This window comes from Hesperophylax consimilis, chromosome 14, assembly GCF_061612785.1.
Source record: "Hesperophylax consimilis isolate HC1 chromosome 14, BYU_Hcon_1.0, whole genome shotgun sequence".
Taxonomy (NCBI): domain Eukaryota; kingdom Metazoa; phylum Arthropoda; class Insecta; order Trichoptera; family Limnephilidae; genus Hesperophylax; species Hesperophylax consimilis.
The window spans coordinates 13,559,752-13,631,840 of NC_142849.1; the positions used below are offsets into that span (position 1 = coordinate 13,559,752).

General features: G+C 36.0%; 3 protein-coding genes and 4 pseudogenes across 4 annotated transcripts in view; all 7 read left to right on the forward strand.

Moving 5' to 3' along the window:
- Positions 1 to 12,969: 12,969 nt before the first annotated feature.
- Positions 12,970 to 36,419, forward strand: LOC149417920 (uncharacterized; annotated as a pseudogene).
- Positions 21,645 to 24,425, forward strand: LOC149417921 (uncharacterized). The gene is made up of 3 exons (XM_089639533.1): positions 21,645 to 21,717; positions 21,813 to 21,913; positions 23,398 to 24,425. Exons 1-3 carry the CDS (start codon positions 21,660 to 21,662, stop codon positions 24,166 to 24,168), a joined length of 930 nt encoding a protein of 309 aa, XP_089495659.1. The 5' UTR covers positions 21,645 to 21,659; the 3' UTR covers positions 24,169 to 24,425.
- On the forward strand, positions 27,025 to 31,363 carry LOC149417922 (uncharacterized). The gene is made up of 3 exons (XM_089639833.1): positions 27,025 to 29,458; positions 29,751 to 29,865; positions 31,231 to 31,363. The coding sequence occupies exons 1-3, from the start codon at positions 28,300 to 28,302 to the stop codon at positions 31,361 to 31,363; spliced, it is 1,407 nt and encodes a 468-aa protein (XP_089495959.1). The 5' UTR covers positions 27,025 to 28,299.
- LOC149417923 (uncharacterized) lies at positions 31,964 to 32,811 on the forward strand (annotated as a pseudogene).
- A 1,893-nt stretch (positions 36,420 to 38,312) lies between the features above and the next one.
- LOC149417924 (uncharacterized) lies at positions 38,313 to 39,491 on the forward strand (annotated as a pseudogene).
- Positions 39,492 to 41,730: 2,239 nt separating this feature from the next.
- LOC149417925 (uncharacterized) lies at positions 41,731 to 59,282 on the forward strand (annotated as a pseudogene).
- A 9,183-nt stretch (positions 59,283 to 68,465) lies between these two features.
- Positions 68,466 to 72,089, forward strand: part of LOC149417926 (uncharacterized) — a 7,113-nt gene continuing 3,489 nt past the window's right edge. The window contains exons 1-4 of one of the 2 annotated variants that reach the window (XM_089639537.1): positions 68,466 to 69,758; positions 69,904 to 70,105; positions 70,189 to 70,275; positions 70,452 to 70,526. In XM_089639537.1, the coding sequence (XP_089495663.1) occupies positions 69,588 to 69,758; positions 69,904 to 70,105; positions 70,189 to 70,275; positions 70,452 to 70,526 (535 nt within the window). In that variant the 5' untranslated portion in view covers positions 68,466 to 69,587. The remainder of the gene's footprint in view (positions 69,759 to 69,903; positions 70,106 to 70,188; positions 70,276 to 70,451; positions 70,527 to 72,089) is intronic. The other variant, XM_089639538.1, reaches the window with a different exon arrangement.

Genomic DNA, 72,089 nt, shown 5'->3' on the forward strand with positions numbered 1-72,089 from the left:
CACGCAGATCGGGCCGGGCAAATTGCGCGGTAAAAACGCAATTTTACACGTGTGTGGGAGCCGACATTGCAACATTTTGTCGAGAGTACACCGTTACACGGGGTACGCAGAAGATCCAGGATCAAGATCGGCATCAAGGGTGAATTGGCCGGAATCCGGGACCGGGGTTCTGTCGCTACAGCGGGAAGGAAGACCTTGGAAGGTGATCGTGTCCGCAGCTGAAGGGAGACGGAGCCAGAAAAGGGTGCTGAGACGTTGGTGATTCACAGGCTCAGGGCAGGGGCTCGGAGCATAACCTCTGGAAGGGCTGAGATACGTTTATTTTATTCAACTTGTTTCAGTTCTTCTCCCAATGGAGGCGATTTGTAAGAATTTGGGGACGTTCTGTTACAGAACGGGAGACTGGTCATTGTTCAGGGAACGATTGGATCAGGCCCTCATTTTAAATGATGATAAGTTGTTGTCACCAGAACGCAAAAGAGCATTTTTGCTGAGTTGCCTCACGGAAGAAACTTTCTCTCTATTATGTGATTTATGTTTTCCAAAAAAGGTTTCTGTTTGTTCTTTTGAAGATTTATGTAAATTATTTGATTCACATTGCAAACCAGTTAAAAATATTTTTGAGTCTCGTGAATTATTTTATAAATGTAAACAGTTTCCTAGCGAATCCGTTAAAGATTACGCGGCTAGATTGAGAGGGTTAAGTTTATCTTGTAATTTTGAGCTGAGATTGGAACCATGTTTAAAGGACATATTCGTTATTGGGATTTTTAATGAAAAATTGAAACACAAGCTATTCGTAGAGGCAATCAATACTTCTTTTACGGATTGCATTAATCTAGCGGCGACGTGGGAACATGTTGTGGCTTTTAAAAAAGTAAATCCGAATTTAAATGTTGTTCATAAGGAAAGCGAGTATTTCCATAAATCCAGGAAAGATAGTCCTTCCAGGAATAAAAATTCAATGCGGAGTAAATCACCGGTTAATGGTACGTTAAAAACTTGTTTTTTGTGTGGAAAAAAAATCATTTGCAAAGAGATTGCTGGAAAAAATTTTTGTGTAATCATTGTAACAAATCGGGTCATCCTAGTAATTTGTGTAAATACAATAAAAATTATGTAGGTACTAAAAATAAACGGTTGAATTCGGTGTTCGTGGTTAATAATAATGTGGGGCCGGAACCCACATATATAGATTTGTTAATTGGTAACATAATATTGCCGGCGTTGGTAGATACGGGAGCTGCGATAAACGCGATACCATATGAAGTGTATTTAAGATATTTTGTTTCTTACGATTTAGAAAAGTATAATGTTCATTTGTCAGGGTATGACGGAACGCAGTTAAATGTTTTAGGTAAAGTGAATTTAGAGGTGTCATTTTTAGGTAAAAGTGCGAAAATACAGTTCGTAATAATTAAAAATGGTAATTCTACAATAGTTGGTAGAGATTTTTTACAAGTTTTCGGTATCGGATTAAGTGGAATAAATTCTGTAAAATTCAGTGAGATTAATTGTGATAATCATCTTGTTTTTCGTGAAAGTTTAAAGAAGAAATATGCTCATGTTTTTTCAGAAAAATCGGGTAGGCTTAAAAATTATGAGGCAAACATTGAAGTTAATTCGGACTTTAGGCCAAAGTTTGTAAATCCGAGGCCATTACCTTTTAGTTTACGTGAGAAAGTAGAGATAGAGTTACAGAGAATGTTGCATGAAGACATTATTGAAAAGGTAGAAATAAGCGATATTGCAAGCCCGATTGTTGTTGTAAAAAAGAAAGACGCTTCAATTAGGATTTGTACTGATTTCAAAACAACATTGAATCCTATGTTAGCGAAGTTGAAATACCCACTACCTCGTATTGACGATTTAATTTCATCTCTGAATGGTGCAAAATATTTTGCTAAGATAGACTTACGAAATGCATTTGGACAAATTTCATTGAACGAAAAGTCTAGAAAATTATGTGTGATTAGTACGCATATAGGTTTATTTGCATATAAAGTATTGCCTTTTGGCTTAAAGCACGAGTCCGGCCATCTTTATGCAAGTCATTACGGCGATAGTTGGTGGACTTAGGAACGTTCGTGTATTTTTAGATGATCTACTTTTATTTGGGAATTCTAAAGAGGAATTATTTTCTATTTGTGAAGCAGTACTTAGCAAGCTAAGTGATTGCGGATTAACTATTAATGAAAATAAGTGTTCTTTTCTAGAAACAGAGATAGAATATTTAGGTTATAGAATTTCGCAGAAAGGAGTTATGCCTTTAGAAAATAAAATATATGCTATTACCCAAATGAGTGTACCGAAAAATGTTTCGGAACTTAGAAGTTTGCTGGGAGTTATTTCCTACTATAGGTCTTTTATACAGAATGTGTCAGGTATTTTGTCTCCTTTATACCAATTGTTGAAAAAAGGGATAAAATTTGTATGGTCTCAGGAATGCGATATTGCGTTTGAGCAAGTTAAGAAACTGCTGACGTCAGACAATATTTTGGTGCATTTTGACCCACAATTACCTATCAAGCTAATTACAGATGCGAGTGATATAGGTATATCTGCTATTATATGTCACGTATATGAGAATGGCATGGAAAGACCGATTGCATTCGCTAGCCGTTTATTGTCAAAAACGGAATTGAGGTATTCCATTCTAGATAAGGAAGCGTGTGCAATAATATTTGGTTTAAAAAAATTCTTTCAATATTTATATGGTAATAAATTCGTTCTAACTTGTGATAATAAAGCTTTGGTACATATTTTGAACACTGAAAAACAAGTGCCAATACTAGCGGCAAATAGGCTACAGCGCTATGCGTTGATTTTACAAACATTTGACTATAATATAGAATATGTCAAGTCGGGTGAGAACAAAGCGGATTTCTTATCTAGATTGCCGGTTAATAGTAATAATAATTTAAGTGATTGTATCGACGAGGTCGACGGTAGCGAATATTTCTTAAATTATATTGGTAGTCTGAACGTTGATAAGATTGAATCGGATTTTTTAAATATAATTGAGGCGGAAACGACAATTTCAAAAGAAACGATGAAGCAGTTTTCGATTAAAGATGTAAACATAGCAAGCATTACTGGGTTCGTAATCAATGGTTGGCCGGATAAAAAGTTTTTAAAGGATGACTTGTTAAAATTCTGGTATTTTAGAAATAAATTATCGACTTATGACTCGTGTTTATTTTATAATAATAAATTTGTGGTTCCGAGGGAATTAAGGGAAATCATATTGAATTTCATACATCAATCGCATTTAGGTATTGTTAAATCTAAAAATCTTGCTCGAAATTATTTTTTTTGGTTAGGTATGAACTCAGAGGTAGAAGCAACTGTGAAGCAGTGCGTTCGATGCTTGGAGTGTTTTCCCACTCCATGTAAAGTTGAGTTACAGCCGTGGCCAATCAGTGGATTAATATGGAATAGATTGCATATTGATTTCATGGGACCTTTTGGTGGTTACAATTTTTTGATAATCGTTGATGCAACTACAAAATGGATAGACTGTCACATCGTAAATAAAGTAGATTCGTTTTGTACAATAAAAGTTTTGAAAAGATTATTTTCTAATTTCGGAATTCCGGAGCAGATAGTAAGTGACAATGGTACAGCGTTCACTTCAACAGTTTTTAAGGAATTTTGTCATAATTTTAATATTAAATCGTTGACATCTCCTGTCAACCATCCAGCTTCTAACGGACTTGCCGAAAATGGGGTTAGAACGGTAAAGATTTTTTAAAAAAAAATTATGATAAATAATAAATTGCCTGCTGATTTTGAGGATAAACTTTTAACATTTTTGGTTGATATTAGGAATACGCCTTCTATGTCTACGGGGATTGAACCTAGTAAATTAATTTTGGGAAGGAAAATTAGATCAATTTTTAATACAATCATTCCAATATTAGATAATGTTGAAGGTCAAGGTTTTAAAAGGATTGATAACACGATTAAAGATAAGATGTTATTGAGTCAGCAAAAACAAAAAAAGTATTATAGAGGAAAAAAAATTAAAAAGTACTTTGATGTTGGATCTAAAGTTTTAACCGGGGATTTGAGAAGTGATAAAAACAAATGGATTTTAGGAGAAATTTATAAAAGATTGGGGAATAGGGTTTATTTAGTAAAAATTATGTCTACAGGACAAGTGTGGAAACGCCACCATGATCAAATTTCAGAGAGGAAGGTTAGGTGGGGGGAGAGTGACAGGTCTGATGATTTGCTGGACCTGGGTCCACTCTCGGACGTGGACATGACCAAGTTTCCTAATTCCTCTGATTTTTGCAGGTCACCTACACCATGGGAGGGGAGGTTACGCCCTCGAGGACAACGCCCATGCTACACCGAATGAAGAGTCAAGAACATACATAATTACATATAAATTGGAAATTAAATACATAATGGAAATAATTAAATATATTTGGCTTATATAAATTTGTAAAAATAAAAAGATGTAATTATGATTTAAGTGTGGGGGTGTGGTGTATGTGTGTAAGGGGAACAGCATGAGAGCGAGACAGCGAGTACGAGACGTATATAAGAGATCGTATGAGCGGGAATGAGCCTCTCAGTCCAGAACCGTGATAGTCTTCTTTCAAATAAATATTATAATACAAGCATTGTTATTATTGAGTATGTAGAGTTAACATACGTTACAAGTACCGACTTAAAGTCAAGTAATTCTATATCCATATTTACTGCTCGTGTACATCAATGGATATTTGAAAGGGGACGACCTTTCTTCAAAGATTATATGAGTTCCTAACACAAAAAAAAAATTAAAAACTTCTTTTCCAACTTGTCTCATATCACGAAAATTAAAATTAAGTGTTGAACATAAACATGTTGTCTTATAGATAATACCTAAGATATATAAATTTGCACACAAACAATTATATGCATTAAACAATCTACATTAATTATGTTTAAATTTTAATCTTAATGTTTAATATTTTTAATTTTTATTTGCATCTTTTTAATATACATATACATTTTCTTTATTTTTCAGTTTACTATTAATTTTAATATACTTGTTTTTAGTTTTATTTATCATCAAATTTGTTTTTCTTTTTTTTCTTCTCTAATTCTTTCTTATGTTTCTATAAAATAGTATTTTTTAGTTCTTCTAAGTTATTTTTATTATTATTACTTCATTATGATTTATACTTACATACTTATGTTACTATAAGTATTTTTTAGTTCTTTTATGTCATTGTTATTATTATTTCATGTATAACTACCACAACACGGGCATTAGCCTAGTATGGTAGTTAAAACAAAATGTCTAAACATGTAACTTGTAAACATTTATTAAATAATAAAAAATAAAAAAAATAAAAAATATATAAATGATTTATGCAACCTAAAAATTTGTGGACAAATCACAACTTTTGCCGATGATACAGTTTTGCTATTTTATGCTAAATCTTGGGATGATGTCTTTAAAAAAGCAGAAAATGGCTTTCGTACTGTTAAAAATTGGCTAGATACCCACATATTAACCCTGAATACAGATAAAACAAAATTTTTAACTTTTAGAATATCAAATAAGCTCATACCTTCACAACAAAGCCTCAAACTACACAGCTGTAACCCCTTATTAATCCCATGTACTTGTCCTTCTATAAGTAGAGTTGATAGCATTAAATATCTTGGTATTCAATTAGATGATCGTCTTAAATGGAATCTACATGTTACAAACCTAACGGCAAATTGAGGAAACTCATCTACTTCTTTAAAAATGTTAGGGATATCTTAAATAGAAAACAACTGAAACAAGTTTACTGTGCTCTTGTACAATCATCCCTTGAATATGGTATTATCAGTTGGGGTAGTGCCACAAATACTTGCCTGGAACCTTTAGCAAAGATTCAAAAACTAATTCTGAAGGTTATTCTCAAAGTCCCATTGAGGACGAGCACTGATTTTATTTTTAAGGCACTACATGTTCCTAACTTGGAAAAATTGTATTAAAAAAATATCCTGCTTCATCAATTTAAAAATGCACATATGTTTGAAGAACGAATAAGCACTAGAGCCCTAAGACAGTCACATGTAAAATCTTTTAACATCCCAGTTTGTCCTCGACCGCCCACATTTCAGAAACGCTTAACAAGGCCAGGAAAACCTCTAGTGCCCTCTACCCCCTCCTTCATGCAAACTCAAAAACCTCTCTTTACAATAAACTCACCATCTACCGCGCTAAAATCAGACCTATCATTACCTACGCCTCCCCCATCTGGGCCACGGGGAACACCAAACGTCTGGAACAATTCCAAAATGCAACGCTCAGACGATACACCAAAAGTCCATGGTTTGTCAGAAACTCGATAGTAAATTCAGGCACGAAAATCCCCCCACTTAGGAAACACATAGTCGATCTGGCCAAAACTTTCTTCAGAAACCTAGCATCAAACCCCAACCCCAGCATCTCTAGCCTGGGTAAACCCAACCCAAGCGACACCCTCTCCAAATACCCATACCCCATCTCCATTCTACTCCCCCCCTAATGTGCGGGCTTAAAACAATATATTTTTAAAAATAAATAAATCATACATACCAAAATACAAAACAACTAGTATTGTACAAAAAAAATAGTACCCCTGCCTTAAAATAAAAAAGATATAAATAATAAAAAATAAAACAATCTCACATCACTCAGTCGCCTAAAGGCAGCCCGCACATAGGGCACAAAACCCCCCCTCCAGGTACCTGCGCACTTCAGACAACGAGAAAAAAAGCTCCTAACAAGAGACTTTGCACCTCGGAAAAAAAAATCCATTAGATATAAAAACCGATGGAGCACCAGCAATGACTGGAAACAAAAATGGTTTTTTTGCATTGTGTCGAGCTAACGACGATTTCCCTTCGTTTATCTCATTCCATTGCATTATTCATCAACAAGTTTTGTATTCAAAAGTTCTAAACATGAAGGAGAATATGGACATAGCAATAAAAATTGTGAATTCCATCCGTGCCCGTAGCTTGCAACGACGGCTCTTCAAATTACAGTTAGAAGATAGTGAATCTGCTGAACACACTGATTTAGTTCTTCATACGGACGTCAGGTGGTTGAGTCGCCGAAAATTCCTGGAAAGGTTTCAAGAATTATTGCCCGAAATAATAACTTTTCTGGACGAAAGAGGTGATGACACTCAGATGATGAAAAACGGAAAATGGTTGACTGATTTTGCTTTTTTGACAGATATTACAATGCATTTAAACACCATTAACTTGGAGCTTCAAGGTAAAGGAAAAACTATTATTGAGATGATTAGCGCAATAAACGCATTCAAAAGTAAATTGCAACTTTTGATAGATCAACTGAAAAGAAACGCCCGAGTAATTTTGTGGCAAGATCGGTTTTTAACGTCAGCAGTTTTATACAGTTGCGCGCGACCTTCCTGGTTGACAGTAGGACGAGAACTAATTTTTTATTATAACTTATAAAAGAAATAAAAAATTATTATTAATTAATAAAAATTCCTGTACTTGGTGTACATACACAAGCCTTATGGAAAGATGGCCGATGGTATTGGGGAAAAGTTGTGCCCCAAGTAATGCAAACTTTAATAAAAATGGAGAAACACAAGATGATTTTTGAACTGATTCGGTCGACATAATTTCCCACAAGGCAGAAAACTTACTTGTACCTGAAAACATTGTTGATTTGACATTGTTGACCCATATCTACCGAGTAGGTATATATATTTTTTAAGTAGATACCAAATAAAAGTTGTTTTTTGTTCATACGCCAGCTAGTGTACAATAATTTTACAGCTCGCAAAAACAATACTAGAGTCAAATTTGAATATTACTACCAAATGCAATTGCAAAGGATTCTTTTCGAAACATACTCCACAGCTACATTAGAAACATACTCTAGAGCTAACAACGATAAGACATACACTTTTCCCCGTATTGAAGGACGATAATATTACAAAATCCATACAGTATGATGAACTCCTCATTGTATTTGGAAAAAAACTTTGTGAACAATATAAAACACACCAACACGACATGATTAGAGACCTGACACCACCTCAGATTGCTACCAAAAATATCAATAAGTGAGTTTGTGTCAATATTTCAACCACAACATTTTGATACAGCAATCAGCGCCCTACGAGAATGAGCTAAATGGGACAGATCAATCATGTGGTTTAAAACTCCAGCCATTGCCAATAATCTCACAATCTCATAATCTGACAAAACTACGGCAACACTTCAACCAACCTTTTGAAGGCACCCACCATGTTGAAAGACGGCAATTTGTCTTCAAGGACTTTTCTGAGAGATTACACCGTCAAGAACCCACTACAACAACCGTACACTGGCCCTCACCAAGTCGTTCACCGAAATGGATGGTAGCGAAAGAAAAGGAATGGAAGTCACAGTGGCCATTGACCGCCTTAAACCAGCCTAAATTGCCTCTGAACCCAAATGTGCATGCACCGTGTCGTAGATACTTTCGTAGCGACGTCTCTGAATACAAATATTTTATAAATCTTAAGGAAGGTAGCTTCCTTATACAGACGTCTAAGGAATAATAAAATAAAACTAAGGAAAGGCTCCTTGAACTAAAGGATTGACTCTGAATACGGGTGTATGTGACCATTGACCGCCTTAACAGCCTACATTGCCCCTGAACCCAAGATAGATGCAACAGCACCGGCACCAACCCTTCCTACGATCATTAACAAGCAGGATCGGACTCACGCAACCACACGTTCTGGAAGGCATGTTCGTTTTCCGGACCACCTTGATGAGTTGACGAGCTTCTCTTTCCATCGCAGCCCTTAACCGTGCTGCTGGAGGGGGAGTCCTGTAGTGGCACGCCACTGATGTAGCATTCGAACTGTGGCTGCCACTACTAGACCTGGACGGTGCCGGATACTATTGTAGCACATAGTACCAAGCGCTAAGGTACTACAGTACCTAGGTCGTCTTACCTACTGGAAATGTCGGCCGTTGCCTAGAGGTACCAAGCTAAGCGCTAAGTTACTTTATTACCTCGGCCGGATTCAGGAACTCACTGATCAAGTCGGACGGTACTAGAAACTACCACACTGTTCCTGCAGGTACTGGGCGACCGCTAGAATATTTGGCGTAACGGGCGATCATATAAAAGGCAGTCTCCTTATTACAAATTTTAACGTGCTAATCAAAATAACTTAATCATTTCGCACCGCGATCACTTAAATAATTTTTACTGCTTCTGTTGTGAATTTACTTGTGTGGTATACAGTGGCGGCTCATCTACGGAGGTCTTTTGGTGAATGACCTCCCAAAATTGGTTGCAATACTATTAATATAAAAAAAGATACAACAAACTACCCGATTATTAATTTTCCGATTTTTTTAAATATTCGTACGATAATAGCGAGTTCCAGTCCAAATAAGAAGCTACTATATGTACCTAGCGTGGGTCACTTCAAGTTTTGTCCCAAAGCTATCTCCTTTCCTTCTCTTTGCTATACAGACAAAGAAGGTAAACACTATCATGTGTGACGTATGCTTAGTATCATACAAAATTTATTTTCAAGGGATATTCGGACCTGACCGCAGTGAGATAGAGATATCTACGACGTAAGATTATTAAGGTATTACAGGGAGATGAGAAAAATTGTCAGTCGTAAGTTTTTTGTGTTATAAATGATAGCCAACTAACATACTGTTGATAACAACAATACCGTTGATAACAACAATACCGTTGATAACAACAATACTAAGTATTAAGTGCAACGGTCGATTGTTTTAACTCTCCGTTATATAACTAGATTATCCGCAATAAATCACTGTAATAACTAATTTCTCGGTGGTATCTCAATGACTATTGCCATTTGAAACTATTGCCATTTGATTGGTGTTTATAAACCGTAATGTGCAACGAACGAACAATGACATTTGTGACGCTAAAAAACAAACGTGGCCATCTCCAAAATTTTGATTGGTATCACTGTTTATGTTTTTTTTACTTTATAATATTCAGTTCAAACATGGTTATATCACGTTTTTCTGCTTTAAAAATGAATTTAATAGTAGTATTTTTTTTCGAACTCGGTCATCTCCATCCTGTTTTTAAATCAAACATGGCCAAATCCGTTTGAACCAATTACATTAAGGCATTTTTCAAGATGGCGTCCCATTCTCGAAATGTTTGCTGTGCGTGCTAGGTGTGCTCTTCGTGTTTTTTAGTGAAATAACAGTTTTAAAATGGAAAACAATACAAATATGGTGGAAATAATGACTCCACAGATAAAGCCCGAAAGATTACTAGATCAAATTATGCCATTAAACGTGCAAACAAGACTGAAAAACTGTAAGTAAACTTTGAAATTTAACCGAATTTTGACAGTTAGCATCTCAAACGCTCAGGGCTGTGCATGTTTTTTATTATGTGGTTTTAATTAATTGCTGCACCACATAAACTTATAATGTATCATTACTGTGTGCCCGTATTGAACTGTGACATGCAATTATTGTTTTTGGTATATTTATACTGTTTATTTAAAATAAGTATCTTTTGTTATAAACGAACAGAATTTTATAGTAGATTCTTTAATTTAATTTACCCATTTTGCAGTTGAGGAGGAGAATTAACAATGCATTGAATAACTAGAGACTTAATTAGGCAAATTAAATAAAGAAAATCGTAATAAAAAATTATGGAATTTAAAAAAGTTTTAAAACTTATGGTAGGTATCTCAATATCATTTGAGATTTTCACAGTAAAAAGTATTATCGTGATTTATTTAAGGGTTATTTTGCCGTTTGCGTCATCTCCTTATTTAGCCAACGTTTCGGAGAGCATTACGGTGTCCATCATCAGGGTAATCGATTACACATTTGCCCTGATGATATACACTGTAATGCTGCTCGAAACTTTGGTTAAATAAAGATGTAGCGCAACACGGCATAATAACCCTAAATTATATCTCTATTATCAAACCTAATTTATAGATAACACTGGCTATTTTAATGAGTATGCAGGAACTATAATTGAAGTTTTTTTCTAGATACAAAGCTCCAGGATTGCCTCTCAGACCGCGTTGCGGACATAACAAAAATGCTTTTCAATGTGCCAAATTGAAGTCGAATGACATTTTTGAATTTCACAAATCTTTTTTCAAGCATTCAAAGAAAACTGAGCAGGACAACTTCCTACTAAAATTTATTGAGACATCAACAACCGAAAGAAAACGTCCGAAAAATATGGAACGAAATCCTAAAACCATGACATCAAAGTATTTGGTTCCTCTAAATTTAACTGGAAAACTTTTACCCGTTTGTAAAGAAGCCTTTCTAGGTATCTTAAGAATTAAAAAAGGACGCGCATTCGGTGTTGCGAAGAGAAATTTCACAGAAAAAACTATGGCCACTGAGGGCGTGGTGGGAATAGAAAAAGAAGATTATATTTAGCTAAAAGAGAGGCTGTTGAAAAATTTATAAAACTTTTTCAACCTCTAGAATCGCATTATTGCCGTGGAAAAAATCGGTAGAGGGTATATCTTCAACCCGATCTTAACATAAATAAAATAGGGAAACTTTACAACGATCAAGCACAACCCGGGTATGGAGTTAAGCCCGGACTTTTTAGGCTGGTATTAACAGACGTTTTAACATAGGGTTCGGAAGTGCAAGAGAAGACGTATGTTCTACGTGCTTGCAATTCTCCGAAAAAATAAAAATGGAAAAAAGGGAAACCGAAAAGAATTCCTTAATAATTCAATACCGAGTACACAAATTGCGTGCCAAAGCCTTTACGGATTACCTAAGAGAAGAACGGGATGATCTTTTGACCGTGTCATTTGACTGCCAAAAGAATTTGCCATTACCTAAAATTCCCGATCAGTCAACATATTATTCGCGTCAATTATACTTCTACAATTTTACGATTGTAATCGGAAGTTCTAAGAGCAAATTATCTCAGGATAATGTTCACGCCTATACGTGGACAGAGGAAATGTCATCTAAAGGATCGAACGAAATTTGCACTGCAGTTTTTCATTGCCTAAGCAATTTAAATTTTGATGGAAAGAAAGTGTTAAGATTGATGGCTGACGGGTGTGGTGGCCAGAATAAAAATACGATGGTTGTCGGAATGGTGATGAAGTGGTTTCTAAACTCTCCAAACAGTTTAGATCCGGTTGAACTTATTTTTCCGGTTACTGGCCATTCCTTTTTACCTGCAGACAGGGTATTCGCACTAAATAATTGTGCAGCCTGATGAATATGCAAACATTATATAAGGGAGCATGCGACTGTGCACAAGATGGTCACAGATATTCCAGTTTTAGATTGGAAAACAGCCTGTAAAGATGTTCTGAAATCCACTTCAAGCTGGCATTTTCAAATTAGTAAATGCAAGCGGATCATTTTCAACAGAAGTGGGAATACAAAGGTTGCAATTAGTAGAGAAATGTCATACAATTGTGACCCATCCATTGATCATACAGGAGTGTCAAAAAACATTGTGAGGCGTGGAAAAATGATTATCAAATAATTCCGGTGCCGATGCCAACGGGTGTATCTGTGAAAGAAGCCAAATTATCAGATGTCAAAAATCTTCTTAACAAGCACTATGGTGAAGATTGGAAAAACTAAATTCGAGGAATTAAATTATTATAAAAACGTATTTTTGACAAACAATCCTCACACAGAGTTAGTCGACGAAGAAGAAATAGTAATCGATGATACAGAGGAGATTTTGGACTTTGTTTAGTGTTTAAATAATATCGACGGGTTCCGGGCTAATTGTATTAAGCGACACTCTGGGCGATATAGACTTTTATATATATTTGGATTCAACGAATTTTTCTGCGTCGTTTGAGCTGTGTTTGGTGACAATCGGAGCACTTTTTTGTCGCTTAATACAAGCACATTTTTGGGCCCATTTTGGACTGCAATGTATGAAGCGACACAAAATATTGACAAATTTAGGAACTGTGTACTTAAGCTCACTACCAAATACCAGACAATCGTTTTTTTCCTGGAGCAACAATTTACAGGCAACGTACGTTAAAGCATTTAGCCTGACCTTATAAATATATAGAAATGTCGCTTCATACAATTAGCCTCTTTGTTAAATTCTTATCCAGTGTCGCTTAATACACGTAGCTTTACCTTATAAATATACAAGAATGTCGTTTAATACATTTAGCCTCATTGTCAAATTCATACCCAGTGTCGGTCCATACATTTAGCTCTGTACATGAAATGTTAGATGTTGTCACTTCAACCATTTAGCTTGCAGTAGATAATGATTATGTCGGTCGCATGAACTATTTAGGATTTCAACAGTAAACATTTAAAGATTATGGTTAAACATATTTTTGTTATTCAATATTTGATTTGCAGTGTCGTTTCAGTTATAACAAAAGTAAAGTTCTAGTACTTCAAACAGTTTATCTTAAACGGAATAAGAATAGTATACACATTAATACACTCAAAATTTCATATGGATTGACTATTATGACGTTGGTTAAAACAATGATTTTGGCGCCATCGCGATAAACCGCGCGAGTTTAATTGCCCCCGCCACCCGACGCGGGCGCTTCAGGCGTCTCCCACCTCACCGCGCAGTGTTGCCAAACGTACGAGGTTCCTTGTACAAATACGAGATTTGTGGCCTTCCGTACGAGGTACGAGGAGACTATCAACCTCGTACAATTATGTACGAGATTTTGATAATACCTATGTAAAAACTAGTGCCATCTATCAGAACTTGTAGGAACTTCTTACACCAAAAATTACATTGTCGTATTTGCGCGATGATTGTCTATGGTAGTTATCCCATCAACCGAGAAATCCCCGAATAATAAAATTATTGAAATCCCTGAATAATAAAACAGTTTGTTCGTTCTTCGCATTAGTCGTCGCTGTGACACAGAGCGCAATTTTCTACTATCTCTGTTTTTTACGAGTTCCATTTGTTGCATGCCGGCCGTGTTTAGTTGTACTACGTTAGTACGTGTAGCTAATTGAAGTTTTTGAAAAGAAGAAGATTTTTATTGTTAAATACCTAGTCTTTTCGTTGTTTCGTCCAATTGTTTAGCGGTGAAATAGAAGAATCGCTATGAGTGATAACAAAGAAAACACTGACCGTTCGCCTACTTTGACTCCGCCTAGAAAATTAATCAAAAAAGGTGGTTGGACAAGTAAAAAGGAAGGTAACACGTTATCACAGCATCGTGTACAAAATTTTAGACAACAATGGTTAAAGGATCCGACTTTTAAAGACTTGCTTTTGCCAGACACCAATGATGTAACAAAAGCTAAATGTGCATATTGCCCGGGAACATCAATGGTAGCTGAAATATCCAATTTAAAAACTCATGCCTCTACCAAGAAACACCTGGGCAACAAACCTGGATCCAGTGGAAAAACACAAACATTAACATCACTTGGATTCCAGAGAGGTCTAACTCCACAAAATAAAGAAAAAGCTCGTGCAGAAATTAAACTTGCTGCTTTTTTTGCGGAGCATAATATAGCATTCTCGTTGCTGACCATTTGACAGATTTATTGAAAGAAGTTGTGACGGATTCTAAATTAATCAAAGAAATTGAACTTAAACGAACCAAAATTACAGGTGTGGTAAAGAACGTTCTTGGAGAAGGTCATAAAGCCGATTTAGCGCTAAAATTACAAAACAATCAGTTGTCGGTGATGACGGACGAGACGACCGATATTTCTACAGTCAAAACTGCCTGCGTTGTGGTACGCTATTTTGATCAAGAAGCTCAAAAGATATGTAGCGCATTTTAGGAGCTGTACAAAGTTTTCAAGGAAACACCTAATGCTGATGATATTCCTACTGCCAATGCCGAGAATTTATACAGAGCTCTTGTCGATTCATTAAATAACCGTAATGTTCCATTGACAAATGTTATCGGCTTTGGCTCAGATGGGTGTAATGTCATGATGGATGACAACGACTCAGTAAAAACATAGACTGAGAGGTCACAGTCTTTTTCATAACGATCACAGGAATGGGTAGTTTTAGTACATATTCAAAGTATGGCGTCTCCGCATATGAAACAAGTTGGTCTGCCTGCTCTAAGTGGTTGCAACTATGAGTTATAGAGCTCACAAGAGGCTTCATTGTTTCGAAAAAAAAACGATCAGAGGAATGGGTAGTTTTAGTGCATATTCAAAGAATGGCGTCTCCGCATATGAAAAAAGTTGGTCTGCCTGCTCTAAGTGGTTGCAACTATGAGTTATAGAGCTTACAAGAGGCTTCATTGTTTCGAAAAAAAAAACGATCAGAGGAATGGGTAGTTTTAGTACATATTCAAAGTATGGCGTCTCCGCATATGAAAAAAGTTGGTCTGCCTGCTCTAAGTGGTTGCAACTATGAGTTATAGAGCTTACAAGATTAGGCTACATTGTTGCGGAAAAAAAAAACGATCACAGAAATGGGTAGTTTTAGTGCATATTCAAAGTATGGCGTCTCCGCATATGAAAAAAGTTGGTCTGCCTGCTCTAAGTGGTTGCAACTATGAGTTATAGAGCTTACAAGAGGCTTAATTGTTTCGAAAAAAACGATCAGAGGAATGGGTAGTTTTAGTACATATTCAAAGTATGGCGTCTCCGCATATGAAAAAAGTTGGTCTGTCTGCTCTAAGTGGTTGCAACTATGAGTTATAGAGCTTACAAGAGGCTTCATTGTTTCGAAAAAAAAACGATCGCAGGAATGGGTAGTTTTAGTACATATTCAAAGTATGGCGTCTCCGCATATGAAACAAGTTGGTCTGCCTGCTCTAAGTGGTTGCAACTATGAGTTATAGAGCTTACAAGATTAGGCTACATTGTTGCGAAAAAAAAAACGATCACAGAAATGGGTAGTTTTAGTACATATTCAAAGTATGGCGTCTCCGCATATGAAAAAAGTTGGTCTGCCTGCTCTAAGTGGTTGCAACTTCGAGTTATAAAGCTTACAAAATTAGGCTACATTGTTGCGAAAAAAAAACGATCAGAGAAATGGTCAGTTTTAAGTAAATCTGAAAAATTCCCCGCAGTTTGGGGAATTCCCGCAAATCGGGAACCCTGCTTGACACACACATTGCCCCCTCCTCCGCCCGCGTCCGGCCCGGCGGCCCGCGTCCCGCGTCAGCATCGCGTCAGTGTGCGCAGTACAATCGTTGTGAGAGGGTGTGCTTTCGCTTTTTTTGGTGCATTTTTTAATACTATTACCCGTTACTCCCACTTTTACAATAATGTCGAACATAAATACTACATGCCTGTTTTGTGAATGTAAGATGGACGAAAAAGTGCTGCCTTTTAATAAAAACAGTTTAGAAAAGTGTCGTGATATATTAACAGTTCGTATTAACCGTAATTTGAAACATGCTCATATCAAAATACAAAATGATTGTGACAGTACTGCCGTATATCATCTATCGTGCTATAAAAAATTTACCGCAGTGAAAAAAACAATAATATCTACTCCTGAGACCAACAGTTTAACACTTCTGCCAGTCGAGACTTCAGATAATCAAGCGGAGACATTGTCATCACCTTCACCAAGTACGTCTAGTTGCAAAGCTATATGCTTATTCTGCGATCACCAGCGTAAACAATCACATAAAAAATTTGAAAAGATGCACTGTTTGCAATCAAATGAAACCCGCGAAAAGATACTGATGAAATCGTTAGCATCTAACGAAGTCAATTTACAACATAAAATTTCACAGACAAGTGTTCCATTATTTTATCACACTAATTATTTGAAAGATTTTTTTAGAAGAACTGAAAAAATATCCGACTTTCAGTCCAATGAAAAAGACGGTGTGTGGCACGTTATACGCGAGAGCCATAAAAATGCCTTACAAAAATTGTATGAATTCATAAACGACATAATTCATGGCAATAATATTCATTTAATGTCCAATCTTCACGAATATTATGAATCTTCTCTGCAGTCAAATAGCACTGAAAATAATATTACATGTTCGAGATTAGAACAGAAAATTCGAGCCTCATTTGATCGAAGCGTTTTAACTATAGAAGAAATAAATGGACGTAAGTTAGTTTTCAGAACGGGTTTGCCAATTGATTTCGTGATGTCGAAACAGAAGGAATTAGTGAAAAGAGATATTCTCACGTCTGCTGCTAATATATTGAGAAAAGAGATTCTTTCCCTGCCTAAAACTCCCCTACCAACTAGCGATGTGTAGGTTCAGCCGGATTGAGTCCTTGAGCCCGAGTCCTTTGCGGGAAGCGGGTCCTACTCCCACTCCTTTTCGTAATCAACCACTCCCAGAGAACTCGGTCTGGGACTCGGACCCGAATGCCTCCAATCAACGACTCCCAGAGAACCCGGACCCGAGAATGCCTCTAAGGACTTGGACTCGGACCCGAATGCCTCTAATCAACAACTCCCAGAAAACTCGGACTCGGGATCTCGAACCCGAATGCCTCCCTCCACCACCGGCCTCGCGAGTCCTGCAGTGAGTGGTAAGTTCTGGTGGTGAAGACATCTTCTGTTTACCTGCTTTACAGTAAGTGGATGTTTTGTTTATTGTTTAATATCTAGTACTTATTGGAGTTATTTGGGGTTATGAGTTGCTTTTCTAAACCGATGAGCTAATTAGTTAAATAATAATATCGACTGACATGTACTAATAAATCAATAATAGCAATAAATTATTTGAGTGATGTAAAAAAAAATAAGTTAAGTAATATTTAATTTAATTAGGTGTATAAAAATTAGGCTGTGACTGGGGTTTTCACTTTAAAAAAAAATGATTCTTACCCTAGTATTGTCGATAGTTTTATCAATCAATTCTGTTTCAGCAATCAATTCTGCCATTCGATACAATTAACAGCATTCCTCAAAATATTAGTATTGAAACAATAAGAAATGATTATTGCGGCTTATAGCCAATGAATTCACCTAGATTTTACCATTGGATGTACCTAGAGGTGCTACTAAGATATTGCAATACTTGCAAAAATTTGACGAAAAGCGCTCCAGTGGATGTTTTTATTTATCTTCTAAAAAACACAAGCCACTAAAAAGCATATTGCCTATTATTTATAATATCCATAACACTTCATTGTAAATATTGTATTTTTTGTTGTCACTGTTAATAACTACAACGACTACAGAAAACAGATAAAACAAGTTCATTGGATTTTGAAGGAACAACCTTGGAAGGCTCAGCCATCCGAAAGTTATTACCTTAAATCAAGCCCATTGTTCGTCCCTTTTTACATATTTTTAAAAAAATTGTTGGCTAAATCAGATAATTCGGGAGTTGCAGCCAAGCCGATTGTTTGTTACAGCGTTTCCCAAATGGTGGGTCTGGAGTCTGGATAAAATAAAAACTCTAATTAATTTATTATTTTACATTTAACTACATCTCATAACAAAATATTATTGTCTTCTGTTATGAATTACGACTCTCATTTTGTGATACCTATGACATATTACAGCGCCCATAAGGTGATTTTTTCACAAAACGGCGCTATGCCAAATATCCAACATTATGTGCATCCTGTACTAAATAAATAAATAAAGATAATCTTAGGAATTTGATTCAGGTGGTTGTGAAATGGCCTCTGTCTTCCCTGACTTATACCGCAAATCAATCTTCCATATTACACACACACTAATCTAATAATCTCCTGAAACACCTTTCTCCGCTCTTCATGTCCAAACTATCTAAGCGGTCCTTCGACCAAGTATCTCTAGACAAGCCCTGTGATCTTAAAAATGCCACCCGAACCAAAAACATTGGTTTACGTAAACATTTATCAAAAACAAAGTGCATTTTCTCGCAGTCCAAAGATCACAATAAGCATTGGTTTTTTACCTTTTATTGGTCTGTGTGGAGCAGAATCGCTAGTTTTGTGAAAATCTTTTTTTTTTCAAACACAAACATGAGGCAGTCCGTAGTATTTTAGGTACGGGCTATCGCAAACTTTATTATTAACAAATTGATCAGTTATATGAATACTTCAAAAATAGATGTACCTAACAGATAGATCCGAGGCAGCGTACAAAGAAAAGTAACAAAAGATCAAAATGTTTAAATTCTTCCTAAGAAAAAAACCACGTTACGCAACAGATGCGACGGAACTCGATCGGTAGGTAGGTACCTAGTAGTATTATGAAATGACGCGTTAGGTCAAGGCTGCCCAACCTTTTTAGCAGTTGGGCGAAATTGACGATTTTGAATCACTGGCGGGCCACTCCGCACAAAATATTTGAAATCCATGGGGGAGGGGGGTTGTTATGGAACTTCGCTGAGAAAAAATTCCGCACACCCGAACATCATATGTGATACCCCACAGCAATTTTTTGAATTCCATGGGGGGGGGGTGGCTACAGGATTCCATTTCGACGCAAAAAATATTATGTCGACAACCGGTGTATTTTTGTTTCAAAAGTAAGTTCAACAGGTTAGATTTTTTCGTCGCTGATTCTCGTTCTGAGTAGACTAAATAGCGATAAATCGCCGTCGTTGGCAACACTGGTGACCGTGCGCAAGCTGCATTGTTTGTTTTACCGCGGGCCCGCGAAACTTTTTCAAATTGGCGGATTGGCGGGTTTTTTGAAAATGTTTCACGCGGGCCTGGGGTTGGGCAGCCTTGCGTTAGGTGGTATTACTTTTGGATTGAAATTAGGTATGGGAGGGCTAATCTATACTTATTATATCGATGAAGCGGTAACTTCTTAATCTTGTGCATTACGCCGTGCACTTTTTCTCCATATTTATACTGTCTTACATTCCTTTAAAAAATATTAATTAAGGTTAGTTTTTTTTAATGTAAATAGGTAGGTTCTAAAATGTGTAGGTACTGAATTAGATTTTATTTAAACAATACGTCAATATTGAGTGAAATAAAATTTTGTGGATCTGTGAAAAAAATAAAACCAAAAGGACTGCGGAAACAAGTTTGGGAAACGCTGAGAGGAATATAATATTCATTTTGTCACAAAATCATATCGACTACACGTGCTCCACGGCGCGGTGGGAGGTCTGCTGTGCACGCGTTTGTCTCGTGTGTTTTGCTGTGTGCCGGTTTTTAGCATGCGTTTTCTCGTGTGTTTCACGTGATAATTTCGCGGAACATTTTTTACTTTTTCATATTTTTCATGGCTGTTTTAGAAAGTATCTAAGTATTCGCGTTTTTAGTTTTGCTCCCAAATCTGCCTGTATTATTTTTCTTTTCAATTCTCCCACATTTCTTGTGAAAGGCAGTATTTTTTAAATTACTATTTTTATAGCGCCGCTTGTGTGAAAACCTCCCCAAGGTTGCTTTATACCTAACTTTAAGAAATTTAACGTAATCATAATATGATTATAAATATATTTTTAGGAATAAATAAATAGGGGAGGTATGATAAGAAAAAAGCAATGTTTCGCATTATTTTTTTTCTTCGATCCAGATACAAGTAACGTTGTGACGAGGTAGATATTTAAATATAGTCTATGTTCCTTACAAAACCCTACTTTCCGATGAAAGGTTACATCATTGATAGTTGCTATTTATTTCTTTTCCAGAACGATTTGTGCAGTACTGACCTATCTTACAGAACATATTACATAGGTAATTGACAGTTATCGCTGGAAATCCGTACCCGGTGAGCGCTTGTCTTGTAACTGACTCCGTGTTGCGTACATTGTGAACAATATGCCTCCACACAATGCAAAGAAGAGTGAAGTATGGAAGCATTTCGACAGCCCTAATGAAGTAGAACAGAAAGCTAAGTGTTCTTACTGTCACAAGTACATCAGTTATCGTGGTGGCGGCACTGCTAATCTATCACGTCATTTGAAGAGGACGCACCCAACGGTCCCTTTATTAACGAATGTTACTTATAATGCCCGTCTAACTGTACAAAACTTTCAAGAAGACCCATCTGTCTCTTGTATACATCAAGAACCGCTTCAGCCTCTAGAACACGAAAATATAAATCGGCGAACTCAAGAAGCACCGACAACGGCGACAACTAGTCAAACACAAGCTAGTATTGCTAATTATATTCATGTTGTTCGACCTATCTCGGTTTTGAGATCAAAGCAGTTGGATGAGCAATTAGTGAGGGTAATAATAAAAGAATATCAACCATTTAGTATAGTAGAGGATGTGGAGTTCAAAAAATTAATACATATGTTATGCCCCGGATACAAACTGCCAACTCGAAAAACAATTTCTAAAGCCGCGTCCAAATACGTGGCAAGCCTCTGCAAGCGTCCACAAGCCCCAGCGTCTGGTGCCGCGCGTGTGGCTTGGCTTGCGTAGGCTTGCAAGAGCTTGCGAGAGCTTGCCGCCGATCCGATCGAGGTCGGATATTTTGGCCCAAGCGGCAAGCGCTTGCGGCAAACGCTGGCGTGGCATCCACACGTTAGTACAACTTACGGACTGGCGGAAGGTAGACGTGCTTTTCGTTCCGAACTTGACGTGCTTTTCGTTCCGAACTTTTTATACAAATAAAAATTCCAAACATGAATACCTGGACAAATGACACGACATTATTTTTCTTGGAATGTTACCAAGGGGAGTCGTGCATTTGGAACCCAAACGATGTGGATCATAAAGATTAAAAAAAAGTGTCTGATGCGTGGACTCGTTTGAGCCGAACTGTGAATAAGCCCGTAAAGGAAATAAAATCAAAGAAAGAGATTTTGATGACAACTTTTAGGAAACATCTAAAAAAGAAGCAAGATTCCATACGATCTGGCGCTGGTATGGATAATTATTTTTATGCCTCTTTACCTTATTTTTGTTTCAATTTATTTGAGTAAATTTGTAAGAGAAATATCATTTTTTTTTCCTTTCAGGCGTTGAAGACATATATGATCCCATTTGGTTCGCGTACAAGACGATGGAACTTTTTTTATTGCCTATATATACCTGTAGAAATACAATAAATACCGAAACGGTGAGTAAAAAAACTTCATATTACTTTAATGGTTTATTTTTAGGTTTAATTTTATTGACATGACATGACATTGTATAAAATTATATTGGTAAAATGTAATTTTATAAATCACGTCCTGAAGAGCGATTCTATATCTTTTGTGAGATAACGGATGTGATCTCCTGTCAGATTTGTGTGATTTTCTATGGCTGTTATTAATAGGAATTAGTGTTTAGAACGATCTAAGCTAAAATATGTGACAGCTCACATACAGTGGCGGCTCGTGACTTTTGGGTGTGCTAGAGTGCTAATATTAAAAAACGGCATTATTGAAGTTGTCGTAGGCGAATTTTCTTTTATTCTTTTCGAAAATCGGTTTTTTGTATGAAGATTTTTCAGGAAATCCGTGTGACACACGGCCAAACTAAAAATTCATAAAATTTTTCATACAAAAAAACTAGCACACAAAAAAGTCATGAGCCGCCACAGCTCACAGCTAAAACCTGACATCGGCCCATAGAAAAATCAAATAACCGCTATAGAAAATCACACAAATCTGAAAGGAGATCGCGTCCGTTATCTCGTTACGATCCCACTAAAGATATAGAATCGCTCTTCAGGTAGTGCTCCTACAAAAATATGAAGTAAATTCTTCCCTAATTTGAATGGCGTTCAACGGCGACCTTCGGGGTATGTTTGGCATGTTTTGTATTGCATTATATTCATCCTGGTTTCTTCGCCATGAACCAAGTCTCATAAGATTGCCATTTTCATCATGTGCATCAAACGTACCTGGGGGAGTATATCTTGCTGAAGAACTTTCACTTTTTCTGAGAAAATTATGTAGGAGTACACAAGTCATCGTGATTTCCGACACAGTATCTGGTTGCAAATTAATTGGTCGTCGGAAAATTCTGAAAACTGAAGTTAAAACCCCAAATGTATTTTCCACGACAACCCGAGACCTAGATAAGCATTGGTTAAATTTCCTTTTTGGTGAACCTATTTCATGATTTCCAGGGTATGGCTTCATTATATGAGTGCTTAGGGCAAAAGCACCGTCGGCTAAAAAGACGTAAGGCACGTCATTATTTGATCCAGGAAGTGGGCAAGATGTGGGGAAATTAGTTTCGTTTCTACAAATTCTTTGCCACAATAATGAATTCTTAAAAACACCACCGTCACTAATTCTCCCTTGACTTCCTATGTCCGCAAATGTAAATTTGTATTTGCTATCGACTAATGCCATAAGAACAATGCTAAACGTTTTCTTGTAGTTGAAATACTCAGTACCACTATAAAATGGACTTTCAATAACTATATGTTTGCCGTCCAACGAACCCACGCAATGTGGAAACTTGCTCCTGTATCCTTCTTCTATTGCCAGCCAACCTTCCGCTGTTGAGGGCATCTGAAATTATAACATATTAGGTATATCAGTAATTAATAAAACAATTAATCTGTAACAAATAACAATTTAATACTGTCGGTTTATATTTTTTCAGCAATCACGACCGGAAATCGACGAGATAGAAATCGAATCCGAAGAGATGGATGGGGACTTATTAGGAGAAGACAACAATCACCCGCTGCCATCGACTTCTTCGGCCACACCTGTTTCTACGCCGAAACCCCCTCGCCCGCGCCGTGGTCCTGACTTTGCTGAGCGACAAATGACCACAGCTTTAGGACAATTGACAAACATTTTAAATAAGCCACCGCCTCCCAAAGACGATGAATGTGACCTCTACGGAAAGTTATTAGCTTTGAAGCTGCGGGAGCTTTCTAACAATGAAAGGAAACTTTTTATGTTAAAAATTGATGGATTGTTTGTGGAAAGACTTCAGCAAAGTGAATTCATAAGAGAAACCTCAATATCTCCTCAATATTCAAATTTTTATAGACCTCCATCGGCATCCAGCGTCCATTTTCCCAGCCGACCTTCATCATCTCAATCTTCCCATTACGAACCCTTGAGCACACCAATTCCAAAACGCCCTTCATCCTCCCAAACTTCTTACGAGCCCTCTATGAGCTTATTGAACCCAAAACCTCGAAGAACCAAAAAATTTGTTCCATTTAACCAGTACCCGATACAACCCGATACTTTCAATCCGCATTCATCCAATCGTCAACCCCAAAACGACTGCAATTCTACCCGTCCAATAGAAATAATATCGGCAGAAATACTTCAGCCCCCTCGAGAGTATATTGCAAACGCAGATTTATTGAAAGCGTATGAAGATTTCGAATCTTCTAATGACACGAATCAGTAAATTGTTAGTGTCATTAAAATTTTAATTGTTCATTAGTGTCTAATGACACTAATCAGTAAACTTTTTTGTAATTGTAATTTGTAATTGTAATTTGTGATTGTAATTTGTAATTGTAATTTGTGATTGTAATTTGTAATTGTAATTTGTGATTGTAATTTGTAATTGTAATTTGTGATTGTAATTTGTAATTGTAATTTGTACTAACAAAAAAGAAATAAAAAATATCATAAAAAATATTATTATTGTTTTCCTTTACCTTTATTTCGTCCTTTAGAACTGCAATAATAGCCTTGCAAACTTCTCGTACGATTGTAGATATGCTTTGGCTCGATACTTTAAATAAATAATGAAGGCTTTTATAACTGTCGCCAGATGCCAGAAATCTTAAAGTTATCGCAAGACGATATTTCGCTGGTATAGCTTCCCTGAAATTGGTATCTTGCTTTGAAATCGCAGGTGAAATTTTGTTCAGCAAGAATTCAAAATCAGCCGAGGTCATGCGACAGAAGTTATCAAACTCCCCAGACGGCTCACAAAGAAGTTCATTAAACCGTTCTTCAATTAGTTCTCTGAAACAAAACAAAAAAAAATAGCATCTACGAACACAAAACACACAAATAAACAAAATATTAGAATATAAATGAATTACCTGGTACGATTTCTGTGAATTTTAATCATCCACCATCTTCTTCTCTTTCGAATTTTCCGTTTTTTTTCATTTTGTTTCGCTTTATAATAAAAATACGTTAGCGCAAAAATGACAGCTGATGCAGCTGCTTCGACGTCCGCCATCTTTGGGCTCTGCGAATATACTGGCGCGCTTGCAAGTGTGGGGATGCCAGCCATTCGCTTGCCAGAGCTTGCCTGAGCTTGCGACAAGCTGCTTGTCGCAAGCATTTGGACGTAGCATAACAGTATAATCCCACGGCTATACGCGAAAACTGAAGAGATAGTGAAGGAAAAATTATTTAAAGCTAATTATGTTTGCATAACCACAGATGGATGGACATCAATCACGAATCAAGGATTCTACAGCGTCACATGTCACTTCGTAAATGAGGAAACTGAATTGAGTTCGGTTTTATTGGGATGTGAACAATTTGATCACCGTCACACATCTGAAAACAGTCGCCAAATGGGGGTTATAAAATAAAGTAATTGCAGCAGTAACAGACAACGCTAGTAACATGACCCGTGCAGTCCAATTATGTCAATGGGAACATTTCCCGTGTTTTGCACACAGCGTAAATTTGGTTGTGCAGGCAGGATTAGAAAAGGTATTCTAGATAAAGTCAAGGTCATTGTCAAATTTTTCAAGAAAAGTTCCCACGCACAAGCAGAGTTACACGCTGCACAAGAACGTATGGAATTACCCCTCTTAAAATTAAAACAAGATTGTCCAACGAGGTGGAATTCCACATACGACATGCTCAAACGCATATTAACTATTAAGAATGCAGTGGTATCGGTTTTAGCAGTTGAGATGCCCCAATACAATACTATAACATCTATCGAATGGGAGGTCATAGGAAAATGTGTTCAAGTTTTAAAAATTTTCGATGAAGTGACTACAGCCATTTGTGCGGAAAAGACCATTAGTATCTCAAAAACCATTATATTTGTCACGGCAATGAAAGAACATGTCGAAAAGATGATGGTGGAACTCATGGATGCTTCACATGCAGGCGCTCAAGAAATGACAATTACTTTGAAAGAAAGACTTGTAAGCAGGTTTCATTTTATAGCTCAGAATACTTTAGCAGCACAGGCATCATTTTTGGATCCTCGATTCAAAAAATACGCATTTTCAGATGATTTGTCTTACCTAAAAACGTACGAAGACATAAAACATATTATCAATAGTTCCGAAGTTTCACCGGCAACAAGTAGTAATAGAAAGAAATCTACCATCCCAATCTAGTACTGACATAGAGTCATTACTGTACAAATGTTTTGATGAGAAAGTTCAGTTTTCGGCACAGCCCCAAAGCGTGTCCACGTTATCTACAGCTGAACTAGAAAAATACGTTGATGAGAAAATCCTTGACAGAAGAGAAAACCCTCTCAGATGGTGGAAAGAACGTAAACATATTTATCCAATATTGTACCAGCTAGCAATGAAGAGACTTTGTGTTCTAGCCACCTCCGTCCCCTGCGAACGTTTATTTTCGAAAGCTGGACAAATCCTCACCGAGAAGAGGAATAGACTATCTACCCAAAAATTTGAGAAAATTTTATTCTTAAACTCCAATCTCGGACTCGAATAATGGATATATTATTGGGTATCAAGATATTTTACATTTGAATATTTAAAATGTGTTGTATTGTTTACTAAATATTTGTATAACTATATATATGTATAACTATATGGGACGTGTGGGATTGCACTATCCTCCCCACATCCTGGAATAAATTATTATTATTATTAATGTTATTCTTGTTTTACAAAAAGATACCTCTGTATTATAACTGTGTTGTATTATAACTCTATGGTTTATACCTGATTGTAAAATTTTATTTTCCGTTTCGGAATGAATGAAAAAAAATCTTACTGATTTTATTTTTCAATGCTTTTTATGTCTTATGAATAATACGGGGGGATTTTGCGATATTGCTGATTCTTTTAACTGTTTGTAACAATTTGTATAATTTAATTTTTCAATTCGCAATTTAAAAAAAATATATTACATTTTTTTATGTTCATTTTTTTTATGTTTTATCTTGATTTAAAAAATTCAATACGAAGATATTTTGAGTTTATTTATGATTCTTTTGACTGTTATTCCTATTTGTACATTTTTTTTTCGGATTAAGAATTTAAAAAAAAAGTTACTGATTTATTATTTTTATGTTCAATTCTTATGTTTCTTTTGTTTCATGATCTTGTTTTAAAAATCAACACGTTGGCATTTTGAGATATTGCCGATTAGTTTAACGGTTTTTATGTAAAATCTCAATGATTTATCGCAATTCTTTGATGTTTTATATTTTTATTTTAGCCCCTCATATTTGTAGGCGCTAGGTACCTACTGTAAGTAAAAATTATTGTTTTATTTTAAAGTTTTATTTTAATTATCGTTCACTATTTTTATTTTTTGTGTTATTAAAAATACAAATTTCAGTGGTGTCTGTCTGTGTATCCGTAACTCTGGTTCAATGAACTCTAGAATATGGATTTGCTTTGATTTTAAAAATTGGAACTGATTGTCAACTGGTATTGGAAAGATTCAGACAAGCGATAAATTAGGTACCAAGATTATTTTATTCAATAATTGTTTATTTAAAATGGCTATCTTTTGTTAAAATTTTTTAGCTATGTCGTAATAGTGTTCATTCGAAAGGCAAATTTCTGGCAAATGTTTATTTTTAATGATCCTGAGACATATATATGTATATATTTGTGAAACCAAAAGGAAAAATATACAAATCAAGTATATAATATACACAAATCCTACAATAATATATTGAACAAAGTGTGTATGTATTGTAAAAGTAAAAAAAAATGGACTGGAATAAATAGATATTAAAACATGTTGTTAATTGTTAAAATTTTAATAGTTCAATGCTGTACCTAACTACTTCCTGACTTTGTTTTTAAAACATCTCGCCTTTACTGAGTTTCATTTGATAGAGGCTTCGACCAAGTACCTTTATCTATATCGATGGAGAGAAATTATGAAAACGACAAATTCTCAACGACAACCGAAATTTATGTTACTACATTTGATTTATTACTGCTTACGCGTGTGCTAAAATTATCATCTGGAACTTGGAACCTAATACTACATCCGTTACGGCCTCGCATTAGCCGTAGCCCAATCAGCTGGAACACGACAAGACACGAATGGATTTCGTTGAACTTCGCCAAAATGTAAACTGCACAACTCGCGACTCGGGTGCGATGGGTGACGGGATTGACTCCGTGTTCTCGTGTGGGTCCGAGTTCTTGTGCGGGTCCTTGTCCTGCTACGGGTCCGAGTTCTTTCGCGGGTTCTATCCGAGTCCGAGTGCCGAGTCCTTGGCCGGACCCGTGCGTCCCGGTAGTCGCCCAGTACCCAGTCCGCACCCAAGAACTCGGACCCGGGACCCACTCCAAGAACTCGAGTTCTTTTAAAAGGAAGCAGTCCTCGGATGCCTCCGGAAAAATGCAGAACTCACCCACCTCTACTACCAACCACTTGTTCAGTGCAGGAATTACTCCAAGGCGAGTGTAATATACCCGATGCTCTTAAAAAATTCAACTTGGAGCTCCTTGGCATCGGTTCGCGCACAAAAAAAAAGTTGTCTGAGACTTGCTTAAAGAAAGCTGAATCGATAAGCCAGGATCAAATTTACGCTGTGACAAATGGACATGTTAAGCCTTCTAAACAATTAGCTCTGGGAATGGCTATTAAAAGTCTAACTAACAGCAGAAAAGTTGTGAACATTTTGAACAAATATGGTCAGATACCTAGCTACACTTTATTAGAAGAATTAGAAACTGAAATTACCTATGCCTCCATCGATGAATCTATAACAACATTCATTCCGTCTGGGATAATTCCATGTCCTCAGTTAAATACTGGAGTAGCTTTCGATAATTTTGACCGTTACGTAGACACACCTTCTGGAAAAAATACATTGCATGACACAGTAGGAATTATTTTTCAAAATGAAGAACAGTACTCCATACGAAATCAACCTATTGACTTGTCAATGAAACCATCTAAAGGCAAAAGAAGAAGGGCATTCGACGTGATTGACATTAATATAGATCATCCCATTAAAAAACCAAGAATGAGTGACAGTATGATTTTACTTGATAGTGACTTACGTAAAACAACTGAATCTGTCAAAATAAATGCAAAGAATAGAGATTTATTATGGGTTTTGTGTCATGCTGCTGAAATCGAGAATACTCCTATGTGGGTAGGATTTAATAACCTCACTATGAATGATCAAACCAGTAAACAGAAAATAGCTTATTTGAACCCAATAAACATGTCTCCCACTAACACTTCCGTTGTTAAAACAACAATGCAACAAGCAAAAAGTATAGCCGAAGAGTGTGGCCAGGAATATATATGTGTTACATATGATCTTGCAATTGCAAAAGTGGCATTACAAATACAATCCACAGAACGGCCAAATTTTGACAATCTTTTTATTTTTCTTGGCACATTTCATATCATCCTGGCCTATTTCAAAGCTATAGGAAAATTTATAGATGATTGTGGTTTGACGCATATGCTAATCGAAGCTGATTTGCTAGCCAATGGGTCTCTTAACCCTAGAATGCTAAACATCGCCTGTGAGGCGAAGCAATTTTTTTTTGGAGTGATATCTCCTGATCGCTCACTCGTATCAAAGCATGCGCTCGCGCCAACTCAGTTGAGTGTTGTACGAGCTAGCGCACAGACGTTTTTTGGATTTGCTCGGCTGCGTTGTTGAGATACAGACACGTGTGGCGCCTGTGAGGCGAAGTTTAGCATTAAAGGTAATTTTTTTGTACATATATGTTTGTGGTTTTTTTTTTGATTTTTTGCTAAAAATTAAAGTTTGAGTATAATTTTTATAGTTTTATGAAATGGCAACGTCTGAAGCGCAGCTACTTAAATGGCTGGAGGAAATATCGGTAGATGGAAGTGAAGAGGACGACGATTTAGGAGCGGATTTTGATTCAGATGACAGTGTGGATGACCCCAATTACGTCACTGAGTTAGACGATGACTTGCAGAATATTCATGTATCAAATCAAATTCATGTCGATGTACAATCCACACCAGGAAGCTTTAGCCACGGCGCAAAATAGGGAGCAGCCGGCTTGTGAGAATCGGATAATTACGCCATCGGCATCGATTATGAGGGGAAAGAACAAATATATTTGGTCCTCAGAACCTTCTTCGTCACAACAAAAATCGAACAGAACTCCTTCGAGAAACATAGTCCATATTGTGCCAGGCCCAAAAGAAGGCGCCAAGGGCATTGTTGATCCCATGAAATGTTTTGAACTGTTTTTTACTTCGGAGTTGATGGACGAAGTACTTTTGCGGACTAATGAATATATTATACAAACAGCTACCAAGTATAAAATTCAGAATACTACTACATCACAGGTCAGAATAGAAGAGCTTCGTGCGCTTCTTGGCATATTTATCTTGAGCGGAGCGTTGAAAAATAATCACTTGACAACAAATGAGCTGTTTGATCCTACGATTTGTGGATCCCAAAATTTAGCTGCAATGAGCTGTGAACGGTTTGAGTTCCTTGTAAAGTGTCTGCGTTTCGATGATCGTAACACTCGAGACGACAGAAAAAAAACTGATAAGTTTGCGCCTATCCGAAATATTTGGGAAATTTTTATCAAGCAATGTAGAGATCTGTATAAACCAAGCTCATACGTGACAATAGATGAACAACTTTTGGCATTCAGGGGACGATGTCCATTCCGTATGTATATTCCTAATAAGCCGGCCAAATACGGAATAAAGATTGTTTTAGTGTGCGATGTTAGATCAAAATATATGTTTGATGCCTCACCGTATTTGGGAAAAAACCTCGGTACAGCTATAAACGAACCATTAGGCTCTTACTATTGTAAGCTGCTTACAAAGACTATACATGGCACAAATCGTAATTTAACTGCCGATAACTGGTTTACTTCTATACCGCTAGCTGAGCAATTGCTTCGACCACCATACAACCTTACTCTTATTGGAACAATTCGAAATAATAAGCAAGAAATTCCACCAGAGTTCAAACATAATTCATCACGCCCTGTTGGGACATCTCTTTTTGGATTCCACGAAAAGCTCACTCTTGTTAGCTACAAGCCAAAACCTCAAAAGACCGTTCTTTTGCTCTCTACGATGCACGACAAGCCTTCTGTTGACTCCGTTTCCGGTAAGCCGACAATAATTCATTCTTATAACGAAACAAAAGGTGCTGTGGATACTTTTGACCAGATGTGTGGTCACTCAAGCTGTAGCCGTAAAACTAGGCGTTGGCCACTTTGCATGTTCTATGGAATGTTGAATATGGCTCTACTCAATAGCTTTGTAATTTATGTATCCAATTGCGAAGCTTTGAAAATAAAGCCAATGTCAAGAAGAGAATTTCTCAAGATATTAAGCAAGAACCTATGCAGCGACTGGTGCGCCATCCGTTTGGAAGAAAGGCCACGTATGCAGAAAAGAGTCCGTTCTGCAATTCATGACGTGGTTGGTCATAATACTGACACTGATTCAGATGAACCATGCATAAAAAAGGGAAAAAGATCAATGTGTGACTTCTGCCCCCCGAAATTGAGGCGTATGAGTATTTATTTCTGCGCGAAATGCAAGTTAACATACTGCTTAGAACACCGGTCTCCAAACTGTTGCAAATGCGACAAAAAAAAGTAGGTGGAAAAAACCGAAACTTTATTTTGGTCTCAATGAATATTTTTAAGTTGTAAGCTGTGAAATATATTTTTATAGACTTAGTACATCTCAGGTCTATAAGACCCAGAAGTTTTTTTTTTATTTCCAATTGTGAATTTTTTTGATTTTTTTTTTTTGTAAAAGATCTCTGTATACCACGAAACAAAATATATGATCTTAAAATAAGCTTTTAATATATTTAATGTATTTAAAAAATGAATTGTGTTATTTTTTTTTTGTTACCCAATATGTAATAAAAGTGTTTTTGTTTTTGTTTTAATATGTTGTATTTTTTTTAAGTAAAATATGTTTTTTTTTATAAAAGTCGCCTCACAGGCGAAGTTTAGCATTAATGGGCTAAAAAATATGTTTAGTATTCTAGGGTTAATGGATTCATGTCTGGTACGCATTACAATCGATGCAAGAGACTTCACCCTATTATTTCACTGGCCTTACAATTAATCCATTTTAAATTCTTTTTAAAAGAGGAAAATCTACAATTGTCACCAGATTTGGTAGAAGAACTGCAAGAAATAAAAAATAGACGAATGGACAGTTCTGGAAACATCTTGGTCGATGTTGACAATTTCTTTTTATCAGAAATCATCTCTAAATACAGAATTTTTCGAGAAAAAACTCAAAACGGAGAACACGGCAAAACGGCACAATTTTACATGCAATATATAAATCTGATCGAGTATTACTTTCTTTTGAGCCGATCGATACGAGAAAACAATTTTGAGCTTTACAAATATGTACTTCCAAAAATTAACAATATATTTTCATACTAAATCATCCAAATTATGCGCGATGGCTCACAAAGCACCATGACGACATATTAAAAGTCCAAGACACTCACCCAGGCCTCGAGCTTCATTTAAAACTTCTGACACTGATGTAATCGTCATTTTACTGGGAAATTTGGACAAATTCGAAAAGCATGAAATATTTATTGAATCCAGCACTCTTGCCAAACGACGTATTGTAAATGTTAACAAAATTTATCTCAGTATTGGTGCTACATTGGCAAAGAGTTTGCCAGCGTTTCATGCTTTGACAGGGTGTGATTATACCCCTGCATTTTATAGAAAGGGCAAACAAAAACCTTACAATATCCTAAGTAAAAACACAGTTTATCAAGAGGCTCTAATAGAGCTAAGTTCTAATGCTCCATTGACAAATGAAATCAAATGCAAAATTGAACAATTCATATGTGAGTTATATGGTGTGAAGAGTAAATCTGTAAACGAGGCCCGCCATAAGATTCTCCTCAAAAAATTTAAGCCCAATAAAGAGAATGAAAAATTTAACAAAACTCTTTTTTTAATTTTGATGCTGCTTTTTTGCCACCGTCTGAAATCGAACTAGTTCAACAGATACTTAGAGCTAAATACGTATCAAATATCTGGATAAATTCAACCAAAAATCCTCCAAGCTATCTATTGCCAATTGAACATGGGTGGAAAGAAGAACACGGCAAATATGTCCCTATCTGGTATGCAGGGAACCGACTACCAGATAAAGTATCTGATGTTACTGTAACGGAGTCAGAAAATGACAATATTTCTGGTGATGTCAGTGGTAAGTTTTATACGATTGCGGATGTATAGGTAAAAATCGTTAGGAAACGAAAAGTTTGCATGTATTTGTTTCTTATTAATGGCATATTACGTATCTAAACCATAAATCTCATTAAGCTATACATACAAGAGTTCGTTTCCTTCTGTTTTTTATATATACATATGTATAATAATTTTCATATCATCAAAATCGTCATTTTTTCTATCAAACTTTACAGTTATTTTATCACATTACAGACTCCTCGTCTACGTGCCTAAGCAGCGAAGAAGAAGATTCCGAAGATGACGAAATCTAAGTTAAATCTATCCAAGTTAAAAAAGAAATCTTGAATATTGAAATTGAATATTTTAAGTTTTTTATGAATGTTTCTACCTTAATATCAAAATCTAATTCCATTATTCCATTCCAATTTTGTGCTCTGAGTTGTAATCTTAGTTCTTCTTCGTCATATTTTGCATAGTTCCGATAAGCTTTGGTGTTTATAAAATGTTTTTTCGTATTTCGATTTTGCTCTATAATTTGAATTATGGAGTGATTCTGGGTGCATCTAATAGATTTACCTGTAGTTCAAATACATTTGTTATCACCAGATCAATTAATGTACTTGATGTTAGAGTTACTCTAGTGGGATCTTTTACCAGTTGTTTCATCCCATTGAATTCAATGATTAAGTTTTTAAGTTTTTTGTATAGATGTCTGCATTTTTATTCATGTTTATATTGAAATCTCCTACTATAATATTAGGTTGTCTTTTTTTATGTTTTCTGAACACCATTTTTCGAAGTACGTTAAGAAATCCCTCAAACTCGAATTAGGTAAACGGTATACGATACCGTAGACCCCTTTTTTAAGCTATTTTTTACTTTTATCGCCAAAATCCATGATGTTTTGATGTGACTAATGAAAAAGCTCATAAAAATATTAAAAGAATATTAGAAGTAAGTAAATATTTAACTCTTTAAGCCTTAGTAATATTCTACAAAATGATTAATCTGTGATTTTACCCAAAGATGTTTAGATTATGGAAGTTGAATTAATAAAAATTGGATTTGTTCGATTTAATTTTTTTATTTTATTGATTACTGTTATTTTTTTTTTCTTTGAAATACAACCACTGAGAGCAGGCAGACCAACTCGTTTCACCTGTGGAGACACCATACTTCGAATAGGTACTAAAACTGACCATTTCTGTTATCGTTTTTTTCGCAACAATGCAATGACTTGCGCGCATCATAACTCTGAAATGCAACCACTGAGAGCCGCCAGACCAACTTGTTTCATCTGCGGAGAGGCCATACTTTGAATATATACTAAAACTGACAATTTCTCTGATCGTTTTTTTTTTCGAAACAATGTAGCCTAATCTTGTAAGCTCTATAACTCATAGTTGCAACCACTTAGAGCAGGCAGACCAACTTTTTTCATATGCGGAGACGCCATACTTTGAATATGTACTAAAACTACCCATTCCTCTGATCGTTTTTTTTTCGAAACAATGAAGCCTCTTGTAAGCTCTATAACTCATAGTTGCAACCACTTAGAGCAGGCAGACCAACTTTTTTCATATGCGGAGACGCCATACTTTGAATATGTACTAAAACTACCCATTCCTCTGATCGTTTTTTTTTCGAAACAATAAAGCCTCTTGTAAGCTCTATAACTCATAGTTGCAACCACTTAGAGCAGGCAGACCAACGTTTTTCATATGCGGAGATGCCATACTTTGAATATGTACTAAAACTACCCATTCCTCTGATCGTTTTTTTTTCGAAACAATAAAGCCTCTTGTAAGCTCTATAACTCATAGTTGCAACCACTTAGAGCAGGCAGACCAACGTTTTTCATATGCGGAGATGCCATACTTTGAATATGTACTAAAACTACCCATTCCTCTGATCGTTTTTTTTTTCGAAACAATAAAGCCTCTTGTAAGCTCTATAACTCATAGTTGCAACCACTTAGAGCAGGCAGACCAACGTTTTTCATATGCGGAGATGCCATACTTTGAATATGTACTAAAACTACCCATTCCTCTGATCGTTATGAAAAAGACCGTGACCTCTTAGACTAACAAGGTTAATACGCGATTTTCCAGGAATCATAATCACGAAATGCGTTTGTCACTCGGCCCATTTGTGTGCCAGTGAAGCCTGTAAACAATTACCTGAAGGTGTAGAACAACTAGCTAGAGATATCTACAACTTTTTTTAAACATAGTGATAAACGGCTATTTGATTTTCGTAACTTCCAGTCGTTTGCTGCAGTGGAGCCTCACAAAATACTTAAACCATCACAGACAAGATGGCTTTCCTTACTATCAGTGGTTGAAAGGATATTAGAGCAATGGGAGGCCCTACGTCTTTTTTTATCGATTTCACGACGAATCGTGCTCATAGAGCAAGAGCCGATGTAAGAAATCGAGCAGTATTTATTCTCGAAAAACTCAGCAACCCATTCTACAAACTTTATTTCTGTTTCCTTGAATGGTCGCTCCCTTTATTCAATAAATTTAATCTCGAATTTCAAAGCGAGAAAGTAGTTGTTCACAATCTACATGAGAAAATTCGTACACTCTACCAGGTAATTCTATTGCGTTATTTACAACGCGAATACGTCATGACTCTAAATCTTGGTGAAGTGAACCCTGAAAGTCAGCAACATCAGCTCCATGACTCTGCACTGTATCTTGGTGTCAAAGTGTACGAGATCTTGAAACATCCAGATGTGATCAGACAGCCTGCAGATATTGCACAGTTCTTCGCCACTGCAAAAATTTCTACAAAGTTGCAGCCACCGAAATTAAAAAACGGTATAACATGGAAGATCCTGTCTTGTCAAAGTTACACGTTTTTGAACCTGCATCAGCGCTCTTCCACAATTTCAGGAACCGTTTCCCTACACTTATGCCTCTAATGGAAGTAGTACCCCGTATAATTGCACCAGCTGATCACAAAATTAAGCAAATAATCGACGATCAATGGAGGAATTTGCCTAATGCACAAGCTCGTTATCCTAAGGGGATAAATGAAATTAGTGAGCCAGATAAGTTTTGGGCTCAATTACTCAAAATTGAAGACTTCTCCAGGCTCGCTCATTTTGCCCTTTCTGCACTATCTCTACCCCCATGCGAATGCTGACTGCGAGCGTGTTTTTAGTAAGGTGAATTTAATTAAAACAGACATAAGAAACCGGGCCGGTTTTTCTCAATTCTCAAAGAGCTAGAAAAATATGAATTAAATATTCAAAACTGTAGAGGCCAAGGCTACGATAATGGCGCAAATATGGTTGGAATCAACAAGGGAGTGAAATCCAGAATACTGACCATTAATCCAAGAGCATTCTTTACGCCTTGTGGCTGCCATAGTTGGAATCTTATATTAGTAGACGCAGCCAATACATCATCTATGGCAAAGGTGTTTTTTGGGTTTATCCAAAAAATATATGTCTTATTTTCAAAATCCAGCAAGAGATGGGAATTACTGAAGGATACATTGAAGATATCATTGAAATCATTGTCTGATACAAGGTGGGAAAGTAGAATCGCTTCCGTTAAAGCTATTTTATTTCAATTTGATGAAGTAATAGATGGCGTAAATAATCTGAAAACTCAATCTGGAGACGCAGATACTCTCTGCGATTGCGAAGCAATTATTACTGAAATGCTTACTCTAGAATTTATTATTTCGATACACGTGTGGTATATAATATTAATCCGTGTGAATAATATAAGTAAAATCTGGCAAAAAGTCAATATAAATTTAAAGATCCAAGAATTTCGGGAAACAGGCTTTAATGAATGTATTACAAAAGCTTACGAGTTCATAGAAAAGATCAGTTATGAAATTCCAACCACTTTTAAGGAGAAAAGGGCTCGCAGAAAAAAGAGAATGTTCAGTTATGAAGCTGCAGATGAGCCTATTGATTCTGCTGAAAGAAGATTTAGAATAGATTTTTTTACTACAATGGTTGATGCCATTATACAAGATACCGATACGACATTTACAGCACTCACTCAATACTACAGTTATTTTGGATTCTTGTATGAAATAAATAATTTAAAATCCTTGACAAATAGCGAACTTTTGAAACACTGCAATGACCTAGGTATATTACTACAACATGGAGAAAGCAAAGATATAGAATCCTATGAACTATACGAAGAACTGCAACTCTTAGTTCCTAACATACCAGTCTATTAAAGATACCAAAAATCTGATTGAATATATAATTAAAAATTAATTGCAAGACATTTACCCTAATGTTTATGTTGCGATTAGAATTATGCTGACTATGCCAGTAAGTACAGCATCCGCAGAAAGAAGTTTTTCGAAATTAAAAATAATAAAAAATTATTTGAGAAATAGCATGAAACAGGAACGGTTATCTGCTTTAGGAATACTATCAATCGAAGCAGAGTTAGCTTCAAAAATCGACTACAAATCCTTACTTACAGACTTTAGCAAAGCAAAGAGTCGAAAGGAATTATTTTTGTAAAAGATTAGACTATATAAATTTAAAAAAAAAAAAAAAAGCTATATACGTATGTTTATGTCTGTATAGATATGTGCACCTACGTATATATTGTGTGCTTGCATGCACCCATATCGAAAAAAAATTATGTTCATTCTTTTAACCTAATGCTAAATTACTTGTTTTACACTTTCTATTATCTACTTTTTATTTTTATTTTATTATAATGTTTTCAATTTTTAGCATCACTTATCTAGATCCATTTATTATGTTCACACTAGACTACATATATCATACAAAGTAACAATACTCCATTGGTCACCATGAAACAGGCAGCCGCCTAGTATGGTGATCGAATATATCTACTTTATGTAAATTGTTGGTTATGTATCATGTGTTTTATAAATAAATAAAATAAACTCTTTTTAAATATTTTCTGCTAAATTATATTTTATTTTTGTATTCATAAAAAAATGGTAGGACCACTGTGTTGATGTATAAAACAGGTACTGAAAGAAAAGGGCCTCGCGGATGCGCCTCTGCCCACGCTCTGATTAGTCCACGCTACGCCACTGAAACCGGCTAACTGTGGAATCAGTGAACGGCACACTTCTTGCTGCAGAAAGCGCAAAAGGTTCAACTCGAACTGGAAACTGCGTCAATTTTGAACCCACAAAAGAAATGTATAGCCGCATGACAACAGAAAATATATACGGCAGAAAAAACGATGACAGTGAGGATGTTCCTGACGACCCCCCCGTGATTTTCCGTGAAATTTTTACTGATGAGTTCAATATTGGATTCCATGTTCCGAAAAAAGACAAATGTCTTAAATGTTTACGTTTTGAAGGCAAAGATATAACTGAGAATGAAGAAATGAAGGAGCATTTGGAAGAGAAAGATGCCTCAAAGAAACGGTTAGAATGTCATAGAGAACTTCCAAAAAAGAATAGTTCCATTATTTGTACCTCGTTTGACCTTCAAAAGGTATTGAATACCCCTTATGGAAGCGGCATGACACTCTTTTATTCAAGAAAATACAGTGTTTTTACGAAAGTGTAACCCGCAATGGTTTATGCTATGTTTGGGGAGAAACGGAAGGCAAAAGAGGTGGTAATGAGATTTTGCAAAAGTACATAGACAACGATGAGGAACGTGAAACCGTTAAAAGTTTAATTTTGTACTCGGATTCATGCCCTGGGCAAAATAAAAACAAGATCGTATTGGCAGCCATCCACAACGCTTTGTTGATGTCAAAAAATTTAGAAACTATACAGATGAATTATCTGCTGCCGGGAAACACAGAGATGACAGTAGACAGTATTCACGCTACAATAGAAAATTCTGTTCGACACACAACGGTATGGGCGCCTTCACAGTGGCCGACAATTTGTCAGCTAGCTAAAAAGGATCCAGGACCCTATCAGGTGGAAGGCCTTACACATGAAGACTTCGAGAATTATGAGGAATTGTCCGAAAAGAATTTCAAGGGAAACCTTGTCGGTAAAATAAGCAAGATTCGTGTAGCAACATTCAAGAAGTCTGCGCCAAACATGATGGTCGTCAAATATAGCACGCAAGATGATGTAAAAGAGTACATACAAATTTATGCAAAACTGAAACAACTCAATGCAAAATATAAATCAAAGTTTCCTATCACAAAAGCAAAATATAATGACCTGAAAAAGCTATGTGACACTGGTGCTATCCCAAGAATATTTCATTTAGAATATATCAACCTACCATCCAGCAATACTGGCAAAGATACACCGATCGATACTGATATTGAAGACGAAACAGACCTGCCAAATTAAGCAATTTTCATTATGTCTGATGGGAAAATAACAAGTGTTAAGTATAAAGAAGAAGAAAAATAAATTAGAAAGTAAGAAGGAAAAGATTGGTTGAATTTTAACTAAGATGTTATTTTTTTATAATTTTGATTATTATAACAATTTTTTGTTACTGTAGTGAACTACAATTATTGTCATAGGAGATAAAAATTATTTTTGTTATTGAAGAGAAACTAGGGATAGTATCTATAATAGATAAGAAAACTTCTTAACTTTTTTTTTAACGAGAGATGTTTTTGATTTGATTACTGAGAAAGTTAGAAAAAAATAAGTAAAGAAATGAAAACCAAAGAAATGCTCGTAAATATTTTCATTTTTATTGTGATTATTTTTAAAAGAAATTATTTTCGTTTGGTTCTATAGAACCTTTTTTTGTAATTGAAGAGATTTTTCTTTGTTTTTTTAAAAGTAGGTACAGTTCTTAAATACTTAAATGTTAAAGTTTAGAAATGAAGAAGAATGAGAATAATTATTTCAGGTAATAAGACTGTAGGCTACGTGATAAAGAGACTGTTTAACTTCTGATTCCTATACAATTGTGATAAAAACTTTAGTTGTTACCTTGGTAAGCTAAGAAGTTACTGCTGTTCCTAGGTGATTGTCATTTTAAATAAAAAAACTTATCTTTGAACAATTTATAATGTGTGTTTTAATTCTCATTTCATTATTATTAACAAGATAGGTACACCTTATCTATGTAGGTACCTTTTAATTTATCAATGTTTTAACCGCCAATTTCTACAAACTTCATTTTTCAAGTATGATTACAAACAATTTATTAAAAAAAATGTTTTTATTTATTTCTTATTGACATGTTTTTTTTGGACGTCTTACTGTTGTTGATAATATTGATTTAACTGTTTTTTTTTTACAGGACTTTACATGTAAATGTCGATACCCAGATTGTAAAACTATGACGTTGCATAAAAAAAAGGAACTTTTTGACCTTTTTTACACTAAAACATACAATGAGCAGAGCCTTTTTTTGCAAAGCTGTATTGAAGTGCTGGAGCCAAAACGAAGAATAGTACCCGAAAATGTATCGAAAAGACATTGCTTTGTCAAATATTCCGTTGTTTCTGTGGACAGCAGGATTCAAGTTTGTCAAAAATCTTTATGCAACATGTTAGATGTCACTCGTCGTCGTTTGCAAATATTAATAGACAAAATTAAATATCGCCAATCGCTTTCTGATCAAAGAGGTTGCCATGATAATCGTCAACATAAAATACAACATGTTAATTTGGAACTTGTGAAAAATCACATCGAAAGCTTTCCTGCCCAGGAAAGCCACTACTCCAGGTCATCCAGTAAGAAGAAGTGTCTCGATCCTTCTCTTTCAATTTTAAGAATGTTCCGTCTTTTTAAAGAAAAATATCCCGAATCAGAAATAAAATATGACATTTACCGAAACGTATTCAAATCAAACTTTGATTTGAGGTTTGGAATACCGAGATCAGATACATGTAGAGTATGTGACAAATATTACATTCAACTTAGGGCAACCGAAGACGAAGCAACTCGTGCACGAATTTCCAACGAAACTAAACTGCATCACTTGAAAGCTGAAAAGGGATACAAAACCCTTAATGATGACGCAGAAATAGCTAAAGTAAATAAAAACGTCACAGTTCTTTGCGTCGATTTACAACAGGTATTATTTACACCAAATTTAACACATTCTGATTTTTTTTACCATAGGCAATATTCCAATTACAACTATGCTGTCCACAATATGGGAACATCACAAGTCACCATGTATTTATGCCATGAATCTCTTGCCAAACGAGGTTCAGCTGAAATTACGTCCTGTTTACTCCAGCATGTTTTACACAATTTTGATGTTCTCCTACATGGACAAGAAAGAAAACTAATCATTTGGTCTGATCGATGTGTTGGGCAAAATAATAACTTTAAAATGGTTATAGTTTGCACATATTTGGTTTACTTGAGGTATTTTACCGAAGTAAACCAAAAATTTCAGGTAAGTGGGCATAGTTTTTTACCGTGCGATAGAGATTTTGCACTGATAGAAAGAAAGAAAAAAAACTCAAAAAATTTATGTACCGAATGATCTGGTGACACTCTTGGTTAGTTCACGCGCTTCTAATCCCTTTGAAGTATTTAAAATGGACCAGAGGCACTTTTCGGACTTGAGTCCAGTTGAAGCTATTTTTAAAAGAGATCCTCAACTGAAAATAACAGAAGCAAGGTGGCTTCAAGTCAACGCAAATGAACCTGGTGTTTTACGTTTGAGAATGTGCCATAATATTCCCGAAGGTTGGAAAATTTTTGAACTCAAAAACCAAAAGGACGGTATCGACCCAATATTAATGTATGTACCTCCTATTGCTGATCTGCCGATACTCTTCCGATTCTTATTACCCATATCAGCGGCAAAAAAGGCAGATTTAATGTCCATGTCTCAAAACTTACCAGAAATCAACAGAAGCTTTTATGAAAACCTACCGGCTCAGTAAATGTATGCACTACAGTGGAAAAACGTTGCAAGTGGCAGCTTAAGCAACGTTATTCCACTTTTTTGTTTTTGTTTTATGTCGATTATTTCCTTTATTGTAATGGTTTTTTTTAAATATTTTTTCACATGTACCCTTGTTTATGTCTAAGTAATATAAAACTTACTGTAAAAAATGGGATGTTTTCTAATAAAAAATCATTTAAAAAATGTTTTTTCTTGTTTCTGAAAAATCTTGTTTTTGTTGTTTGCAACGTTATTCGGGCGATACATTCAATTGTTGATTGAGGTACATATTGAATCAATTGGCGGGTTGGAAATAAGCCGACATAGCTCAGCACCTGACCGGACATCAGAAGGCACGGGTTCAATTCCCGTTGGCGGCATTTATTTTTACTCGGGAGATGTTTTCAATTTGTATTTGTATATCGGATGACTAATTATTCCTTATAATTATTTGATTCTATTGAATTTAACATTGAAATGTATGTCTAGTAATTATTTGTATTTAGATTGTTGCATTCATATTTCTCTGTAGGAGCTCAATACAAGATGTTGTTTTATGAACATTATAGATTACATAATTTTACATATCAGTTGTCAAGTTAAATCAAAGGTAATATTTGAGATATAAATATTGTAAAAAAGTATTTTCAATTTTCAGATATAACAAGAACGCCAAAGGAGAGTAATACGCCCCAGCTGCCAACTCGTCGCATGATTCCGAAGAGAGGTGAGTATGTTCATATTTTACTCATTCATTTGAGTCTTTTTACGGAAAAAAGACTTATTCCTACCTCCTATGAGTTGCCGCAGATGATTATTAATGATAGCACAATCTCGGTAGTTGTATCAAAGAGTTGCCATGGATCGTATATTGCTTACGATCCATGCAAGGTATAATGGTTTGGTATGAGTGTGGGTCGGTAGTGTGAGGTTGTCCAGGTAGAGCTTAACCCACTCGCTCTCCGCCATAAGCGTATCACGTAACAGAGAGGCTATATACAACCTATACACCTCAGGTGGCCTGAACCTATCATTTATACTGTTGACTAATTGGGTTTGTAATGTTGTCTTGTTTCAGACAGCGGGCAGGTGGTTCGGGAAGAGGCAGAAATTCGTTGCCTGCGATCCAAAAATGTAATGAGGAATGATGAAGAAATTCATCAAATTAGAATGGAGATTGCCAAGGGACAGAGGGAGGCTGCCCGGGAACAGATGGAGATTGCCCGGGAGCAATTAAAATCAGCCCATCTGCAAACCAAATTGTTAGAATTAACACATTTTGATCGGGAAGTTTTCACTAGTGCTGGTAACGGGTGATTTTTCGCGTAATTTCGTGCTAACGTAGACCTCTAGAAAAATTGCGATAAATTTCAATAATTCTTATTGCAAATTATTTATTTTATTTTATTATATTTAGAAATGTATTCTTCATCGTTAAACTAGTGCAGAATTTCACATAAAGTAGGAAAGTTTTGAAAAAAATAATATTTTTTTACATAACATCCTTTATTTTACAAATTATACACAAAAATTATTTCTAAATGTAAAATAAAAATTATTATTGCATGGCTACAACCCTACAGACGCTATATAGCGAAAACTCAAGTATATTGGAACCCGTATTTTAACGTGACCCGCGCTCCACTAACAATCTATCAAAAACGTATAAATACGTGATCCGCTCTCTAGCATTAATTTGCTAAAAACGTATTAATACGTGATCCGATTACAATGTGTTAAGTGTTCAAAAAGCTGAAGTTGAACTAATAATAAAATAAATGTTAATCTCCATTAGATATATTATATATTTTCCATTTTCATTTAACTAGTCATTAGCTCATTCTACTATCTGCTCAGGATTTTGTGATGAAATCGAAGGAGCTAATCAGTGTGATTAACAATATTCTAATGGATCTTTAACCGATCTCGCCGTCACTAAACCCAATCCATTATGGACGTGCTGCAAATAATAGAGAATATTAAACTTGAAATCTCAGAAAAATTGACGGATGAAATAAACAAAAACTATGGTTGCGGAAGAACTAAAAAAAAAAACCCAAAAATTTTCGTAAGAAATCTACAGGCAGATCTGACTGAAGAAGATATAATCGAGGATTTAAAAACCCAAAATGATGGTATCAAAGATATCATGGAAAATGATACAAAAAACACTATAAAACTGATAAAAATGTTTAAATCTAAATCACAAAATGGACTCACTAACTATATACTGGAAACCAACGGAGCAATGAGATCCTACCTCATTGAAAAGGAAAAATCAATATAGGATTCAGCAGAGTATGAGTGGAAGATGCCAACCCCCTGACGCAGTGCTACCACTGCTTGAAATTTGGACACACTGCACTGAAATGTTTGAGCAAAGATAAAAGCGCGACCTGCTTACATTGTGCCAAGGATCACAAATGGAAGGAATGCCCAATCAAAAACTCGGAAGAAAAATGTAGCAACTGTATATACCAAAACACCACATTTAAGATGACCCTTAACTCTTTCCCCGCGGCGGCTGACTTTAGTCATTTTCATGTTTCGACTTCGTTTTCCAAGCACATGCCGTATTCGTTCGAAATTTATTTTAAAAATGAGAATATTCATTTGTGTTGCGACATCTCTGAGAATCTTTATCTACTACTTCATTGTTTACCTTTTAAAATTAATAAAACCGAGAGCCCGGCGATTGCAGTCAGTCACAGTTTTGAAACACGTGCGCAAATGAGCTAGTGTCTCTGACGTGAACCCCGTACCAATTCGTCATAAAACTTGCGTGTCGATATCCACTTTGAAATTTTTTTATTTTGTTGTGTACATATTTATTTAAAAAGTGACTAATTAGATTTAAAAAATATTTTGTTGTGTACATAATTATTTAAAAAGTGACTAATTCAATTTAAAAAATATTTTGTTTTGTATTACGTTCCTGTTACGTATGAATTTAAAAAAACTTTTTTTAACAACCCTCAAAATGTCGAAACGTGGCCTATTTGATATTGAAATGTATGAAACAATGTTAGATGCGGATAGTGATTTTGAAATAAATGATGACACAGATATTGTTATTGATGAGCAATATGAAAGTGATGCCTCAATGCCGTCAGTTCAGCCATCAACTTCTTCTGCTGAACCTTTGACTTTGTCATCTCACCCCAGTACTTCATCAGAACAGGCATCAAATGTTATTCCTGAAGAAATAGTTAACAATAGGAGTACAGGTCCTTTCATACCAATTGTTTATGAATTTGATGACTTCTTGTCTGGAGTTAACCCGTCTACATTACCATTTATCTGGCTGTTCTCAAAAAGGGACCACCATCCGAACATTCTAGCCTCAACAGATGGGTGGTGACATCGGTTAAAGAAATGTATATTTACTTGCTTTAACAATGTTAATGACCAGAAATCGTCATCTGACGATAGAAGAGCATTGGTCTACCGATCCCTTGATGTCGAATAACGTATTTGGGGAAACTAGGCCAAGGGATCGGTACGAGATTTTACACAGAATGTTACACTTCTGTGATTCTAGAACACAAATCCCTGGTGACAAATTACATAAAATTAAAATGTTAGTTGATCACACCAGAAAAATCTTCAAAGAGACATTGGTACCCGAAGAAAACTTGTGCATCGACGAAAGCATGATTCTTTTTTAGGGTAGGTTAGCTTTTAAACAATATTTACCTTCTAAACGTCACCGTTTCGGAATAAAAATGTTTGTTATGTGCGATTGTAAGACTGGTTTTGTTTAACTTTATTATTTACGTTGGTGAAGGTACGGACATAACGAACAATCAGTGCCTTGGCGTTTCGGGGGCTGTCGTAACGACATCGCTCGAAAAATATTTAGGAAAAGGGCATAATCTTTGGGTCCACAACTGGTATAGCAGCCCAAAACTATTATTATTTTCTTCATAGCAAGAAAACTAATGCTTGTGGAACTGTGCGCAAAAATAGAAAGACCATGCCAAGTTTCGAAAAATTAAAAAAGGGGGAAATAGAGGCAAAACACCGTGGACCACTGTTAGCTTTAAAATGGCAAGATAAGCATATGATCACAACTATGCACGACAGCTCTTCATCTCCAATAGGAAGAGTTAACAGGGAAACAATTGAACCAATATTTAAACCAAATTGTATCTTGGATTACAATTTACATATGGGCGCTGTCTACAAAACCGACATGATGTTGAGCAGTTTGAAATGCATGAGGAAGTCAATTAAATGGTACAAAAAAGTGGTTTTCCATATAATGGATCTTTATTTATTAAATTCGCACACGAACTTCAACAAGGTTACCGAAAAAATACTACATTAGCAGATTTTCATTTGAAAGTTATAAGACAATTAATAGAAAAATATAGTGAACCATCTCAATTTACTTCAAGTTTTTCTGATGATCTACTCCGTTTGTCAGCCAAAAGATTAGCGAAACACATGCCAGACATAATACCCTCAACGGCAAAATGTGCAAACCCATGTCGGCTGTGTCGTGTATGTACCAACTCCAAAACTGAAAACTAAAGTAAAAAAATATTCAAGATATATGCTCAGATTGTAATGTGACATTATGTGTTTACCCATGTTTCCGTATTTACCACGAAAAAAAAAACTACTAAAATTTTTTTTAAATTGAAGTGTATTTTTGTATATATTTTTTGCTATTGTCGTGAGTGTACCTTCATATTATTGCAAATTTATCGCTGTGAAAACAAGATAAAATAATTTCACAGCATAAACGTCAATAAAATGTCAACTAAAGAAAAACTAACACCCGTATTCAGAGTCGATCCTTCAAAGTTGCCTTCCTCAAGTGTCTTACTCAAGTGAAGGAATCGACCAACCTTACCTTTAACGCTTCAATTCAGAGTCCACACTTGGAACTTCCTTCACCAAGATGTGTACCTTATGTCTACGCCGAAATAAAGTTGGGACGTCATCCGAAATTTGTGGATGTTGCGCTTTTATTATCACAACATTCCCCGTTTTGTGACAAATTATACATTTATCTATGCTATTCTCTATGGATTTACATGTCTACGCCGAGTTGCATATTATCAACCCGCTGTCAGACTCCATTAGTTCGTTTGTTTCGTGTTTTGTGTATTGTTAAAAATGAGTTCGCGGATTGTGGTCACACCAAATGAGAAGCAATGTTTGGTTGATTTGATCTGCAAATATCCAGCCATTTCTTTCACTGCCACAAATCACCAGCAGCTCGGAGAAAAGAAAAATGCGTGGGACAAGGTGACGGATGAATTTAATTCGATCGCCGACAATCTAAAGGTATTTATCGTTTGTTATTATAATACCAACCAACCATCACGTCGTTTCATCCACATTCATATATCCATCATAATTTTCTGTTATTCCCACTCCGTAATAGTATCTATACTAGATTATAATACCGTATTGAATTCCTTTTTAGCGATTTCAAGCCCACCTTAAGAAATGTTGGGACAATATAAAAACAAAAAGGAAATTGGAGCTTCGTGGAGAAAAGATGAGCAGGCTCAAGACGGGAGGGGGTTGACTGTCACCAAGTGCTTCCCAGGAGCATCATCCAATCGACAGCGTGCTGGACTTGGTGACAAATGTCGAACTGAGTTTCAGCAACGACAGCGATCGCACTATTTGCGAATCGCCTGATGGTTAGTTTAAGAAAGTTATGTGATATATAATGGCACAACCAAGTTGGTTTCATTTGGAATTCCGAGAGGAAATGTTAACAAAATATTGTATATGTTTCAGATACCGCTGTGCCCAGCACATCTTGCATTGGACTGCCTTGGTCTGCCTCAGTCGACAGAATTGCCTGTGTTTGGTAAGTCAGTTTTTGATAATGTAACTGATTATTTTGAATTTAACATTAAAAAGCATGTCTAGTCATTTTTATTTATATTGTTGCATTCATATTTAAAGCTAATAAATAATACAAGTTGATAACTAGCAAATAGGTCTGAAATTAGTTGCCTTTTGAAACTCAAAAATTACTAAACACTAAACACATCAATAAGTTCACAGTGTTAGTTTGCGCGGTGATGTATTCTTGGAATTGGTGAATAAAAAGAGTAGTTAGTATTGAGGTTATTGTTATATTTAAAAGTGTCTGCTTTGAGTTTGTCTGGCAGGTACATTCATAGAAATTAATTCCAATAATTCAGGGCTGTCAATTAGAGATTTGATAATTTTGAATAAAGATAATATATAAGTTATAAGTCTTCTATCCAGAAGTCTGGTTTCGGTGCATAAATTATTATAATTTATAAATTCGATGGAAATATTTATTTTAAAATTGATGTACCGAAGGAATTTATTTTCTACCTTTGTAAGGCATGAGAATGGACTTTGTAGTACGGTGACTATACTGTTGAATTATATTCTAAATAACTTGGTACTAATGAGCAATGTAGATCTTTTAAAGTTAACACATTTTTAAACTTTGCCCTCATTCTCAAAATAAAACCGAGCATTCTCATTGCATCGCTTGTAGTTTTATCGATGTGTAAGTTAAACTGCAGACTCTGGTGGAATAGGACACCGAGATCTCGAATCTGGTAAACTCGAAGAAGATTAGCGCCATTAACTGAATAAGAAAAATGAAAAGGATTTTTACCTTTGCAAAAACTAATAATCTGCTGTAGTTAGTATATATGGAGTCAATTTGATAAGATGCGTTTAAGGCATTAACAATATCATTGGTGTATAATATTAAATTGGAAAGCGTTGATCTTCCCTTGATATTATAGATATTTTATTAAAAAAATTAAGTGACATCGGATTCTCTCAGAATTTCCTCGCTTTTGTGGCTAGCTACTTACGCAATCGTCGTCAGTATGTCAGTTACGGACACCATATCTCTCACGAATACAAAACTAACTCCGGGATTCCCCAAGGATCGAATCTAGGACCCCTTCTCTTTCTCTTATTCATCAATGACATTGGCAACACTATAAACCACTCAAAATATCTCCTTTTTGCTGACGATATAAAACTTTTCAAAGCAATCAAAAGTTACATCGATTCCATTCTTCTGCAGAACGATCTTGATTCTCTTGTCAAATGGTCGGAACTGAACAACTTACCCTTCAGTATTCAGAAATGCAGTGTCGTTACATTTACAAGGTCCAAAGATACATTCCTGTTCCCCTACCGCATTAATAAACATGAATTAACACGTAAAAATGAGATTCGAGACCTTGGCGTAATTTTTGAAGCAAATCTCTCTTTCAAATCCCATATATCTGATATTGTCTCCCGTGCCAACAAAATGCTTGGATTTGTTCTTCGTAATTCAAGATCATTTACCAACGGAATCGCAATCCGAAGAACGTATGAAGCACTTGTTCGCAGTATCTTGGAATATAGCTCCATTATTTGGGCCCCTTCTGAGCAAAACCATATTCTCGAAATAGAAAAAGTACAAAAGAGATTCATGCGTTACCTATATATGAGGGAATATATGTACTACCCTTTCCTGTATCCATCCTTATTCTTAGCAGGAATGCTCGATCTTAATACATTAGAAGCCCGCCGAAAAATATTTTTAGGAAAACATTTTTTTAAGATAATCTCTGGAACTATACATAATCCACCTATTTTGAAAGAGATTAACTTATATGTCCCAGACAAGTATACTCGTGGAAGGTCCCATACTCTTTTTTATGCTCCAAAAGCGAGGACTTCTGCCTATCAGAACGCCCCAGTCAACAGAGCGACTGAACTGCTAAACGAGTCTGCATTGACCATCGACATTTTTAACGTAACCTACAGGCAGTTTAACAATTATCTTTTGACGTATGTCACAAAGTAGTGAAACTGACCTTTTTATGTGTTTTGCTATACTTTTTGTCTAATTTGTAATCTTCTCCATAATGTATTGGTGAATAACCGTTTTACGGAAACATGAAAAATAAATAAATAAAAAACAATGTTTGAAAATCTCCTACTACCACTACAGAAAGCCGACAATGTTGCTTGTGTTGTGATGGAGGACTTAGCCAGCCGAGGAATCGAACACGCGACGCTCGGGTGAGACCCAAGCGCTATGCCCACTCAACCACTGACCGGTCAAAATGTGCACACATTATTAGCTGTCAAGTTAAATCAAAGGTAATATTTGAGATACAAATATTATAAAAAGTATTTTCAATTTTCAGATATGACAAGAATGCCGAGGGAGAGTCATACACCCCAGCTGCCAACACATCGCATGATTCCCAAGAGAGGTGACTATGTTCATATTTTTATTTGCCACGATTCATTAGTAATTTTACAAAAAAATAGGCTTAGACAAATTACGCCAGGTATCTTAGCGTAATTTTTTACTTAATTTTTGCCGGGATAGCCGCTCGCATAACTGTGTCCTGTTATTGGATTTTTTTTAATCTTAGACAACAGTACATCAAATTGTTCTTCCGAAATTCGCAAATGATTGCAATAGCCTTCGGTATCTTCTGATGCCATCTCTCTCAATATAGTGTTAGAAGCATTCAATTCGTTTCTCCTTATAATCCATTTTCTAGCCCTCATAGGACATTTTTCGAGCTTTTTCATATTCTAAAGTTCGTTCCGGAAAAGGTCCAAAATCATAGGGACGCACGCAGCGATAACTTCACTTGACGCCATCTTGATTGGTTTGAATTAAATTGAAACGTCTGAATAATATCTTGTTCAACTAAAATCGCCCTTTCTGAACGGGGCATAACAGAGAGGCTATATACAACCTCTTCCTGAAAAGTTATACACCTCAGGAGGCCTAAACCTATTATTTATATTGTTGACTAATCGGGTTTTGTAATGTTGTCTTGTTTCAGACAATGGGCAGGTGGTTCGGGACGAGGCAGAGATTCGTTGCGTGCGATCCAAAAATTTGATGAAAAACGATGAAGAAATTCACCAAATTAGAATGATAAAAATCCAAATTAGAGATAGCCAAGGAACAGAGACAGGCTGCCCGGAAACAGACGGAGATTGCCCGGGAGCAATTAAGAGCTAGTTCAGACACGGCGGATTCCGCGCGGATGCAAACCGCGCGGATCGACCGCGCGGATCTTAATAATATGGCATCTTACTAGAACGTTCATACAATACCGCGCGGACCACGCATCCGCGCGGATGATTTAAATTGAGACATCAACTTTTCTAGTACTAGGCTTTCGAAAAGTTTGGGTAAAGAAGACATTACGCATATTGGCCTATAATTTGTTACTTCGCTCTTATTTCCTTTTTTGAAAATAGGTGTCAAATGACTGAACTTCCAAAGGACAGGAAACACACCTGATGAGAGTGACTTCATAAATAACTTATGTATGGGATGTGACAATGGGTAACCGGATAAATCATCACAATAATTCATCACATCCTTAAAAAGTTATATAAAGTCATGGAAAGTGATGAAACAAAAACTTTATTAACTGGGTTATGTAGGTTAGGTTAAAAAAATAATTTTTTCATCGTTTCTAATGACTTTATATCACTTTTTAAAAGTGTGTTGAATTGTCACTGTGTTGAGTTATCATGGAACCGTGACAATGAATGCATACAATCAACAAGGAATCTAGGTGGAACTTTATCGAGTCCTGCAGATTTGCGGGAGTCGAGACTCGTCAGCTTAGATATAACGTCATCTATAGTTACTGTACAGTCAGATATATCAAGGTTCTCAACCAAATTAGAACAAGAGTACTCAGTGTCTATACTTTTACTAACATATACACCACCAAAAAACTCAGCAAACAGATTTACAGTTTCCTGTAGATTTTGTGATAGTTTACAATCTAATGACATAATACTCGGTATATAAGTTCCATTTTCTTTTTTGAATTCAACATATTTCCAAAAGAATTTGAAGTCTTCTATGAGAGAGCCTTCGACAACACACATATATATATATATATATATATTTTTTTTTAAAGAAAGACAAACATTCCCGGGTTACGAAACGTCAATACGCACGCAACACGCGACGCACGTCTTCTGTCATCGGCTCTCGATAGTATTCATTTTAATCGTTCGTTCTAGTCTATTTACAAAATGGAAGAGTTTGGTGATATCATTCAGTCCCTGATTAAAACGGTCGATGTTTTGAGTGGCAAAATCGAGGGTTTCGGTAGCGAACTGACCACGATTCGTTCAATTTTAAGTGACGGTAGTGCTAAAATTGTGTGCCCTTCATGCAAGTACTCGTACAACGTAACTGCAGGTACTCCCCAGGTACTAGCGCCGGCGCCAGACTTAAATGTGTGTGTGCGCTCAGCGTACGGCGATATCACTAAGCAGCCGTCTGGGACACCTCCACCGCCCGGGCCCCTCGGCCCCGCCCCCGCTCCTGCTATTACCTTAGCCGCTCTAGCCGGCCAGACTCACCTTCCCGTTAGCGGCGTCCAGCCGCTCACTACCCGCAAAATGACCACAAGATCCACTGCTAAAAAAGGAAAACCGGAGGAAGATCTACATTCCGCTTCCACATCTGCTGCAGCGGCGTCTTCTCCTCCACAACCACAGAGTACAATACAGCCTGTTGTGCCCAAGCTGCCAACCCAGCCAATAACATCGTATAGCGATGCCCTCGTCAACGGTAGACGACGATCTCGGCCAATCTGTCAAGGGACAGGGTCTATCGACGACAGCTTGGTCACTATTCCCAAAAACCTACATTTGCATGTATTCATGTTTCACCCGAATACCACAGAAGAAAATATATCTTCATTCTTAAAAAAGAAGAAGCCGGATTTAATTTACACTGTCGAAAAATTGGTTACGAGGCATGAACGTTATGCTGCCTTCAAAATAGGCATACCGGAAAATTACTTCCATTTTTTCCTGGACCCCACGATCTGGCCTGAAAACGTGGCCTTCAACGAATGGTCATTTCGGAGACCACGACCCCAAACTAGGACGGTCGATACGACGTCCGAAAAAGATAGACATTAGTGGAGTATACCAGAACGTTCGAAGTCTGAATAATAAAATTATCGACTTCATGACAATGATATGACAAGAATGCCGAGGGAGAGTCATACACCCCAGCTGCCAACACATCGCATGATTCCCAAGAGAGGTGACTATGTTCATATTTTTATTTGCCACGATTCATTAGTAATTTTACAAAAAAATAGGCTTAGACAAATTACGCCAGGTATCTTAGCGTAATTTTTTACTTAATTTTTGCCGGGATAGCCGCTCGCATAACTGTGTCCTGTTATTGGATTTTTTTAATCTTAGACAACAGTACATCAAATTTTTCTTCCGAAATTCGCAAATGATTGCAATAGCCTTCGGTATCTTCTGATGCCATCTCTCTCAATATAGTGTTAGAAGCATTCAATTCGTTTCTCCTTATAATCCATTTTCTAGCCCTCATAGGACATTTTTCGAGCTTTTTCATATTCTAAAGTTCGTTCCGGAAAAGGTCCAAAATCATAGGGACGCACGCAGCGATAACTTCACTTGACGCCATCTTGATTGGTTTGAATTAAATTGAAACGTCTGAATAATATCTTGTTCAACTAAAATCGCCCTTTCTGAACGGGGCATAACAGAGAGGCTATATACAACCTCTTCCTGAAAAGTTATACACCTCAGGAGGCCTAAACCTATTATTTATATTGTTGACTAATCGGGTTTTGTAATGTTGTCTTGTTTCAGACAGTGGAGACGATCGTTAGGTGGTTCGGGACGAGGCAGAGATTCGTTGCGTGCGATCCAAAAATTTGATGAAAAACGATGAAGAAATTCACCAAATTAGAATGATAAAAATCCAAATTAGAGATAGCCAAGGAACAGAGACAGGCTGCCCGGAAACAGACGGAGATTGCCCGGGAGCAATTAAGAGCTAGTTCAGACACGGCGGATTCCGCGCGGATGCAAACCGCGCGGATCGACCGCGCGGATCTTAATAATATGGCATCTTACTAGAACGTTCATACAATACCGCGCGGACCACGCATCCGCGCGGATGCGTGGTCCGCGCGGTAGCCGCCACTCGACCGCCAGAAAATGAATTCGCGCGGACGCCGCGCGGATCTATTTCTATGACGTGCCATCGGCGCGTTCAGTTGCTTCGTGAAATCCGCGCGTATCGGTCGTGTTACAATGGATCGCTTCGACACCGAATTATTCATTGACGAAGTGGAAAAACGACCAGCTTTGTGGGACATCCAGTGCGCAGAGTATTCTAATAAAATTGTCAAAAATGGAGCTTGGCAGGAGCTAGTTGAATTTTGCGGTGAAAACGAGGATTCATTAGAAAAAAAGGCACTTTTTGGTTAGTAATTTTTATTTATTTTACATGTTAAGTTAAGTAGTTTACATTCTTTGTGATAGATACCAACTTATACGTAAGATTATATTTTTGTGTCTTGCCATTCTACACGACCCTCATTTACAAAGTAATTAGCTTATCCACTGGAGCGACAGAGAGAATAATGAAAAATAGCTTCACTTGCTCGCCACCTTTGAAAGTTAATTTGGAAAAATTTCCGACCACATTAAAAAAATCATTACTCCATATTTGTATATGTAAACATATAAAAAAATATACTGCTATGTAGCCAATAAACTCACCTATATTTTATTAATTATTTTGTATTTGTATAATGGATAGAAAAATTATAAAAAAATCGTAAACTTTGTAAATGCGCGAATTTTGTGCGTGAGTATATTTGAAATTGCCGCCAGTGGATATTTTGAATATTCACATTGAATATTTTCTACGTTTTAAGTTCTCTATGACCTGTTCTACAACCACAGATCCAAATATATACTAGAAAATCATTTGTTTATATGCTGACATCAAGATAAAAATAATGCGTGAAAATTATTTTGTGTTATTTGGTAGGTACGTGAACCTGTTAAATTTGAATGAACTAAATTATTATATTTTATACATTTACCACAAAGAAGTGGTACTACATTAGGAAGATACATTAACTGTTTACAATTACCAATAACTGCCCTACTTGCTTTATTTAAGTCATTTGATCGTTTTATACAGATAGCCTATTTCACGATGTCAAAATCAGAGTGCTGCTTTTTAAATAATTGTGACTGAGAACTGGAGATTTTTATCCATGTTTTTGGGTTTCGTGATAGAACAAGAAACAAAGATTTAAAAAAAGCCCATATCATAGCAATAAGCTTTGCCAATCTTTCAGGATATACTTTGTAATTTGATAAAATCCTGTGGAATTCTGCCATTTTGTTTGGGAAAATACGAGATGACAGCTAGTTTTTTGTATCGAAAATATGCTAAAAAAAACCCGTTTTTTTAATCAAAGGAGTTGAAAACACATTAATAATTGAATCACGATTAAACTAATATATATTATGGCGTTAAAACGCAAAAAACACAATCACTTACGGCATTTTAAAAGATGTGTAAATATGACCGATTTCTCAAAACAGTTTCGCTTCGAAGGTAAAATTTTTGGAATAAACGTCACATTTAAACCGCCAAATATTTATTCCAGAAGCATCTATGGATAATTGGTGTTGCCATAGATGAAGCCAATTTTACCAGCTTTACAACGGAATAAATTATTGGCCAGGGACTGGTTTAAATAATATTATATTTAATTTTTACGAGTGGTACGTAATAAACGTCGAATAATTCGACATGCTCAATATTAGAAGAAAAAAAAACGTCGAATTATTCGACATGTTCGCTCCAGTGGATATCTATCTCTAATGTTTAAAGATGACGGTGTACCTCTTCCTGCATGTAATCTATTAAGATTACTCATTGGCGCAGTGTATAAAGTATCTTCATACTGCATACCATCTCTTTTTCTAACAAAATTGTGTAGCACGCAACATGCCTTTATTATGTCTTCGGCAAAGTCTATGTTAACGTTTATAGGCCTATGAAAAATACGCCACTTGTTTGCTAAAATCCCAAAAGTGCACTCAATATTACGTCGGGCTCTAGATAATCTATAGTTAAAAATTCTTTTTTCATATGTTAACCCTTTTCCTGGATAGGGTCGCATTAAATTTTCCGATAAACCAAACACTTCATCGCCAACTATAACATATGGTAATGGTGTAGGATCTGTGTTAGATATTGGTGTAGGTTTTGGTATATGTAATGATTTTTCTATTAATCTTTTATAAAATACTGAATTTTTAAATATTGCAGAATCACTACTTTTTCCATACGATCCAATGTCAATAAAAGTAAAGCAATAGTTAGCATCACAAAGTGCCAGCAGCACTATAGAAAAAAAGTTTTTGTAATTATAATACAAAGATCCAGAATCTTTAGGCATTGTAATCCTTATATGCTTGCCATCGATGGCGCCTATGCAATTCGGGAAATTTGCAGACTTTTCAAAGTCTATAGCTATTTTCTTCCACGTGTCTTCACTTGGCTCGGGCATGAGCTTTTTGGCGATTGTTTTCCACAAAGCTTGACATACTTCACGGACAATTCCCGTAATTGTAGATTTGCCAAGACGAAAGTTGTAATGAAGTTCTCCAAAGGAACAACCAGTACCCAGATATCTGAAACAATAAAATAACAACACAAATTTATAAGACTAAACAATTCCTTAACGATAGTGATATTTTTTTCAGGTGTATCATTGCAAAAAAAGTGGAAGAACATACGTGATGCTTACAATAAGGAATTCAAGAAAGGAAAATCAATTCCTTCTGGTTCAGGTGCATGTAAAGGTTCAAAATACATGTATTTTGAACGGCTTTCTTTTCTTCAAAAGTCGGTAGAAAACAAAAAAACAACAACAAACATAGAAGAAGCGAAAACTGAGGAAAGTGAAGACATTAACAAAGACCAAAACAATTTTGTCAACGCACGTGAAATACGCTCCCTGCCCAATAAAAGAAAGAAAATTAAAATGGCATCAGAAGATCGATTGGCTAGCATATTAGAAGAGAGTATTCAGTCACGAGATAAAATACAGAGACAAAGATGAGATTCAAACTACGACTAATGAAATAATGAAAATGATAGATGAACTCAAGACATCGAATGCTTGCGGGTCAGATAAAGTGTCAACAAATTTGCTAAAAGTGTTGAAACCACTTATAGCTAGTACTATTGCATTTATCTGTAATCTTAGTTTCAAATCAGGCACATTTCCGAACCACTTAAAAGAATTAATTGTCATACTGATTCACAAAAATGGAGACAAATCGGATATACAAAATTATCGGCCTATATCTCTACTAAATTCAATCTAAAAAATTATTGAGAAAATCGTCAAAAATCGTCTTAGTCTCTACCTAGAAAATCATAAGATCCTATCTAAGAACCAATTTGGCTTTCGACCTGGTTTAGGAACAGAAGATGCTATTGCCAAGCTGACTGATATTATTTCCAATAATATTGACCAGGGAGTTAAGTCCATCGCTCTCTTCCTTGATCTGGCAAAAGCTTTTGATACCATCTCGCATAAAATACTTCTGAAAAAACTACAGGCCATCGGCATTCAGGGACAGCTATTCAAATGGATGGATAGTTACTTAGCGAACAGATACCAAAAAGTTAAAGTTAATGATACAGTTAGCGATCCCGCCCTTATAGAATTTGGTGTACCGCAAGGGAGTACCCTAGGACCACTTCTGTTCAGTATTTATATAAATGATTTATGTAACAGTAATCTCTCCAATCACATCATAACATTTGCGGATGATACTGTCTTAATATTTGAAGGAAGAAACTGGAATGCTGTACACAACAAAGCAGAAGACGGTATTAATCAGCTTAAATATTGGTTAGATTATAATCTTTTGACTCTCAATTCAGAAAAAACAAAATTTATACGATTTAGTGCGACAGAAGCGGGCCAACCCAAAGAATTATACAATATTTTCATACATAAATGCAACGAATCAAATATCTGTAATTGCTATAAATTAGAATGCGTGAACAGTATAAAATATCTCGGTATTGTCAGACAAACATCTTAGATGGGACGGACATATAGACCTTGTGACTACTAAGGTTAGAAAGCTGACGCATATCTTTATGCCAATTAGAAATATCCTATGTCTAAAAGATTTAAGACTCATTTACAACGCTATGTGTGGGTCACTATTAGATTATGCATCATTAGGCTGGGGTGGATGCGCAAAAATGGTTTTAGACCACTTAGCAAAGGCCCAAAAATCCTTACTAAGGGTAATCATGAAAAAACCTTTTAGGCACCACAGCGATTCACTATTTGAAGAGTTACGAGTTCTAGATGTCAGACAATTATACATGAGGAAAATAATTTTGAACACTCATAAAAAACGTCATCTCTACCCATCTATCGACCACTGTCACGACACCCGACACTCACGGAGGAATCCAATCGTACCACCCACAACCAAAACTTCACTTGCTCAAAGACATTTTTCATTCCTAGGCCCAAAACTTTACAACTTTATACCTGATGCTTGGAAAAGGGAAAGCATAGGTGCTCTTCGTAAATCGATCACTGTCTGGCTTCACCAATTAGGGAGAAAAGAGTGTGAACTCACACTTTTCCAAAAATAAAACAAACAAAATATCAAACACATTAAGAAAACAAGAAAATAAACAAAACTAAACAAACCAAACAACAAGTTAACATCAGTTAACTTTATAACTTTTTGCTTTTAATCTTTTATAATAATATTTTTCTTTTAATGTATCATTATTTTTTAGTTATATATGTATATATTTTTTTAGTTGTGTATATATTATATTACTTTTCTTTTTTTTCCTTTTTTGTTTTTGTTCTTACAAAATATGTATGCGTGCATGAATACTAACTCAATTTTGACTGTCCTAAAACGGGAATTCCTCCTAGTTGGGCAGTCAAAGTATTTTTTATCTACATGTGTCATTGTATCATCACCTGTACTAAATAAATAAATAAAAAAATAAAATAAAAAAAACAAAAAAATAAAAAATAAAAAATCAATGATAATATTTCTGATCAAGATGATGATAAGCTTTTTTGTTTATCGCTGTACAAGGAACTAAAAAAAGTTCCAGAAAACAAGCGTTTGGCTACCAAAATCGAATTGCTCAAGGTAATAGAGAAGGGGCAGATATTACCATCGCCGGTTCGTATAATAAATCAACAAAACATGCCTAATACAGGATTTTTGCAGAGTCAACAGTACTCGAACCCACTAGGATATTTTACTGGATATACAATCCCACCAGCGTCTCCATCTCCTTCATCAAGCATTAGCACTGACTCACAGTCTTCTATCATACAAAATATATATGCTGATATTATGTAAAAATAAAGACCTTACCTTAAAATAATCACGAGTTTTTCTTCTTTTGACACTTTTTTTTTTTAAATTTAGGCTCGAAATTCCTCAACTTTGGGTATAAAGTCATAAACTGACCATGGGTGAGCCGATCACGCAAAATTGGATGCACCCAATACTTTCGTTTTTTTTTTTTTTTAGGAGTAAGTACACACATATTGCTTCTTCGACTTCCATTACTGAAATGAAGCGGCCGTCACCCTGTCACCCTACCCCACTCCTCACGCTCACCGCGCGTGTCTGAACACTTTCAATCCGCGCGGATGGGAACCTCGCGGTTTGCATCCGCGCGGAATCCGCCGTGTCTGAACTAACGCTAAAAACAGCCCGTCTGCAAACCAGATTGTTAGAAATAAGTGTTCAAAAAGCTGAAGCTGAACAAATAATAAAATAAATTTAAAAAATGTTAATCTTCATTATATATTTTATTTATTTTCCATTTTCATTTAACTAATCATTACATCAGACATGGTGTCATTTACCAATTCATTACACATCACAAAACTAAAACTTTTCACCAGACTTTATATTAGCTATGGTGTTCTTTCACAGTTCATTAATTTTGGAAATCATTTCCATTATGAAAAATGTCTTTGTATAAATGAATCTCTAATCAATCTGCCTGATGCAGACTGCACCACCGAATTCACAGCTATATTTCTGCCCTCATCATGCTGCCCAAAATGCTTGTCGTTTGAAGTTATACACAAGTTGTGCAAAATGGCACAAGCAACTTGGATCTTCCAGAATGCGACTTTTACATATTGCTCAATAAAATTTATCCTTCAGGCCAGTTCCCACAGTTCGTATTTTCAAAGTTAGCGAAGTTTCCCACATTTGTACATTCGACTCTACAATAAAACAATTCATTGGCCTGGTATTTTTATAAAAATTTGTCTTGTTTGTGTATCATTTATGATTTAAGAATTCGTGACATTTTACTTCAAGCGGCGGCGGCTTTCAAATAGAGCTGTTCGCTCTCCATTTTATGATCACCATAGTTAAACCATTATGCCTAAAAATATTTGCCAATACCTTTCCCAACCCTGTCCCATGGTAATAAAAACCCCAAATAAAGTTTCATCTCCCTTAAAATAATCCCTTTAAAATATTTGTATTGTTTAAGTCACGTCTGTATTATTTAGGATAGTTAAGTGCATTATCTTTTATGTTTAAGAATGTTGTTTGCCGACGAGCGGGTGGAACATCTTTATTTTTGTAATATGTCCTTCAGAATTTAGTTTAGATACAGATACCTCCCAGTAAAAAGGCAGTATTGAAATAACTGGTAGGTACATGCGTACCTACGCCGTCAGTCGTGAGATAATTACTAGGTTTATGTAAACCTAGAGAAAACTGAAGAATAAAGGAAACTAGACCTTTATTTCTTTCAGTTTATGTTTGAGCAGAGGAAAATAAGATCCTCTGCAATTATATTGTGAATTAATAAATTTATATGTCAAGAAGAAGAAGTGTTTTCCTGCATTCCATCTGACGGCGTGTTCTCGTACCACGATAGCAGAAACATATGGTCCTTCGAGCCAGATCGGGAACAGCAGCATCATGGAAGCGGGACAACACTCAAAGACGTCATCTGTCTGCGGCAGCAAGGCGGGAACCAGCAGCAGCTGGATGGAGGCTCAAATGAAAGCTTCAGCAACTAAGGTGCACATCACGAGACAAAAGGCCCGCCTACTTACGGAGTTGGCTGAAGCAAAGATGGCTGCGGAAGCAAAGGCTTCCGAAGTAAAGATGGCTGCTTCCGAAGCAAAGATGGCTGCAGCAATGTCAGTCTTGGAAGCAGAGGAGCAACATGCGGCACTCGTTTTAGAAGCTGCATCAAGGACTTCGCAACGGACTCTCGAGGATAGAGTCAATGACTGGGTGGACCAGTCACATCACAGTTCATCATCAGAACTTTTAGATCACGATGAACAGCCTCTTCGAGTTCAAATGGAGCAGCAACAGGAACTGCTCCATGATGGGCGGTTATCACTACAACCGCCCACAAGAACTGCACAGCAACAGCCCTTGGCAGGGCAGACTCTCCCGTCGCAAAGGGAGCCTCGGGTAGAGCAGGCTCATCCGCTGCAATTGGAACAGCGGTTGGAGCAGCACAAGGGTGGGCGGTACGCATTACTCCTGTAGTGGTACGCCACTACTTCATTTGAACGGAATTCCAGAAGTTTCGATTTTTTTCCAAACAAGATTCTTGGATGTTCTTTTATTATTTTTCATTTTTGTTTAGCAAATTATACATAGCAACCAAATTGTGCTAGAATCTTCTTTAACTTATAAAAGCGGCAGCGTGAAGGAACTCGCTAGTATTCCGTCTCCAAACCGCCAGCCAAGTTGACCTAAATATCGCCAGCATTTTATTGTGAATAATAAACGAGATTTTTTTTTTTATTTGTACACTAAGATAACTACACTCCCACCAAAAGGATCCTCAGAGCAGCAGCCCTTGGCAGGGCAGACTCTCCCATCGCAATTGGAGCCTCGGACAGAGCAGGCTCTTCCGCTGCACTTGGGACAGCGGTTGGAGCAGCAGCAGCAGGGCGGGCGGTACGAGCTACTCCCACCCAGAGGAACATCGCATCAGCAGCCCTTGGTAGGGCAATCTCTTCAGCTGCAGTCGACGCAGCATCAGCAGCCAAGCAGTAGCTGCTGGGAGCTGCCTACATCAGAGCAGCCATTCAACTTAGCAGAGCAACGCGACGTGCAACAGTGGCCAGAGTCGCAGGGCCGATTCCAGGGACCAACACCTGCTATAACTGAAGACCGTCTCGCGGAATCAATTGGTAAGGCAATGTCTTTATATAATACCAGGCCCAAAGTTAATGATCTTCCCACATTTAACGGCAATCCAATTGAATGGATTGCGTTCAAATCAATATACCATCATACCAACTTCGCGACAGCTCATAGGGATCTCATATTTCAAATTCCGAATTAAAAATATTATCTATCAACTATTTTTTCACATATTTTTAGCAGTTACCTTTTAAATGATAACAAAGTTCAAATGAATTGGTTTGTAACCTAGATGATAGTGTCTGGGATAAACTTAACTGATTTGTATTTATATGATATGTTCTGTCGCGGTTTTGATTTTCTAGTAGCAACCTATTATTTACTTGATTTGGTATGTCAAATTGTAATGAAAATAATTAGTTTAATACAATTCTCAACAACTCGAGTAGGGTCGCTATACTAGAGCCGCGCCATAAAACGTAGAATGTGTATCAAACAATGTATGAATGTGGATGAAGCAATTAGCGTGTGCCAATACATAGTTATGTGTCTGTTTATCCTCTCGCCTACCCCTCGGGAACACGGTGTGATGGTAAAATTGTTTAATTCAATCACTCATATAGTGAATTTATCAGATTTACTAAAGAAGGATTGCCTTTCCTCGTTGTCTGTCAAAGTTGGTACAAAACGTTTAATAATGAATTTAATTTATAACCAGAAGGTATTCAAGTTATTTAAAAAGGTATTTTAATAAAAATATTATCCGGGCGCCTTTTGACACCGAGCTTCCCGCCCCAACTGCCCATTCAGAGGGAGGGGTGAAGTGAAGGGTATAAACAGTGCGTTTTTAATGAGCTACGGTTAATATCGATCGTAACGCGCTCGAGTCAATATCAAATATCAATTTTGTAAGGGCGATTTACAGTTGAAGTTTAAGTGTTTTTTTAAGTGCTTTTTTAAGTGTTGTGGAAAGTGTCATCATACCAATGGAGTTAACAAAAAGGATTGGCGGCGACCTTCCAGCATCCCCCGCGAGAGAGGCAGAAAGAAAACCGTCCACGATCGAGGCATACTGGCAGTTTGCCAAAACCGGAGCCACCCCGCAATATGTTCAACTTCCCATCTGTTACGGTACCAAGGATCCATTGAGATTTTACCTGTTAAGGTGACACAATACCCTGATAACGGGGATTTGCCCCGACGTTCACATTTTAATTATTTCTGATGAGCTTATTACTAAAATGTTAAATTTTTCTAGAGGGATTCGAAGGGATGCAAGTTATTTATATATAAGATTAATAAAAACAGGACCTTATCATTAAATATATTATGGAAAAAGGTATGTACATTTTATTAATTGTAAAATGTTGTAAGATAAGCGGCAAGCACCAGATTTTATTTTTGTAGACGATGAATTAGTAACTTCCCAACGAATCCCTCTAGAAACTTTAGAGATTTTATTAATGTATTCATAAGAATTAATCAAAATATAACACTCTGAAATTTCCAATTTCTATACCGCTAAAGGAAACACAGCCGTAAGTACTTTAATACTGTAACGCACGCAACTGTATTCGTGTGCAGGTGCTGAAGTACTTAGACCGTTCCAGGTCAGTGTTGGCCAGAGCTCAAGCCGGAAAGGTCGTCTCTGTTCCGGCCCGAATGTACGGTGATTTCTTTTACGTATTTATTTATTTAATCAAACGATTACTTTTAATTCTATTAGTGAAATTTTCTGTTTTTTATAATTTAACTCCTTCCTCAAGTGAGTAAAGGTTTTTTGTATGTTTCACCAATATAAAAGAAAACATTACTTTTTTTCAATTGTTTATACTTAAAATGTGCACAGTGGTCATGTTTCAGATAAATTTGGACATTGTTAAAAAAATATGAAAACAGTTTATTTGGTAGAAGTTTTTTTAATTCTTAAGTTTCTTTATTTTAATAGTTAAATATTACCTTAAATATTTTTTTGAATAAAAAGTTCCGCTGTTACGTACGATTTTTATTTGTAATTGTCACACCTAAAAATGATTATCAAGTAAAACTTATTTCATATAAAAAGTATTTCAAATATAATAATTATAAACAATCTAGTTTCTTTTTACATATAAATTATATTATTTGGGTTTCAGTCACACCAATTTTTGGGCACAGAAAAATTGGAACTGATTGTGAAGAACTCAGACATGCCATAAATACCTAATATAATATTTTAACCAAAAATTGCTTTACTTTAAAATGCAAACAGATTTTTCAAGAATTAACTGGGTCTGCCCTAGTATAAGGTATTATACAAAGTGACCGGTATAAAATTTTGGAAATTCGAAAGTTTTTTTTCCATAAAACAAATACTCTACATCGAAAGTTTTTCTCCATACAGACAATTAGACATATGTTACCTATAAAGTACCTAAAGTCATTCGAATATTAAAAAGAGTTATTCATCTTTTAAGTTTAGATTGTTAGATCATTTGTTGTAGATAGAATTGTACAATTATCTCCCCAAGTTACTGCACTTACTTACGTTGAAATGATTTTCAAATTTAAGGTAAAATTGAACCAATTTATAATAAATCTCTTGGCTAATATATACGTACGTTTCAGTTAAATATGGGAAAACAGAAGACAAAATGAGTTTTATCCCGAACAAAATGACGGCACCAAGGAAAATGCTTAACGGAATTGAGACGGTACTACATAAATAAACACTTAAAAGTAAATTTTTGGGCTAAATTTTCTACAGAACATAATTGTAAAATGACAGCTTAATTAATTTTATATATCTATAAATATGTAGGTATATACATGTATACGCACTCGATAAACTTCCAGCGATTCCTGAGCTTATTCAATTTGGAGTATAAGAAGTACATTCATTTTGGTTTCCGATGACATATTTTTTCCACTTCAAAGGAAAAATAAAGCATTGGACGGTGAAAGTTTTTTGATATCGAAATACTGACATAAAATTTTACCCATTAAATCCCACCTATGTATTGTAAATTCCTCTCGTCCTACAATGAGTTCTGTAACTCATCGGGATTGCTCTAGCAAGAAATAAAATCTAAAATCTGAGATGTAAAAAAACTGTAATGTACGAACTATTTTCTATGTCAAAGTTTTATTAGTAAAAATATTTTATTTTTCTATTTTTGTACTGTTTCGTATGTGAAACTTATAATTTTGATATCAAAATACCAATGTAAAATTGTACCTAATTACTCCCACCTATGTATTGTAAGTTCCTCCCGTCCTACAGTGAGTTTTTTAACTCATCGGGATTGTTCTATCAAGAAAAAAAATAATAACAAAAAAGTATTTGTGATTTATGATTATTTGGGATGCCTTGCATACTGCAGATGATTATATACTGTATGTAGATACCACGATTTTCAAAACACCATACAAAATATGCAATTCATTAACTAATGCCAACAATAATGAAAATTATCATTATCATTTTAAATTTATAATTATAAAACTTGTCCGTGTGAAATCAAACTATGTCACACTGTGCGAAATTTTGACCAACGCGGGGCGTAAACGAAATGTTTTGGGCTATAGTATTACTCTAAGGGCTATAGCCGCGCCCACTAAAAACGCCCATAACTGATATTATTTTGACGTCTTATGTCCTCTTAACGAGGTTTTCTCAGAAAACGGCAAAGCTGTCGAAGTTACATTTACAGCGACATACCGACAGCGAAAATTTATATAGATTACAAAAAGCGTTAAAAGGAGAGGCGCGTGATGCGGTTTCTTCCCTTCTATTATCTCCTTGCAATGTCAAGGAAATAATAAATACGTTAGAAAATATTTTTGGAAACACGGATCACATCATACAAAAAACTATTGGTGAGATCCGAAATTTAAGTAAATTAGATGAGAATACCAGTTCAGACGCCATAATTCGATTTTCTTGTAAAGTAAAAAATTTAATTTCTATGTTAAAATTGTTTACGCCAAATAATGGCTAATTGTCGTGTCATAGAGAATTGTTTATGGCAATGAATTTTGTTCCTGAACCCCGTTTTCCTCTCCTTCATACCTCTCCTCTTTGTCCGGGAGTCAGTCAAAAACCAACAGCCGTGACGCGAGGTGAACATTATTACCCAAAACGCATCGCATAGCAATAAAAATCATCTTAACGCATCGCAAAAATAAAGTTTTGCTAATACCACAACTACAGTGCAATCCAAGTGCATCCCAACAAGTGAATGTTGCTCTACCTCCGTAAGTACCCTTATACCTTTATAAAACTCATTGCCAAAGAATAATTGATTATGTTATAAAAGGTCCACAGCTTAAACAAAAATCATTTAAAAATATCGGACATTTGCACAATCCAGATTTGTTATCGACATTAATCGGTAAACTACCTAGTACACTGCGAACGTTGTGGCTTACAGACAAAGATAGGCGGAACACAACACAGCCAATACTCTGCTATTTATCACTTTGGCTGGAAGAAATCGTAATTAATTCACGTGACTCAGGAATAAGTTTTAATTCTAAAATCAGTAGCGAAACTAAATTCGCTTCCAATAACCATTTCAAGCAGTATAGTAATAATTATCATCCACGGCAAGCTAATCAACTTCAAAATAAACAAAATTTTAACAGGCCTTATGCCTTATGCATCCAAAAATAATCATTTCGAACGTCCGTGCTGTGTTTGCAAAGGAGAACACCAGATTTGGCAATGTGAGAAATTTAAAAATGTCCCAATAACGCAAAGATGGGAAATCGCTAAATATAATAATGTTTGTTACAAGTGCTTAGGGTACGGACATTCCCGTTTTAATTGTAAAGTAAATTTAAAATCACCAAACAAAAAATTTCATGATTTATTGGTTAATCACAATCGGGTGGAAACCAATGAAGTTGTCACAAACACATGGGAAAGTAATCAAGTACTTTTAAAAATTATTCCGATTACGGTATACGGGCCACTCGGAAGCCGAGATATTCATGCGCTATTAGACGATGGGTCAACCGTCACATTGTTAGACCAAGAAGTAGCCAAACAAATCGGTTTGTCTGGACCAGTTAGTGACCTCTCATTGCATGGAGTCAATGAAATGAGCTCCAACAACGCGGATTCTATGTCAATAAATGTAACAATAAAAGGTAAAAAACAAAGTAGAATCGTACATAGCTAGTGCTCGAACCGTTCTGGATTTAAAGATACCAGCTCAAATGGCGCTATCTAATTCTTACATTTCGAGTAATAAACACTTGAGGAGCTCAGTATCAAAGTGGGACATACGCCACTTTTTCCAAAATGCATATTTTGATTGATTATGGTAGTATGTCTGATTCTCTTACTGAATAACTGAGAAAGTCTATCAAAAACGGACTATAAATACAAGAAATCGCATGTTAAAGTTTACACTTTGTTTCAAAAGCGGACACTTGCTACTCATGTTCGCAACAAACTCGGGTGCGCATGTTCTCACATTGCCGGAGGATTGGGGGCGGAGCTACGAAGTTTGCCGAGTGAACACGAAGGCTCAAAGCGGCTCGGAACTACGAAGTTTGCCGAGTGTACACGAAGGCTGGCAACAATCAACTTGATTTTGAATAATTTGTTTGAAGTCTTGAAGTTTGACTGTGGTTTGACGTTCGAAAATCTCTCAAGTATGAGGGAGATTTTGAGTTGAAAGAAACGAAACATGGAGGTCGTTATTAGTAAACATTTACAAAAAGTTCGCAGTCTGAAGATGAGTATCTCTGCAACTTGGAGAGCATGAATAACGATGAAGTGTATATGGAGTGCACAAATGCCAGAAGCTATTTTCAGAGGTAATGGTTACCATGCTACCGTCGGTGGGTCCAGGCGTTTCATAGACCCGATTTCCTAGCCAAAGTCACCACCAACAATGGCGTAGAAAGCCAGAATAAGGTTTTGAAACACAGCTTTCTAAAACATTCGTCCGACAAGTCTCTTTCTGGCATTTTAAGGATAATCATTGAGCAGTATTTACCTGAGTCATTGAAGAAATACACGGTGTCCAATGCTCAGCTGCATTCTTCATATAAGCCTTTCAATGAAGAAATCCCGCCTTTCCTTAGGAACCGTCCGAAAGAGTTTGTTCAACGTGTTATGAAACGATACATGGCTGCGAAGGATGAATATGACGCGTCGAAGATCGTTGATATGTGTGACGTTGACATACAATACAAAAGCATCACAAAAAGTGTCATGGCGGCTGTTGTTTTGACAGTCAGTCACCAACCGCCGAATGTGAAAGAAGGTTGACAGTTTTAGGACGAAATTTGAGATTTAAGTTTACCAGCACTATATTGATCAAAATTGGATAAAATGGAGATTACTAATGCTCGCAAGCGCCTAATCAACCCCGAAAATTGGAAACGAGCTAAAGAAAAGACGTTAAAGTAAGTCAGTTCACCCGTAATACTATTCCAAATCTGTACTCATTTCAATGAGGTTTTCTTATATAAATACGACGATATGAACTTCGAATCCTGCGTTTTTAAGACTAATAAACATATTTTGATGAATACAATTAAAATTAGAAATGTTACCTATTGAAATAATGGCATTATTGTTTGATTTTAAAACCAGCCGAATTTGTTCAAATGTCATGTGCGAATTGCGGGGTGGTTCAATCGATACATAAAATTTAAAAATGGTATTACATTAATATTTTTTTAACTAATTTATTTTTGTAAAGGACAAGATTTAAATGCATTTATTTGCTATTTATTGTTGAATCAAATAATTAATATTTTCATGTTTTTACTTAACTTAGGTATTCGGTAAAAGGCTTTCCCAGATATCCAACGTGTGATCATCGCCGTGGCTTACAGTGTAGGCTATTAACGATGAATGATTTAAAGAAGTTCCATGACGCATTCTACTCCGTCCCAGCAAAAGACAAACAAGATGCTTTTATATTGAAGTTTTGCGGAGTACGCCCACCCAAAAGACGCCGCAATGGAATTCAGCAACCAAGTAAACCAAAAATTATCCACATTTCAATATAGCATCCTAAATTCAGCCGGAAATAACCTGCCTACCTGCAGAAACACATTTTTGTCTGCATTGAACATTACCAAGCATAGAGTTATTGGAGCGTTTAAAAGATTCAAAAAAATAATTGTTTGGTGCCCCTAGAAACGAGGGGTGGCTCGAGAAAGGATTCATTATTTGAAAAAAAACTAGAGTGGGTAAAAAATTTCATTAAGGGGCTCAAAGGAACTGACACCCGTATTCAGAGTCGATCCTTAAAGTTGTCTAAGTCAAGTGTCAGCCTTACCTAAGCAAAGGTAAGAACCGTCCTTACCTTTAACGCTTCTATACAGAGTCCACACTTTGAGCTTCCTTTCCTCAGGTAGAGACCTTTTGTCTACGCCGAAAGAAAGGTGTGACGTCATCCGAAACTTGTCGATGTCCTGCTTCTACGGAAACAACATGCCCCGTTTTGGGACAATCTGTGTGTTTATCTATGCTGTTGTCTATGGATTTAGTTCAAGCGTCTGTCGTAAATAAGTAAATAACATCGGCCTGTCAAAAGTCTCTGTTACATCTTCAGTTGAGTGTCTCGAAAGTTTCCTTTTTAAACAATGAATTCTCGTATTATAATCACGCCGAGTGAAAGGCAATGTTTATTAGATTTAATAAACACATATCCTGCCGTTGCCAGCATTTCGACTAATCATCTGCAACTTGGCGAGAAGAAAAATGCGTGGGCCAAGTTGACAGATGATTTCAACTCAATCGCCGGCAATCAAAAGGTTTGTATCTTTTGTAATTGAAATACTAACTAGCCATCACGCCGTTTCCCCACAGGGATACTCTTTTTTCATTCATATACATACTCTTCTATTGTTCCGATTCCGTAATACTATTATAATACTGTATTATTGAATTCCTTCTTAGCGGACCCAAGCGCAGCTTAAGAAATGCTGGGACAACATTAAGTCAAAAAGGAAGATGGAGCTCTGCGAGGAAAAGAGGAGCAGGATGAAGACGGGAGGGGGCAGGCTGTCGCCAACTGTCTCTGATGAGCATCATCCCGTTGACAGCGTGCTGGACTTGGCCACCAACGTTGAACTGAGCTTTAGCAACGACAGCGATCGCGGTTAGTTTAAGAAAGTTATGTGAAATATTTTGGCTACTTGTTTATTTAACTTTGACCTTATTTCTTATAAAGTATTGTTTAAGTTTCAGATACCGCTGTGCCCAGCACCAGCACGTCTGCTTTATTCAGCATGCCATGGACTGACCAGTCGACGGAAGTGCCGGTGTTTGGTAAGTCAATTTTTGATAATATAATTGATTCTTATCAATTCAAAATGTGATTTGTTGTTAGATGGTAGTGTTCGCATTTCTCTGTAGGAACTTATTACATAATTTTATCAGTTGTCATGCTAAATCTTAAATAATTTTCGAGATAGAAATATTGCAAAAGTGTTTTTAATTTTCAGATATAACAAAAACACCGGAGGAAAGTTCAACGCCCCAGCTCAAGACGAAGACACGTCGCATTATAGCCAAGAAAGGTGACTATATTTACCTCTCTATTTGCTGTGATTACTTGCATTTTCGTACAAAGGTTCAAATAATTTTTTTTTTTTTATTTATTTATTTCACGCCTATTAAGGCTTTTACATACATATATATAAAAAATATTTACGAAATTATACATGAAAATAGTGCAGGAAACGACTATTAAAACAATTGCAGAAAAATAAATATAAAGTCAAAATATCACTCAACTTGATTTGATCTACACAGAATGCAGGCACAACATATAAAAAATCCAAAATATTTTTTTCTATTTCAGTTGACAAAATTATTATATGTTAGTCAAATCAAATTAAATACCTTTATTCAAATATTCCACTACTCGATGAAAAAAAAAACTTCAATAGGGTATGCTTATATATTGAAATTGATGTACTAAATATATCAACAACATCTGAGTATTTGTTTCCTAGCTGTTGAATCCGTCGCATAGGAGTATGATATTGGGACGTTGACATAGAATTGCTACAATAATATGGTAGGTACTGTCTTGAAACCGACCTGCTTGGAGTATGAAAAGAGATTACATATAATAAATCAGGGGTATCAAACATTGAATTAATGATTTTATACAAACAGGTTAAATCGGAAATAATTCTGCGATCAGATAATTTTATTAAATTTAATGAACAAAGTAAGTTATCGTAATTTAGGTTTTCTCTAGGAATGCCCATTTTGAAATTTACATATCTTAAAAATTTATTTTGGATTCTTTCAATCGCATGTGAATGAACCTCATAATTTGGGGACCAAACCGTGGAATTGTATTCTACATGACTCCTTACTAGTGACATATATAATGTTTTTACAGTATTTACATTATTGAAATCACTAGATACCCTTAAAATAAATCCCAACATTTTCAAAGCTTTATTGGTTATTATTTCAATATGCTTGATAAAGTTAAGTTTCGTGTCAAACCAAATACCTAAGTCATTAATTTCCGAGACAGATACTAACGACATGTTGTTAATGGAATAATCAAAAAATATTGGATACTTTATTCGATGAAACCTCATAATTTGACATTTGCTTATGTTAAGTTGCAAGCGGTTATCACGACACCATATAATTAATCTTGACAAGTTATTTGACAATATATGGCAATCGTTAATGTTTCTGATTGCTTTGAATATTTTCAGGTCGTCTGCAAACATTAACACTTGAACATCATTGAAAATATACAATACATCATTGACAAATAATAAAAACAGGATTGGTCCTAAGTGTGATCCCTGGGGAACACCACTCGTAGCAGTGAATTTGTATGAAAATGTGCCATCAATTTTAACAGCCAGTAATCTGTCGGTCAAGTAACTATTAAACCACTTATATAGTGAACCACCTATACCGAATTTATGGAGTTTATTCAGCAATAACTCATGATTGACTTTATCGAACGCCTTGCTAAAATCGGTATAAATAGAGTCAACTTGACATTTACTAGACATGGAATCAGATATATAGTTTTGATAGGTTAACAAGTTAGTAAGGGTAGATTTTCCAGTAGAGAAACCATGTTGCTTAGGAGAAATGAC

What these genes read in the sequence shown, in the direction of transcription:
- LOC149417921 (XM_089639533.1), top strand. Translation starts at nt 21,660, where the DNA reads ATGACAACTTTTAGGAAACATCTAAAAAAGAAGCAAGATTCCATACGA. An exon ending in TTCCATACGATCTGGCGCTG is followed by an intron (nt 21,718 to 21,812) that starts GTATGGATAATT and finishes TTTTCCTTTCAG; the next exon opens with GCGTTGAAGACATATATGAT. An exon ending in ATACAATAAATACCGAAACG is followed by an intron (nt 21,914 to 23,397) that starts GTGAGTAAAAAA and finishes ATATTTTTTCAG; the next exon opens with CAATCACGACCGGAAATCGA.
- LOC149417922 (XM_089639833.1), top strand. Translation starts at nt 28,300, where the DNA reads ATGCCTCCGGAAAAATGCAGAACTCACCCACCTCTACTACCAACCACT. An exon ending in TAGAATGCTAAACATCGCCT is followed by an intron (nt 29,459 to 29,750) that starts GTGAGGCGAAGC and finishes CAACGTCTGAAG; the next exon opens with CGCAGCTACTTAAATGGCTG. An exon ending in GACCCCAATTACGTCACTGA is followed by an intron (nt 29,866 to 31,230) that starts GTTAGACGATGA and finishes CCAATTGCGAAG; the next exon opens with CTTTGAAAATAAAGCCAATG.